At 39.1% G+C, this 60,948-nt stretch overlaps 1 protein-coding gene across 1 annotated transcript; it reads left to right on the top strand.

Annotated features, from left to right (window-relative positions):
* Positions 1-783: 783 nt before the first annotated feature.
* LOC127448072 (histone acetyltransferase type B catalytic subunit-like) lies at positions 784-56,214 on the top strand. Its single transcript, XM_051710353.1, has 11 exons — positions 784-860; positions 3,302-3,373; positions 3,541-3,616; positions 3,774-3,894; positions 21,268-21,447; positions 22,011-22,132; positions 24,161-24,265; positions 27,593-27,699; positions 35,326-35,477; positions 44,437-44,553; positions 55,715-56,214. The coding sequence occupies exons 1-11, from the start codon at positions 854-856 to the stop codon at positions 55,880-55,882; spliced, it is 1,227 nt and encodes a 408-aa protein (XP_051566313.1). The 5' UTR covers positions 784-853; the 3' UTR covers positions 55,883-56,214.
* The last annotated feature ends 4,734 nt before the right edge of the window (positions 56,215-60,948 follow it).

Genomic DNA, 60,948 nt, shown 5'->3' with positions numbered 1-60,948 from the left:
CCCAGACTGACAGAGAGACAGGACCGTGACAATATATATATATACACACACACACACACACACACACACATATATATGTATATATATATATATATATATATATATATATATATATATATATATATAAACAACTAGTACATCATTTTTTTTTAAATAGAGCAAAAAATGCAGTTACAGTGAGGCACTTACAACAGAAGAGAAGGGGGCCAGTCGATAAATGCAAAAATACTCACTGTTAAAGGGTAGCCATAAACATTGTATGTGTGAACATGATTTTAGTTATCTAGAAATCACTTACTAATCTTATCTTTGTAAAATTACATGATATTACAACTTCACGGTCATGACGATGAAACGCTGTAAACCCTATAATATGGTAAATGCCATAAAACAGGTAAATCCCTGATTTGATCATACAAAAATCATGTTAACGTAAAATGTTTACACCTTGTACGTATATATTTTTTTATAACAGTGTGTATTTTAAGGTTTATGGACTGGCCCCATTTACTTCCATTGTAAGTGCCTCACTGTACACTTTAACTAACAAACAAACTAACTGACTGACTGACTGAATAAATAAATAAATAAATAAATAGCCTTTATTTTCTTTATGCAAAATATATTTCCTTTTTTATTTTTATTTTCAAATCATCAATATAATTATCAACTAAAATATTTTACAAAATCTTGTTGGCTAGTAGGAAGTCTGCGATTAAAATAAATAAATAAATTAATAATAATAATAAAATCTACACGAGCTGTCTTCCAATAGCGTTAGAGAGCGGAACCACGTGGGTAAACAGGAAGTAGTTTTGGCATTTGGCGGGTTGAGCGGTGAAGACGCGCAGAAATGGCGGGTGAGTGTGAAACCCCTCTTTTAGAACGGCGATGTGTCATTACTGCCTTACTCATGAAGAATGTGTGCGTATATGATGTTAGAGCTCGAGATGTTCTGGGTGTGGAAGTCTGTGAGCAGATAGTTTTGAGAAACACTGAGTTGTAGCTGCGGCTAAATGCTAACCACCATAGATGGGTGCAGTTGCACACTTGTTTGTTTACACAATTCTGTGTTTATCTGTTATTTTATTAGCACTAACACACGCTCGCGCATAGTATCTCACAAGCAAAGCATCATATCAGGTTAAACCGATGAAAGGCAGCTGTAAGCAATCTCACTGTATGCAGTCAGTCATTAGTCTACCTGTGTTGAGTGAACTGTCAGTGAAACGCATGAGATCAAGATGACACTACAAAACATGATCATGATAGATAGAGTGTGATTCAAAAGTCTGAGCCCACATTTAAAATCTGGGATTTCATTTCATTTAAACCTGAGCTGGAAAAAAAATAATTATGTGTTCGATTTACTTAAAATATATATGTAGCTTTATTACATCACGCTTTTTACACTGGGCGGCCAAAACTTTGAAATAATGTACAGATTTAGCTGTTTCAGAAGGAAATTGGTACTTTAAATCACCAAAGTGGAATTCAACTGATCACAAAGTATAGTCAGGACATTACTGATGTAAAAAAACAGCACCATCACTATTTGAAAAAAGTCATTTTTGATCAAATCTAGACAGGCCCCATTTCCAGCAGCCATCACTCCAACACCTTATCCTTGAGTAATCATGATAAATTGATCATTTGGTACTAGAAAATCACTTGCCATTATATCAAACACAGTTGAAAGCTATTTGGTTTGTTAAATGAAGCTTAACATTGTGTTTGTTTTTGAGTTGCCACAGTATGCAATAGACTGACATGTCTTAAGGTCAATATTAGATCAAAAATGGCAAAAAAGAAACAGCTTTCTCTAGAAACTCATCAGTCAATCATTGTTTTGAGGAATGACGGCTATACAATGCTTGAAATTGCCAAAAAAACTGAAGATTTCATACAAAGGTGTACACTACAGTCTTCAAAGACAAAGGACAACTGGCTCTAACAAGGACAGAAAGAGATGTGGAAGACCAGATGTACACCTAAACAAGAGGATAAGTACATCAGAGTCTCTAGTTTGAGAAATAGATGTTTCACATGTCCTCAGCTGACAGCTTCATTGAATTCTACCCGCTCAACACCAGTTTCATGTACAACAGTAAAGAGAAGACTCAGGGGTGCAGGCCTTATGGGAAGAATTGCAAAGAAAAAGCCACTTTTGAAACAGAAAAACAAAAAGAAAAGGTTAGAGTGGGCAAAGAAACACAGACATTGGACAACAGATAATTGGAAAAGAGTGTTATGGATCTTAACCCCATTGAGCTTTTGTGGGATCAGCTAGACTGTAAGGTGTGTGAGAAGTGCCCGACAAGACAGCCACATCTATGACAAGTGCTACAGGAAGTGTGGGGTGAAATATCACCTGAGTATCTGGACAAACTGACAGCTAGAATGTCAAGGATCTGTAAAGCTGTCACTGCTGCACTTGGAGGATTTTTTGATGAGAACTCAAGTAGATAAAGAAGTTCTGAACATTCTTTTCAAATTGTAATAATCATTTTTCATGTTATTAATGTCCTGACTATACATTGTGATCAGCTGAATGGCACTTTGGTGAATAAAAGTACCAATTTCTTTCTATAAGAGTAAAATCTGTACATTATTCCAAACTTTTGGCTGCCTGTGTAAGTAAATTGATCTTGTGCTAATTATTTGTCAGCATAACTAGAAAATCTTTGTTAGGCATACACAAATGTATCCGTTCATTCAACTTAAGTTACAGGACCTGAAAATATGTGTGGTATATCAGTATTGTACACAATTTTAATCATTCTTGCACGTTCCGAATGCGAGAAATTCCTGCACACATTTGTCACGTTAACATGTTCAGTAGTTGAAAATTTGTAAACGAAACATGGATGCACAAATCGCATTAATATTTGTATCATTCCCCACCATCTGTAACATTTCAGATGTTTTAGTATACCATATTTGACCATATACAAATTTTGATCTCCCCCACAACAAAGTGCGTAAATCAACCCCATTTTCAGAATGAATTTCAGACCCTGACACTAGTGAAAACCACATTACATACATCATAAATTAGCATTTTTACTAGCTGTTATTCAGTTGTTGATATCAGTTAGTGTCAGTTAGGATGAGATCATTGTAGTGTGTCTGTGTAAACCTGAACTCAGATCTGTCATCAAGCTCCTGTAATTCTCTGATTCCTGTTTGTTTCGAGAGGGTAACTGTGGGTAGCTGATGACAGATATTACAGTTTGACCTTTTTATAGGTGTTGGTATGAGTGGCATGTTAGGACTTACAAACTCTCTTTCTTTCCTACAGCAATGAATGACATGGAGAAGAAACTTGCTGAGTTTAAATGTGACACCAATGAAGCTATCTGTTTGAAATTAGGTAAATGAATGCCCAGCATTATACATAAAGTGGTAGACACGGCATGTTTTGTATTCAGAATTTGACTACATTGTGAATTTCTGTGTATTTTAGCCAACTTCGTGCCATTGTGTGTTTTGTTTTAGTGCTGTATCTGTATGTAAGTTTAAGTGTTTTGTTTGATGCAGTGCGCTTCCCAGAGGACATAGATGATGAAAGCACAACCTTTCACCCTGAGTACAGTCATCAGCTGTATGGAGATGAGTATGTATCATCCAGCATTGCATATTGTGCACAGAATAGATTTATTCTTTCCCCTTTTGATGCTAAGACTTTGTTTTTAGATGTGCTGTGTATTATGTACTATTGTTCCTTGGCACCACTACTCTAACACGTTTGTCAAATTTTGTGTTTTTTGCAGTGAAGTGGCTTTTGGCTACAAAGGTCTTCAGATCCAGCTGTACTACAGCGCGGGGAACCTGAGCACACTGTTCAAAGTCAAATACAGTGCAAAGGTCACAGAGAAGTTTGACTGTGTGAAGGTACAGCTTCCCAAACACTCCTTTGTTATATAAGAGTCAACCTCACTAACTGTGGTCCTGTTTCCAAGCGCAAGCGGTCAAGCGGACACATCATTTACTCCGGGTCGCTCAAATGCATCTCCTGTGACCACGTGCGTTCAGATCTAGTGCAACATCTTAATACCAGGTGTAAACTGGGGGGGGGGGGGGGGGGGTCTGTGTTTTCAGGCACAGATTTTTGTAATTCCATTTAAATTCAATCCACAAATTCTGAACTTACTGTTTATATGATGCATGCAAAGAGCGGTGTTTAGTTTCACCATTACCATCGCAGCAAGAAGCTTGTGAGTCAGGGAAAGTGACCACTTGCTAAAGAAGTCAGTGCATAAATATGTTTGTTTGTCTCTAAAAATGTGCCACGAAAGCGTTCGTCTCATGTCGTTACTTTAAAGGCGAGAATCAGAAGCAGTGTCTGAAATTCAGTCTTTCGGAAAAATTAGCCTCATGCTCATTCCTGCTGCAATAACTATGACACCTCTAGATGAGATGAAAGATTGGTGGAAGAAAGTTGTCCTGCACTGAACTAAGCATGTACACAAGGTATTTTGGAATCCTATTGCAAAAGATTTACTTGGCAATTATTCTTCAGTTTAACAGATCATTTAAGATCTGTACCACCTTTTTCAATCAGAAATGTCAGGTTAAGTCTGTCTCCACTGGAGGCGATAAAGCTGCATGTCATCGGTGTGTTCATTTACTGCAGACCAATCAGCTGTGAACTTGAGGCTAAACTGCAGCAACAGTAAAATTAATATAAAACAAATAAGACTTTTAAATAAAGAAATCAGAAATCCAGTGATATAATTTTTTTTTTTTTGACATTTCAATAGGGAACATTTCAGCTTAACATTCCATATTGCTAAAGGCCAGTTTTATACTTCTGCATCGAACCTACACCGTAGGATCAACGTACTGGCCAACGTGGTGGTTTGCATTTATAGTTCTGTGTTGGTGTGACTGTGTCGTTCTGTGAGTACACAGCCAAGTGCTAGTGTATTGAGAGAAAATCCCTTCATGTCTGAAATAATTCTACATTTTTTTAAATAAACCAATGTCAATAATGGTTTCAAAGTATTTATTAAGTTATTGTAGCATTAAAAACGAGCTCATCAAAGTATTTGAATATTTTGAGATTTAGGTACATATTATTTATTATACATGTTGTCTTCCGTGCAGAGGGCAGACATAAAATGTATGATTGCTCTTGAGTCGCTTAATAATTTTTTGATGCGCCGCACTGGAAAAACAGACAAACATCAAATTAATGAATAACTACTTGTTTGACCAACAGGTGAATGTTGTTAAAAAATGTTTAAAACATTTTAAAGCTTAAAGCTGCACTATACAATGCATATAGGCAATACAACCAACTCTGAACAGGTGTAGGTTACATTCCTCTGCTGGATCTGATGGTGCATTTCAGCGGCTTCTCCCCCTCTGCACTGGTGCAATGCAGAGAATGCCCCTGGGTGCTTCGGCAGAAATAAAAGAGTATATTTCTCTAAAAGAGTATATTTCTCTAAAAGAGCGGCACACACAGAACGTCTTTCTAAAGATGCTTTTCCGATTGTGTGTTATTCCTGGTTGCGCTCGTTATCTCTCGCATTCTGACGGTCACGATTACTGTCTTTCGTGTCTGGGCACTGCTCACGCAGAGACAGCGTTTGAGGATGGTCATGTTCTCATTGCGAGGACATGTCCATGGCAACGTTGCGGTCACGGCTCGCCTTCGTAAGAAAGCAAGCCACCCCAGAGGCTCCCCGCCTTGGTCCTCTTACCCACGGGTATGAGGCCAGCGCGGCTAGCACTGGGGGCGATTTGGGGACCCCAATGGGACCGCGTCCGCCGGGGTATCCCCCCGAGGACCTCCCATTCCCCAGCATTCGAGCGACGGAGGTCACGGCGCGGTCTCTCGGGCGGACGATGTCCACATTAGTGGTCCAGGAGCGCCACCTTTGGCTCAACCTGGTCGAGATGGGTGAGACTGACAGGACACGATTACTTGCTGCCCCCATCTCCCAGGCTGGCCTATATCGGTGACACCGTCAAGGACTTTGCCCAGCAGTTCTCGACGGTGGAGCAGTATACTTCTGCATCGAACCTACACCGTAGGATCAACGTACTGGCCAACGTGGTGGTTTGCATTTATAGTTCTGTGTTGGTGTGACTGTGTCGTTCTGTGAGTACACAGCCAAGTGCTAGTGTATTGAGAGAAAATCCCTTCATGTCTGAAATAATTCTACATTTTTTTAAATAAACCAATGTCAATAATGGTTTCAAAGTATTTATTAAGTTATTGTAGCATTAAAAACGAGCTCATCAAAGTATTTGAATATTTTGAGATTTAGGTACATATTATTTATTATACATGTTGTCTTCCGTGCAGAGGGCAGACATAAAATGTATGATTGCTCTTGAGTCGCTTAATAATTTTTTGATGCGCCGCACTGGAAAAACAGACAAACATCAAATTAATGAATAACTACTTGTTTGACCAACAGGTGAATGTTGTTAAAAAATGTTTAAAACATTTTAAAGCTTAAAGCTGCACTATACAATGCATATAGGCAATACAACCAACTCTGAACAGGTGTAGGTTACATTCCTCTGCTGGATCTGATGGTGCATTTCAGCGGCTTCTCCCCCTCTGCACTGGTGCAATGCAGAGAATGCCCCTGGGTGCTTCGGCAGAAATAAAAGAGTATATTTCTCTAAAAGAGTATATTTCTCTAAAAGAGCGGCACACACAGAACGTCTTTCTAAAGATGCTTTTCCGATTGTGTGTTATTCCTGGTTGCGCTCGTTATCTCTCGCATTCTGACGGTCACGATTACTGTCTTTCGTGTCTGGGCACTGCTCACGCAGAGACAGCGTTTGAGGATGGTCATGTTCTCATTGCGAGGACATGTCCATGGCAACGTTGCGGTCACGGCTCGCCTTCGTAAGAAAGCAAGCCACCCCAGAGGCTCCCCGCCTTGGTCCTCTTACCCACGGGTATGAGGCCAGCGCGGCTAGCACTGGGGGCGATTTGGGGACCCCAATGGGACCGCGTCCGCCGGGGTATCCCCCCGAGGACCTCCCATTCCCCAGCATTCGAGCGACGGAGGTCACGGCGCGGTCTCTCGGGCGGACGATGTCCACATTAGTGGTCCAGGAGCGCCACCTTTGGCTCAACCTGGTCGAGATGGGTGAGACTGACAGGACACGATTACTTGCTGCCCCCATCTCCCAGGCTGGCCTATATCGGTGACACCGTCAAGGACTTTGCCCAGCAGTTCTCGACGGTGGAGCAGTAGATGGTATCCTGCCCCAGCGCGGCTCAAGATCCCGCACCCCGTCTACTCATCGCCAAGGCTGTCCCCCTGCGGTGACTGCACCGGCTCCGCCGCAGCCCGCCCCTTCGGCTCGGCCCTGGTGTGGAGCCCACCGCAGGAAGCAGACGCCACCGTCTCGCGGCCGCCCAGAACCCGTGAAATGCTTCAAAGCGCCCTTGAGACGGGCGACCCAGGGACAACGAAACCCGCTGCTCTGGAGCTGGTAAGCAGATCTCTCCATCTTTTTATTACCTTTTGCATTTAATTGCGCAGCATGCCCAAGTGGCTGCACTACTCAAGAATTCAGCAAGAGTGGTTTCCTTGTTCCCTGGGTCACGTATCCGGTGTGCACGGCCGTCGTCACGACCACCATCCACCACTCTATTTGGCAGGTTTGGCGCTCCAGCGGCGGTCTCCTGCCCCTGAGCGCCCAGCTGTGGCACAAATCCGCCCCTGATGTGACAGTCTTCACGGGTCACGATGACAGGCCTCTTCCTCCCCCGTCCCAGGCTGTTCCGGGGGTGGTCACAAGGAGCCAGGTAAGTGCTTCGATGTCCTTGGACTCAGCACAGCCACGAAGTGGTGTGGCACCTCGAGTTCCGCCCCGCCGCGAGGCCCCACCTGCCGGTGCGTCCGATGACGTTGTCCCTTTGGTCCCTCTTGCATGGAACTTGTACGCATGGCTTGTGCTTTCCAATCCGTCGCGATGGCTGGTCCGTACCGTCCGACTCGGCTACGCGATTCACTTCGTCGGGAGTCTGCCCAGGTTTAGCGGTATCCACTTCACCTTGGTGAAAGACGAAAACGCTGCTACTTTGCGCGGAGATCGCTACCCTCCTACAGAAGGGCGTGATAGAATCTGTCCCTCCAGCCGAGATGAAGAAGGGGTTTTACAGCCCCTACTTCATCGTACCGAAAAAAGGCGGTGGGTTGCGGCCAATCTTGGACCTGTGAGTACTGAACTAGGCTTTACACAGACTCCCGTTCAAGATGCTGATGCAAAAACGTATTCTGGCGAGCGTCCGGCATCAAGATTGGTTCCCGGCAGTAGACCTGAAGGATGCGAACTTCCACGTGTCGATCCATCCTCGACACAGACCTTTCCTGCGGTTTGCATTCGAGGGTCAGGTGTATCAGTACAAAGTCCTCCTTTTCGGCCTGTCCCTGTCTCCTCGCGTCTTTACGAATGTCGCAGAGGCATTCGCATTCTCAACTATCTTGACGACTGGCTAATCCTAGCTCATTCTCGAGACATGTTGTGCGCACACAGGGACCTGGTGCTCTCACACCTCAGCCGACTAGGGCTTCGGGTCAACTGGGAAAAGAGCAAGCTCCTCCCGGTTCAGAGCATCTCTTTTCTCGGTTTGGAGTTGGACCCAGTCTCCTTGATGGTGCGCCTTACGAACGAGCGTGCTCAGTCGGTGCTGGCCTGTTTGAAGGCGTTCAAACAGAAAACAGCGGTTCCACTTTTTCAGGAGTCAGCAGCACTTCAAGTCCCTGCAAGCCACTCACATACCGGGCAACCTCAACACTACAGCGGATGCGCTGTCACGACAGGTTACCCTCAGGGGAGAGTGGAGACTACACCCTCAGGTGGTCCAGCTGACTTGGAGTCGATCCGACAGGCACAGGTGTACCTGTTCGCCTCCCAAGAATCCTCCCCACTGCCCGCTCTGGTACGCCCTGACCGAGGGCCCCCCCTCGGCATAAACGCGCTGGCACATATCTGGCCCCCTGGCATGCGCAAATATGCGTTTTCCCCCAGTGAGCCTATTTGCACAGACCCTGTGCAAGGTCAGGGAGGACGAGGAGCAGGTTGTACTGGTAGCACCCTACTGGCCCACCCAGGCATGGTTCTCTGACCTCACGCTCCTCGCGACAGCCCCCCCCTGGCGAATTCCCCTGAGGAAGGATCTTCTTTCTCAGGGACGGGGCACCATCTGGCACCCGCGACCAGACCTCTGGAATCTCCATATCTGGCCCCTGGACGGCACTTGCGGTGGTAGACACGATCACTCATGATAGGGCCCCCTCTACGAGGTGCCTGTGTGCCTTTAAGTGGCGTCTGTTCGCTAAGTGGTGTTCTTATCGTCGGGAAGACCCCCAGAGATGCGCAGTCGGATCAGTGCTTTCCTTTCTGCAGGAGAGGTTGGAAGGGAGGCTGTTCCCTTCCACCTTGAAGGTGTACATTGCCGCCATAGCAGCACACCACGACACAGTCGACGGTAAGTCCTTAGGGAAGCACGACCTGATCATCAGGTTCCTAAGAGGCGCCAGGAGGCTGAATCCCTCCAGACCGCGCCTCGTTCCCTCATCGGACCTCTCTGTAGTTCTTCAGGGTCTACAGAGAGCCCCCTTTGATCCTTTGCAGTCAGCCGAGCTTAAGGCACTCTTCTTGAAGACTGCCCTCCTGACTGCGCTCACATCCATCAAGAGGGTAGGAGACCTGCAAGCGTTCTCTGTCAGCAAAACGTGCCTGGAGTTCGGTCCGGGTTACTCACGTGATCCTGAGACCCCGACCGGGCTATGTGCCCAAGGTTCCCACCAGCCCTGTCGTTGATGTGTCCGGTGCGCGCTTTAGGCATCTATTTGGATCGCACGCAGAGCTTTAGAATCTCTGAGCAGCTCTTTGTCTGCTTTGGTGCACAGCGGAAAGGAAGCGCTGTCTCCAAGCAGAGGATCGCCCACTGGCTCATTGATGCCATAACTATGACATATGTCGCCCAGGACATGCCACCCCCGGTAGGGCTACAAGCCCATTCTACCAGGGGTGTAGCGGCTCCCTGGGCCCTGGCCAGGGGTGCCTCTGTAACAGACATTTGCAGAGCAGCAGGCTGGGCAACACCCAACACCTCTGCAAGGTTCTACAACCTCCGGGTGGAACCGGTTTCATCCCAGGTAGTGGCACGCAACACAAGTGGATAAGCCCGAGATAGCTGGCCGGGTGTATCGCTTGCACATAGCGCCTTCCACCTCCTTTTGAGCTCAAGATGTGCGCCATTAATTCCCAGTAGTGTTCACATGTTTGTTTCCTGGTTGACTTCCTCCGAGCCCTGTGGCAGTCGAGTTTTCTGAGAGATTTGCTGCCGGCTCAGTACACGCGCTAACTAAGAGCCCTGTTCTGGGGTAGGTGCACCGTATTTGGTGGTTCCCTCTAAGGCTAACCCTATGAGATTTATATATCTTCCGCTAATTCGTTTTCCTGTTGGCAAACTGCATCTTCCTTGGGCATAGCCCCTCCGTCCCAGTCTCCATGTTTGTAGTAACTCCTCCCCCTTTGGGCAGGATCTACCTTGAAGACTCTCCACATGGTTGGAAAGACAATGTGAAGTATTTTTCCACTTAAATATCCCCCCCTCCCATTGGGCGAGGTGTGGTCTCCGCTGTGTCTTACCCTTGGGAGGGACACCCCTCGACTAGACCTGGCGGCCCAGTCGGATAATCCCCCTTCCTTTTTAGGGAGTGGAAAAAAAGAAGGGGAAGAGAGGCCATGACTGGGTTAAGCCTGTCTCTATCTTTTGGGTAGTCTACTTGTCCCTAAAAAGGGCAGTTCGACACTCATAACTATGTTGGGGGAGGTTACGTGTCGACCTAGTGTGCTTGCTATGAGGCACACAGTAGTCTGCCCACCACACACCGCCAGTTCACGTAACACAGTTCAGCCATTTGTGGCGTTTCTTATAGGGACCCCTAGTGTCACTACATCGACACAACGTCGAGTGAGTGACAGATAGGGAACATCATGTTTGTAACCTCCGTTCCCTGATGGAGGGAACGAGACGTTGTGTCCCTCCTGCCACAACGCTGAACTACCCGCTGAAATAGCCAGACCGTATATCGGCTCCTGAGCATAAAACCTGAATGAGTGGTTGCATACCAGCTCCTTTTATACCCGTATGTCTGGGGGAGTGGCATGCAAATACCACTCGCCAATTTTCATTGGCCTTTTATCAAAGACCAGAGGTGTCTTGGGCTCCCAAGAGTGACCCCTAGTGTCACTACATCGACACAACGTCTCGTTCCCTCCATCAGGGAACGGAGGTTACACAAGTAACCATGAGGTTATTTCCTTCTTCCTAATATATTAACAGTTTCTTCATGTGCAAGCAAATTACAAAAATTTGATGACGAAACTGCAATCTACCATTTCAAATACAATATTATTTTTTACATTCTTTTTTACGAAGTTAAAGTTTTGTGTGAAATTGAGTAAATATAGTGCTAAATAAGAGTTTATAATTTTTTTTAACAATTTTATGTTTATGTTATTTACTATATTAAATTGTGTGATATATTGGCTTATCGGCCACCCTGCTCTCTGGATATCGGCCATTAAAAAACCATGTCGGTCGATCACTAACCTCAGATATTTTTTTTGTCATCCTGGGTGACGGTCTATGGTCACAAAGTGGGCCAATCGGACATTATGGTCTGTGTTGACGCGAACTTGTTACATTTTTGGAGAGGTACATGTTATGTTATGGCATGAGTTTGACGCAGAGGTACAAATCAACATTAAGCCCACCAGAAATCTGTGATGTTTGTGTACACGTGGTTCGAGTTCACTCTGTGTGTGTGTGTGTGTGTGTGTGTGTGTGTGTGTGTGTGTGTGTGTGTGTGTGTGTGTGTGTGTGTGTGTGTGTGTGTACTGTATATATTAGGGATGTGCAAGAATGGTTGACTAGTTGACTAGTCGTTCAACAACTGACTAGTCAATTAGAGACGTTGACTAGTAATTTTTAAACAATAACAAATAATTAAAAGGTTTTTACTTTTCTAATTGTAATATTTAAGACATCATGTTCATATTGGTATTATTGTAGTTTAATTTTTTTTTTAAATCACAAATACCATTACAATTAGTATAAATAAGCATAGTATAAACATTATTTTCATAAATCTTTCATTAGCCACCTCACTTTATTTGCTGCAGTCGCTAAACTATTAGCTCGATTTTTCTTCTTGATTCTCTCATGAATAAAAGAATATTGTCTCTCAGCGGAGAACAAGCTGGCATTTGAAATACAGTTCATTTAAATGTGGTGAGGCCTATGTTTAAAATTATTTATTTTAAATGTTTCAACAGATTATATATATTTTTTTCAAACAAATATATATATAATATAATATATATATATATATATATATATATATATATATATATATATATAGGCCTTTTTCTTTATTATCGTGTTATTTTGAAACACTGGTGTTCGGCCTGTTGTCTAGGAGTAAGGTAGGATACCTTTTATAATTGCATTTTTGGTAGGATTGTTCTAATAAAGTTGATATTTGGTGTGCCATTTTATTTCTATATTTAGATTTTTTAAATGTAGGTTGGTTTAAATATGTAGGGGGCCAAGCACCGAAGGTGCTGGAGCCCTATTGTATTTGTACTGATTTTCCATTTTTCGTATTATTATTTTCCTGCCCTAAACGTATCTGGGCAGTAAAAACTGTAAGTCCTAGAGAACTCAAACTTGGATGGTTCCAGATGTGCACTGCTACTCAGGCATAAGCACATACCTCCATTCGAACCTAGGTGGCGCTATAAGCACTTTTACGTTTTTGCTCATAGCTTCTCAACCATAAGGGCTAGAATAAAATGTTTTCCTCTGATTCCTTGTCAAGCCCTACAAAACGTATATCTCCGATTTCAATTGTATACAGTGTATATATATTTATTTATATACGAGCACTTTATTAGTAACACCTGTATACTTGGGCTGGGTGATATTTAAAAATTATTTTAGCGATAATTGCCTTTAAAAATATCGCGATATACGGTTATATCGTCAACCCCCCTGCCGAAGGTCGGTGAATTTTTTTGCTTTATTGATTTTGCTTTAAAATTTTATTCATTTATTGAAACACGAAAAACATAAACAAAAGACATTTCTAAATTCAAATTGCACTTAAAACTAATTGCAAAAAGCAAAAAAATAACAAAGTGATCAAAAGATCGTATTTAACCACCTTATTTAAACATTTACCGTCTCCAACGGCTCCATTTTCCATCAAGCACATATCAGTCAGCAGGTGGAAAACTAATAGCCTACAGAATAAGAACTAAAGGCAATTATAAATGTAAAGATAATAATAATCATAATAATAAATCATAATAAATCCCCTTGTGTTCCCAAAATAATGCTGCCAAATGTGTGTTCTTATTGAATTTGTGTCTGTTTCGCCTTTCGGTAATACAGTTAATGCTGCCTAAAAAAAAAAAAAATAATACTACATTTTAGGTTAAATGTGAAAGTGTCTTGTATTATTTTATGATTTAATCACTTTTGTCTTTGTTTCCTTAATACAAAGATGTATATTACTGAAACTGCAGAGTTGCGTTCACAATGCATGCCAACCGCGTGGAAATAAAGCGAACTAAACTCAAAGCACCTCCTGAGATGATCGAGATAATTTGCAGCATTCTCATAGATGACATTATTCTGGCAAACAGTTTTAAGATGATTGAAACAGAGAAAAAAAAGAGTCAAAACTCTTTACATGCGCTTGTTCCACGAGAGGCTCACGCTGCATGCCTGCATGTGTGTGTACCACAAGACAGACTCATGCTGCATGCCTCTGAACACAAGCATTGACGACTTTTCTTTTGTCTGCTCAAAAATATTATAAAGTGTGTTTCTTCAAGTGCATGTCTTTGTGACTAACAGCGTTTTTTGTCATGTGTCACTCCGAGACGTCTTACAGGTCGCCCGCCTGTTGCGGGTAGATGAGCAAAATTACTCATGCATGAAATAGGCCTACATTCGAATGAGGAGCTTGTGAACTGGATTCAGTCTCCTCACATTTGGCGGGTAGTGGGTATGTGTTAAACAACCTGGCTACTGTTTAATGTATTTGCCGACTTCCCAGATCCATGGTTTTGCCATTTCCCGATATTTTCGATCATCGTCTGTCAATTGTTGCAATCGGCATCAGGATCTTTGTAAAACATCGTCGATATTTGATAACAACATCCTTTCGCCCAGCCCTACTGTTCACCTACTTATTCATGTGATTATCTAATCATCCAATCATGTGGCTGCAGTGCTTAAAATAATGCAGATACGGGTCAGGAGCTTCATTTAATGTTCAAAATATACACTCAGTGCCCACTTTATAAGGTACACCTGCCCATTAAAGGTGAAGTCACACTATACTTCGCATTCCATTAATTTTCATTTACTGTACACTCACCGAGCACTTTATTAGGAACACCTCTTCAGTTAATGCTCACATCAACCTTCAGAATGTGGAACTAATGTGATCTCAGTGATTTCGACCATGGCATGATTGTTCGTGCCAGACAGGCTGGTTTGAGTATTTGTGTAACTGCTGATCTCCTGGGATTTTCACGCACAACACTCTCTAGAATTTACTCTGAATGGTGCCAAAAACAAAAAACATCCAGTGAGCGGCAGTTCTGCGGATGGAAACACCTTGTTGATGAGAGAGTTCAACAGAGAATGACCAGACTGGTTCGAACTGACAGAAAGGCAACTCAGAGGTAACTCTGATAACCCCTCTTTACAATTGTAGTGAGCAGAATAGCATCTCAGAATGCACAACACATTGAACCTTGAGGCGGAAGGGTACAACAGCAGAAGACCACGTCGGGCATGTTATTACAGGGTTCCCGCAGATCATTAAGTCTTAATTCAGTTTTCCAAAATGTAAGGTCTTAAAAAGTGTTAAAATCTTAAATGATACAACAAAAGTCTTAATTATCATTTAAAGAGGTCTTAAATTTGGGGGTGGAAAGATGGGAATTGTGATATGACCTAATGCGATTATCAAACTTCAAAAGAATATGATTTAATTCAATAAATGCATGCGCTGCGTCTTTCAGAATGAAATCGTGGCTCTGTTGTATTTTCTTCAAGCACACAGGGGCTTGTGAGTGTTTTCAGTTGTTGTCTTTCAGTTCACAATCATTAGGCCATATCAGAAATTTATGACAAGCGATCACTAATGACCATCTGTTGATGTTGATGATATAGTGTTGATGAAATATGACAATGTTTACTTTTAATTGTTTATATTGTAATATGTTGTAGATAATTGTAGGAGTGCACATTTTATTTCCATTATCTGTTTGAATGAGCAGCTGGAAGCACTGAAGCACAAACATTTCAAAATAAGAGTCCCCGGCGTATTTCAGCTTTTAAACTTAAAAGTTCTGCACTATGAATCAAATGTTTTGATTCAACTGGTTACTGGTACTTAATTAATTAATTAAATTAAATGACTCTTGTAGCCTCTGTCTGGCCCTCCCCATCACAGAATTCTAAAAACTTTTGGCAGATTAATTGCCTTTCAACTCATTATCATATCAGCGAAACCAATATTGGTCGACCTCTTAATTGTATTCATTCAGGGTATTAATTTTATTTGTTCAGGTCTTGAGAAAGGTCTTAAAAAGTCTTAAATTTGATTTTAAAACCTCTGCAGCAATCCTGTATTAGGACCATAGTGATCCTAATAAAGTGCTCAGTGTGTGTGTGTAATATACACACACACACACACACACACACACACATCACATTATGTACATATTTATGTATATGGTTAGACAATACAGTACAGATTCACAGATGTATTGGCCAAACATTGGTAGCGGCCAATAAAAGCTATTATCTGCATACTCCCGCAGCTCAGTTCGTACAGCATGGTGCTAGCAACGGCATGTTAATGGGTTCGATTCCCAGGGAACACACATACTGATAAAATGTATACATTAGATGTGCTGTAAGTTGCTCCATGTAAATTCATGTATTCATTTAAGACTTATTTTACACATCAGTAAGTACTGTGTGTCGATATGAAATTACCATGAGACTAATATGTGTAGTGCCGTCTCTATCTGCTTTTATGTCTCTCTTCTTTGAGCCTAGTGTGTAATTACAGTCACTAAATGTACTTAAGATATTTGTTGTTGATTGTAGCGCTGTGTAAAAGAATAGTTGATTTTATTATTTGTTTCACAGGACTCAACCGTTGCTCATATTGAGTTCCTTTTTCATCCTCCTTTTTTTCTCGAAGATAAAGATGTCTTTGATTAGAAAGATTTTTTATTTTTTTTTGCAGCGTAATTGGATTCAATGCCATTGTTGAACCCCATCTTATATAGAAGATGTATTCTGAAAATTAATCTCAAGTCTCTGAAGAGTCTCGAAACCTTAAGCGCCTTTAGTTAATATGGGAACTCCACAATACAGCGCTTTTATTCGTGTGATTGAGCAATTTGCAGGAGAACAACGAAACTGTCTATTTTTACCATTTTCTGGCCGTTCCCTTCTTGTCTTCAGCAGGACAATAGTGAGTGTTACTGAGCTGCAGGTGCACCGCTCGCCTTCTGATATTAGCTGATGTCTGAATGAGCAGGAATTAGCGGTGTGTTGCATTAGCCTTTTGTCGTGTGTTTTGTGGCCATCGTGAATGAAGAGTCCTGCAACACAAGCGAAGCCCATCACGCGGCCAAAGGGCCCTGCTTAGCGACTTAATGCAAAGTGTTCTCATGTCAGCCCTGCTGGAAATGGATACAATGCAAACACGGGTGTGCATTCTGCTGGGTAAAAAATCCCAAAGTGGGCGTGGGAGGGGGGCGGTGCTATTGTCCAGCCGGGAACCTGTGAATGGAGAGGGCAAACTCGTTTGATTAAGTTCGCTCGCCAGCCTCAGAACACAGGGGCCTATTATACGTGTCTGGGGCTTTTTTGTTAAGTTGAGATCAATTCATTAAATTTTATTGCTCAGTGAGAAGCTGGGACACATTATTGTGGGGGGAACTTCATCTGATATTCATGGTTTAAGATAAGTGGTAAATGTATTCAATTAAGTGGTCTTTCAGAGGAGGCGCAGGAAAAGGGGGGTGGAAACCCCTCAGCTGACATTGCTAATTGCCTAATGGGTCTCCTTTTTGTGCCACAAAAATATGTATTTTTTTCCTTTAATTCTTTTTTATGCTGTGCCAATCACGGATGAAGTATAGCTTAATGACAGAACAATTGGGAATTACTCTGTTAGGGCTCTTTTGTGATTATACAGTATGTAAGGCCGAGCTCCAGGGGAATAGACGCATAACTCATAAATGTGTCACTTCTGTTTATATGATTAAATTCAGCTGCTCGCACTGTATACTAGACACAGCTGAGTTAACAACTCGCACACACTCTCTCTCTCTCTCTCTCTCTCTCTCTCTCTCTCTCTCTCTCTCTCTCTCTCTCTCTCTCTCTCTCTGCGGGAGTTTAGGATATGCTTTAGATTTTAGAGCAACGTGTGGCATAACTATAGAAATGCACAGATTTTGTACTTGTCTTTCCCTTTAAACTATCTAAAGTAGATAGTTCACCCAAAAATGTAGTTCTGTTATCATTCACTCACCTTCATGTCGTTCCAAATCCATATCAGTGTGGAGCTGACTACTAACTTAACTTAATTTTTCAGTAGTGTGACAGTAAAAGCTTTTCCAGTAATGAACCACATTTTCCAACGAGTAGTGCTGTAGAGCAGTGGTTCCCAAACTGGGTGCTGCCAGGACTGGCTAGAGGTGCCGTAAAATTTCTGCTCAGTTAAATTTTTTAATAGCCACTAGTTAAAAGTACTGGCAGTACAGAGTACTGACTCAATTTTGTACCCGTGCGCTGTTTGTTTACAGCCGGAAGCTTTTTAAACGCTCGCATGTGTATATGCACGTGCTCTCTATAGAGCGCTCGTTTCTCGTGGTGAATGCAGCTGCGCGCGTGAACATTTAAATGCACTCCTTGACGCGATATGAATGTAAACACATACGTTAATGTATTACGGGAGTGTTAACAGATCTTAACGCATCTTAACGCGATATAAATGTAAGCTATTAATGTATTACTTGATGTAGACAGGACAAAAATCTTATGTCAAAATATCCGATCTGTGTGATGTGTAAATGCTGCTCAATAGACGTGCTGCAGCTGTTATAAGCCTTTTGTTAATATTAATATTAATCAAACAACAATATTGACAAGAAAAAGAGAAAAGCACTCACCGTCCTTGTCTGGATAACTTCAGAAGATAGTGTCAACAATATGTCTGCTTTTCAGTCAAACTCTGACTGTATTGAATCTTTATTAATGTATATCTAATAATCACACAAATTTAAGTTGTTCTATTTTTCATTGAATTACTTTTTTAATGTTTTTGTGTCACAATCTTTAATTGATTAATTGCTGCTTTTCCTAAAAAAAAAAGTAAAGCACTGTTGACACTGTTCCCTATTTTATTACTTTATTTTATTACTAGCTCTTGAATAATTACTTTAAAAACTTGAGCAATGTGTAGGAGAAACACTTGATGGCTAGATTATTTTAATTACATTTGTTAATATTTATATCAATGTTAAACTTTTTAAATAATGGAGGGTTTTCAATCTCATATTTGTTTGTTTATTTATTAATTTTTTCAGTGGTTGGGGTGCCGTGTGGGGAAAAAACACTATAAAGGGGTGCTGCAATTTAAAAAAGTTTGAAAACCACTGCTGTAGAGTCACAAAACGCTTAATTTGTCACATTATATTGTGAACGCAGCTATGGAGCCAAGGGAGTAATCAAACACACTGAATCATTGAATCGGTTCTTTAAGACAGTGCCTTGTAGTGTTGCTAAAGGCTTTTTTAAAAGTGTAGCTTGACTGTAACTGAGTAGTTTGTAGCTTCTGAAGATACCGTTTCAAAACCGCTTCCCCAACACTGACCAATATGACTTGTTTTGTCCTTTGAAAACAAAAGCAGAAATTTAGAAGAGTATTCACGCTGCTTTTTTCATACAATGAAAGCGTAGTGACCAGGAGCAGTCAAGCTCCAAAAAGGACAAAAAAATTGCATTAAAGTAGTCAATGCATCTCTTGCACTATAATACAAGTCCTCTGAAGCCGTATAATATATTTTCTTTGGAACAGAAATAAATGTATAGTGTTATTCACTTTAGCTCTCAAATCTCATGTATGCATACATAAGTTCAAACTTGGCCTGTCAAGACATGTCGCAGCAGGTTTATTGTCACTGATAGCAAATGTCATTGGTTCTCACATATCTCATAACCGAACGTGACACTTTAGGTTTGACTGTGCATTTAAGTAAATATAATTTGACATTTATGACAGAGGGGAGGATAATGAGTGAATAACAATTGTAATGTTTGTCTTTACCTCACATAAAGTGATCATATATCTTTAGAAGACTTTGAATGTAGTGCATGTAGTCAAATGAACTACTTTTTGGTTGAACTGTTAATTTAAACCACTTTATTTTACATACAACCCCAATTCCAGAAAAGATGGGACAGTATGCAAAATGCCAATGAAAACAAAAAGGATTGATTTGTAAATTCTATTCACCCTTTGCTATATTGAAAGCACTACAACAACATGTTATTTGAGGTTTTACCTTGGTAATGTAATTATTTTTGAAAATATACAGTACAGTAATTTCAAATCAGATGATTGCAACACATTCTATAAAAGTTGGGACAGTCGAGTATTTACCACTGTGTAACATCAACATTTCTTCTAAATAAAAAAAAAACATATTAAGCATTTGGGTGCTGAAGACACGTGTTTAAGTTTAGCAAGCAGAGTTTTTCCCCCATTCATCCATTATACAGGACTTTAACTGCAATTGTACTTGGCCTTCGTTGCTGTATTTTGCACTTAATAATGCGCCACACATTCTAAACTGGAGACAGGTCAGGACTGCCAATCTAGCACCTGCACTCTCTGCTTATGCAGCTAAGCAATTGTAATCTGGACAGATTGTGGTGTGGCGTTGTCCTGCTGGAAAAAATACAGGTAAATTACCAGAAAAGATGGCATCTGGATGGCAGCATGTGTTGCTCCAAAATTTTTACATATCTTTCTGCATTAATAGTGCCCTCACAGATGTGCCTATGTTACCTATGCCATGGGCACTGACACACCCTCACACCATGACAGACACTGGCTTTTGAACCTGATGCTAAGAACAGCATGGATGGTCCTTTTCCTCTTTGGTCCGCAGAACACTGCTGTTTTTTTTTCCCCAAAAACTATTTGAAATGTGGACTTATCGGATCACAAAGCACGATTCCACTGTTCTACTTTCCATCTCAGATGAGATCGAGCCCAGAGAAGTCTGCAGTGCTTCTGGACAGTGTTGATGTATAGCTTCTCCTTTGCAAAGTAAAGTCTTAACTTGTATCTGTGGATGCAGCGGTAAGTGGTGTTGACTGACAAATGTTTACTGAAGTATTCCCAAGCCCAAGTCATGATATCCATTACAGATGCATGATAGTTTTAAGATAGTGATGTTTGAGGGATCGGAGATCACGTGCATTCAGAAGTGGTTTTCGGCCTTGCCCTTTACGCACTGAGATTTGACAGATTCCTTGAATCTTTTAGCTAAATTGTGCACTTTAGAGGGTGAAGTGCCCAAAATCCTTACAGTTTGTCTTTGCAGAACATTGTTCTCAAAGCGCTGGATTATTTGCTGACGCATTTGTTGGCAAATTGGCGAGCCTCGACCCCTCCTTGCTCTTGTTGGACTGGGCCTTTTTTTGGAGGCTCCTTATAACACGATTGCTTCGCCTGTTTAACATCACCTTGTTATTTCAACTCATCAGATTGTTATTAGTCCTAAATTACCCCTGTCTCAACTTTTTTTGCAATGTGTGGCAGGCATCAATTTCAGAAAAGAACGTATATCTTCAAAAAGCAATGCTGTTGATTAGGTAAAATATGAAACACTGTTTTTGTTTGAATACAAGTCAAAGTACATTTACAAATCACTCCTTTTTGTTTTTGCATTTTGCATACTGACCCAACTTTAGGGTTAGGGTCAGTTTTAGTGGAAAGCAGGTTTTTCAAAGGTTTTTCATTTTTGCCTGTTGCTTCCTTTCTGTTGTTTTAATCCTAATACCAAATTGCCTCTCTATTAAATCCATACTGTTGTCTCTTAGAAATGTTGTTAGTTCCCATTTAAACTGCTTTCTCTCTGTATGTTTTTCTTTAGCCAGATGATGTGGAGGGTAAAATCAGAGAGATAATTCCTGCTGGTTTCTGCTGTAACACAGATGACTTTGTCTCTCTTCTTGAGAAAGAGGCCAACTTCAAACCCTTCGGTAGCTTGCAGCATACCTATAAAGTTCACAACGAGGAGGCAGGAGAGGATCTCACCTACCAGATACACAAGGTACTGGAAGAGCTCTGCTTCCTACAGCACCCAGAATTCGTCTCGAATAACCCTCAGTGCTCGTGGTCTTTTCCACATGGTCTGTTGGGTAACAGTCCACTAAACAGTCCACTACTAACCTAAAATGACAAATGACCCACGCTCTTGTGTGCACCATGGGCGGGCATGAGTGAAGGCCACAAGGCTGCATCAAGATAAGTCCACATCAAGTGTGCCATTTGGGACAGGGCCAGAGTTTTCAATTCAAAACAAACACTCATATTTTAGTCAATGTAGCATGTTAGGCACTGTTAAAGACAACATGAAACAGCGTTTGCAATGCATCCATGTGACTACACTGGACATGCTTTGTTTTTGCATCCAGCCCGCGAAAGAAACTCAATTGTCATTATTTTGCAATATACAGTCTTATTTATCTCACTGTTTTCAGACTGTATTTATACTGCAAGATCTTATCTGAGGTAAAATGTCTTTTACAAAATAATTTATTTAGCTGTGGATTCAGTAGTGGCACTGTAGATTCCGCAGATCCTGTTGATTTATTTGGTCTTGACTCATTTCAGGTGGATATTTCGTGTCCAGGATTCAGAGAGTATCACGAGCGCTTGCAGACGTTCCTTATGTGGTTTATTGAGACGGCCAGTTTCATTGATGTGGACGACGATCGCTGGGATTTCTTCCTTGTGTAAGTGTCAAAACGTAAATCCAGATCACTTCTTATTTACATTTCAACATTAAAGGCCTGTTGCTGGTTCAGTACTAGCCAAAAACCTCCATTGTAAGTTATTAACTGTAAACACGATTTTTGTTTGTTTTTTTGAAACCGAGGAAAAAGTCGGAATTTTTGTCATTAGCACTTGTATTGAAATAATTAAACATGCTCTCAGATAGTTCTTGATCTTAGTTTATTCACATTATTATCCTCCTGAGACCCCCGCGTGACTGCTTTGTGCATTTTCCATTTCCCTTTTTGATTTGTAACTAGTAGCACCCAATAAACAATTTTCTAGAGCAAATAGTTTCCCTAAAAATTTGTCCACATACTGTATGTGTACAGCTGGACTAAGTTGTGAAATGGTAAATAATACCAAGCTGTAGAAAGTTAGATTTGTTTTTTTATCATATTGTTTATTATGTTTCCAAGACTGTTGGTTATTCATGTTTTTGAGACGTTATAGACATTACAGCTGATTTTCTGTTAAGCTGAGTAAATAATTCTTATTCGAAGTAATGGCCTGCATCATCAAATCAAACCATGTTAAAATAAAATGTTGCATTCTAAAATTCTGAATCTATGTACTGATTTCCATTGTCCCATGTCTGCCAAACATCGAGTGGTCCAAACATCTGCAGCCTGAAACTGAACTTTTGGTCAGATTTTAGTAGCGAATGTTCTTGCTGTATAGAAAGCTATAGGATGCTCCCTTGCTCCCTATTTAGTAAAAATAACAATTTGTATTAAAATGAAGCGAAATGACCCACAGATGTGTTATAGTTGAAAATTATTCAAAATAACTAACATGTTTTTTAAACTTTTAAGGGAACGCGGTCCCATTTTCCACATATGTGGACATCAGATGAATGGATTATTTAAAGCGCCATATCAAACGAAACTAGAGATGCTACTCTTGACAACCAAACAGGTTTCAATCCAAAAACTTTTTTCAAAATGCCTGTAGTAGCGATTCACGGAAATTGACGGCATGCTGTTGTGTCATGTGATGCGGTGCAGCTGAAGTTTAACCCTTAAATGACAGTGCAGAGTCTTGTGAACAGTATTCAGCTGGTTTTAATTCATTTAAATTATGCGTTGTATATAGTGAAGCCAAAATACAACATCCACACGTGGACGTGGGGTCGCACGAGGTTATAGATATTTAAGGTATTACAGACACTTTAGGATGATTTTCTGTAAAGATGCTTTAAAACGATGTGCATTGTGAAAAGTGCTCTACAAATGTATTTTCAAAGGCATAAGCTTTTAAACCATTGCAACTTGTGGTAAAGTGTGTATCTTGTGTTGTTGATCAATTTTGTAAGCCAAAAATACAAATCAAGTGCTTGTACAAAGCCAGCGAGTGCTGATAAGAACGTTGTGTCAATTAAAAGTGAAGATCACAATGACAGTAACTTTCTTAACAATCAATTACACACACACAAACGTCCAAACAGGCCCAGTGACGTCTCTCCTGCCTTTGTAAGGCCTGTGGGGCCAATTATCAGGCCGCTTATATTATATTTTTTTCCTGCATTGAGGCAAATTGTTGATCTGGCAAGAGTTTCTCTTGTGTTGTTTGTCTCCTTTTCTGTTCTCTTGTGTTTCTTTCTCTCTTCAGTCAGGCCAAAAGGCTGAATTGAACGTTGTTGTCTTTTGAAACGCTGAATGAAGTCTCCAGCGGTAGTGAAGGGGACTCTGCCTGTGTTTTCTTTGCTTTGGCACCTATTAAAACAGACAATAGGTAAATGGACTGGAGTGATGTGAAGAGGCTAGATGCCTGCCTGCCTCTCTGCTCTCTGCTCTAAGTTGCAGTGCACCAATTAAGTGCATAATGCATTCAGCGTCTGCAGCAGGTGCAGTGGCGGCCACTGGCCCTCCGCAGCGTGCTCGCACTGACAGCGGGCCACGGGGGGTGGGGGGTCTGGTGCATGGGAGCGTGCCTACGATTGACCTCCCTGCCTTTATCATCTCTCTCTATATCTTTCTTTTCTGCAGATTTGAGAAGTACAACAAGGATGGAGAGACCCTCTATGCAACCGTTGGCTACATGACAGTGTATAATTACTACGTGTACCCAGACAAAACTAGACCACGTGTCAGGTAATTACTAAGGAAGCACGTGCCCACTATCTGCTTTATCCTTCGAAAGAAAATTACACGTCTCTCCCTCTCTTGTCCCTAAATCTCCTAAATTACCATCTCGTGTCTCTTGTGTGCCAGCCCCTCTCTTGGTATTATAAGAACCATACATTCAGCATCACACATCCAAAAGGCAGTTTTGAAAATGAATCTAATGTATTGATTGGCACAATGTGGGAACATTTTATTAAGTTGGCCACTGAATGAATAGACGTAACCTTTCTGAGACAGATGATATCATTGGATACTCTATTTGAGCATATTTTCGGCAGCTAAAATGAGGTTGATCTAGAAAGTGTGATGGTCTAAAGCAGTGGTTCTCCGTTGGTCGGTCACGACCACAAAATGAGTTGCAGATGGCAGGGAATAAACAATGCTAAATGCAAATAATGAAATCAGCGTTGCCACTCTCATGAAAAGCCTGGAAACATCAGGGAATTTTGTCATTTTCTTTTACAATACAATTTAAAATTTAATGGAAACGTCATAGGATTTTGTAGTGTAGTGAACATACATTTTTGTAGTTATGCTTTACTCTTCAATATTTCATTGGCTAGATATGGCTCATAAGCCAGAAAAAAGAATGAGTAAGTGACCCTAAACTTTTGACTGGTAGTGTATAATCATTAGGTTCCCACTGTCATGGAAAACCTGGAAGTATCAAGAAATTTTAAAATGGTGTTTTCCAGGCTGGAAAAGTCATGGAAATTAATAAAAATCTTAAAAGTCATGGAAATTTCTGTAGAGAATATATGTTTTTCTAGTTTTTCCTCATCTCCAAAAATTTCATGAGCTACAAATTGCTCTTGTTTACAGTAAAACTTGCTCACAAGCCATAGTGATATCGCATTTGTCAGTGAATCTTTCATTAAATCAGTTCTTTTCAATTAATTAGTCAAAACAGTTCACAAAATGGTCTTAATGATTCATTTGCAAATCAGTCTGAATTTATGAAATGATTCTTAAAAATCTGTATCCAGTTATCAGAAATTCCTTAGAAAATTCATGGAAAGTAATGGGAATTGATTGGTTAAAAGGTGTGTGGGAACTCTGAATTGTGTGGTAACACTTTACAATAAGGTTCCATTTGTTAACATAAGGTAACAACATTAGTTAACATGAACTAACAATGAACAATACTGATTAAGCATTTATTCATCTTAGGTAATGTTAATTTCAATATATAGTAGTACATTTTTTACATTCAATTTGTATTTGTTAACATTAGTTAATGCACTATGAACTAACATTGAACAATTGTATTTTTATTAACCAACATTAACAAAGATTAATAAATGCTGTAAAAAAACATATTATGTGTTTATTCATGATACCTAATGCTTTAACTAATGTTATGAATGGAAACTTATTGTGAAGTGTTACCAGTTGTGCATACTAAGGATTGAAAAATAAATTTTTAACTTTGAAAGGGAGTAACCCTTTCTTATATCCAGGGTTCGAGCAGTCATGGAAAACCTGGAAATATCTGGAAATCTTAAAATGGTGTTTTGCAAGAAATTTCTATAATGAAGATATATAGAATGTTTATTGTTTTGATCTGCTCTAAAAACAAATTATGAGCTAGATATTGTTCTTGTGTAAAGTAAAAAAACAAGCCATATTCATGTTTTGACAGTGGAATGTTTTTTGAGTTGTTTTTGTTTTCCCTAATTAATTGTCCGAAACTGTTCACATACATAATCGAAATTATTCAACCCCCCCAAGACAGTAAAGATTTACAAAGGTAAGCTTTTCTGATGACCCAGAATTTTTAAACTTTACATCTATATCAGTTGAGTGACACTTTCAAATTCATAGTGTGAATATATAACCTAATATTTCTAAATAGCAGGATTTTGTAATAATACAGCCATGTCATAATTATCCAACCCCTATTGCATGTAGCTGTTTCTTAAATATGTAAGGCTACACAAGTAATTGTTTTAAAACAAAATTAAGTCATCAATCTGCAATGGCACTTATTTAAGTTTTAAAATGTAAGTTTAGTGTTGTAAGCAAAAATTTATTTCTATGCAAAAAATGCAATAAAAAATAAGCTGTCTCAAAAGCTAATAGAGGAGATTATTTCATTACACAGGAAAGGTCATGGCTAAAAGTACATTTTCAAGGCACTTCAATTTCCAATAGACCAAGTTGGCAGCACCATTCATACATTTCTTAAACATGGTACAACAGCAACCTTCTTGGGGTGTGGAAGAAAGCAAAACTTCACCAAGGGAAATGTTGACTTGAATATTCAAGAAGTAATTAGGAAAGACCTGTGGAGTCCTGGAAGAAGGTTTTATAGACGTATGACACTAAACTGAAAATGAGTTTTAGACCCATGGGTCAGCAGTACGTCTGGAGTAAGATGACAATGTGATGACAAGAACGACACCATCCCCACAGTCAAGCATGGAGGTGGGTCTGTCCTGTTTTGCGGCTGCAGGAAATGGCTATCCTGACTGTGACTGACACCATGGATTCTTTCAGGTATCAAGCCATTGTGGCATGAAACATGTGATGCCTTCAATGTGTAAATTGAAGCTCGGTGATCACTGGATTTCCAGCAAGACAATAACACCAAGGATACATCCAAGTTGTCCAAAATCTGGTTCAGGGATAGGTCGTGGAATGTCCTTAAATGGCCCTTTCAGTCCATCATTAAAATCCCATTGCAAACCTTTGTTGGGATTTCAAGGAAGCAGTGGCAAATCTGAATCAAAATGTTTTTAAAATCTATATCCAGTATTCAAACACCTGGAAAGATCATGGGAAAGTCATGGAAATTCATTGGTCAAAAAAGGTGAAACCCTGTATATTTTGGTTGTTGGCGTCAAAGGCCAAAGGTGCAATCAAACTTGACAGTATTTTGGTGCAAATTCACCTATCACTTGGTAATACTTATACAATATTTGACCAGTTTTGTTCCATGTATTATGCTGGTAAATCACACTTCCGGTGATGTTTATGCTGAATTGATGTTAATAAATATGAATTCTAGTGTCATGTTTTTAATGTAATTCTTGCAACATTTTCTTAACTTTTCTATAATTAATTTTGTCAAGTGTTTGGTCGTGAAGCACTGGTCTATAGTGTCAGTTTCAGTAGATGCTGTAAAGTCAGTAGTGCAGTGTGCGTCTGATGGGTGCTGGAGGTGTAATGCTGCTCAGTGTTTGCTGAACTGTTGCTTAAAAGCTCAAGAGCTCTAAGCTTAAATTGGTATTGTGGTTAAGCCTTGTGCTCTGGGTTACTAAAACTTTTGTGTGCATGTGTGTGTGTATGCAGTCAGATGCTGATCTTACCACCATTCCAGGGAGAAGGTCACGGGGCTCAGCTCTTAGAGACAGTCCACCGATACTACTGCAGTTCACCTAAAGTACAGGACATCACAGGTATGAGTCCTTATTTGGGCTGTTTATTTGTCTTTCATGTGTGTCTTAATTTGAGTTTTTTCCATTTAGTGGTGTTTGCTAAGCAAGCGTCACTATGACTTTGGCTTATAAGCGAGCTATGGGGTTGCTCTGGTGTTGGGAGGTGAAAGGATGTGATGTTAATTGCAGGCAGTTTGCTGTTGAAATGTGCTGGCCACATGCTGCCATTCACACACCCCCTCAACAAAGACACAATTATTCACAGACAGAGAGAGAGAGACACACCTCACTCTTTCCACTTACAGCTTCCCATGTCTATCACTCTGTGTAGACACATATATCTGTCTTTTCCCCTCTGTTTTTTTTTCACCTCTTCGAAAGTTTTGTTTCCTCTGCTATCTAACAACACACTTTACCAAAGTAAACATGCATTAAGCTCATTTCCAACCACTGATTTATTCAATATAAAAGTTTTAAATGAATAATTTGCCCAAAAATTAAAATGTTCTCATTTACTCACCCTGCAGGGCTCCAGACTATGATCTGTGAGCAGTGCCACCAAGTTATTCAGATGGTGGCAAAAACACATAATTTGGTAGCACCGGTGAACAACTAATTAGTTTGTGTCCATAACTGAAAAAAAGTGATACAATGAAATAAAAGTGATATATTGAATTGCACAGCACAAATAAGTGCAATTATCAAAATTGCATTTTTTGTTAATATGAAATGCAATTTCAACAGTCAAACATTGATTTAGATTTGGGAAGCAGATATAAACTTACTGATATTTAGGACAGTAACATCTGTAAAAATATCTGTGAAAACTTACAAACTCCTAATTTATATAGGGCTAAATTGAAATGTTATGACATTGTAACATTGTGTGTTGGGACTCCAACTGATAAAGTACAGTTAAACAAGCCAGTTACTTTTTCCTGCAATCATAGAGCATTAGATCTTATACAGAAGGAAAATTGATTAGGCTATCTAGATCAAGCTATCTTTAGTAATTATAAAAATGTCATAGTTGTATAGCACAAATAGTTCTTCTGAATTATCCATAGCTTTAACAATGGTATTTGTAATAAGGCCAAGGTAACTACAGGTTAAACCATGCATGCAAGCGCCTCACTACCATGGCATTTTGCTAAGAAAATAAACATACTTAGAAATACAAAATATTACAATTTTGAAACCACCCCAGTTGTTACAAAAATGAACTATGTTCCATCACCCTTATTGCTATATTTGAAAGATATACACTCACTGACCACTTTATAAGTAACACCTGTTAGAGGTCTGCACAGGTCTTAAAATGATTCCCGAGACCGTGTGGCCTGACCCTACCCGGCCTGAACGATACCGTCAGATTTTAATCCCGAACCCGACCCAAACCTGAAATCGCATACCATCATAATTTCTTCTCCTAGCAAGTACTGTTGCAGTTGGCTGTTTTTTATGTAAGCATATAGGCAACATTTGTAACAGTACTGAAACTGTTACACAGTTTTAACAAGGCACGGCAGCCCCTTAGTACACTAGAGCAGAAGGGGGAAAAACATTGAACAATCTGGAATAAAATTAAACACTGCAACAGTCCCCTCTTGGTGCAGAACAATCTGGAATAATATGAAACAATGCATCTAGTGAAAACATATGCAGCCTGAACTTGTTCAGATTGTTGAATTTTTGAAACTGCGCTAAAAACAATCTAGACGCAGCGTAAATAATGAAACGGAGCGCAGATGTCTCAAAATGCAGGTGCCTTTTTGAAAATTTGAAGTTCTTTTTAAATTGACGTTTAAATGTGCAGGTTGCTGAAGAAAAAGCAAGACACGGTGCAAATGTCAAAGACATTCGTCCAGCATGTGTTTACATAGGAAAACAATGGGAAAACAGAACAGATGCACGCAAAAATACATTCGGTCTGAATGGCCCCTAACTCGTCCGTTCGCGTGTGTCTGTGAGTGAGAACGCGTGCACGAAACAAGTTCGGTATGCCTGTGTGACGAGGAGGAGGACGTGGCCGTGACGATGCACGGCCGGCGCTGAATCAGCTGATCAGCGGGAAAGTGAGATGAATGGGAGCTGGAGGCACCAGTTCGAGAGAGAGAGAGAGACGCAAGCGGCCGCGTTACATGTTTGTTTTATGTTGAGTTTTTTATTAAACTTTTGTTTACTGTTCAGCCGGTTCCCACCTCCTCCTTGTCCGTCGTTTATCCGTTACAGCCTGTTTATTTTTCATTCATCATAAACCCGAACCCGAAGTCCTACTTGGAAAAACTGACCTGAACCCGTCCCGTCGGCCTGGGTCGGGTTGCAGACCTCTAACACCTATACACCTATTTATTCTTGCGATTATTTAATCAGCCAATAGTATGGTAGCATTGCAGTGCATAAAATCATGCAGATACGGGTCAGGAGCTTCAGTTAATGTTCACATCAACCATCAGAATGGGGAAAAATGTGATCTCCGTGATTTCAACTGTGGCATGATAGTTGGTGCCAGACGGGCTGGTTTGAGTATTTCTGTAACTGCTGATCTCCTGGGATTTTCACATGCAACAGTCTCTAGGGTTTACTCACAATGGTGCCAGAAGCAAAAAACATCCAGTGAGTGGCAGTTCTGCGGACAGAAAAGCCTTGTTGATGAGAGAGGTCAATGCCAGACTTCTTGGAGCTCACAGAAAGGCTACAGTAACTCCGATAACCCCTCTATACAACTGTAGTGAGCAGAATAGCATCTCAGAATGCACAACATGTCCAACATTGTGGCGGATGAGGTACAACAGCAGAAGACCAGGTTGGGTTCCACTTCTGTCAGCCAAGAACAGGAAACTGAGGCTGCAGTGGGCCTACCATTTGTGATTTGAGAAATCCAGATTTGTCAGGCCAGGTGATGTTTTTCCAATCATCTGCCGTCCATTTTTGTTGAGCCTGTGCCCACTGCAGCCTCAGTTTCCTGTTCTAAGCTGACAGTAGTGGTACTTATCAAATCAAAATCAAAATCAAATCACTTTATTGTCACACAGCCATATACACAAGTGCAATGGTGTGTGAAATTCTTGGGTGCAGTTCCAATCAACATAGCAGTCGTGACAGTGATGAGACAATACCAATTTACAATAACATCAAATTAACACAACACAATTTAAACATCTGATGTACACATAATTACAACACAATATACAAATAATAACATACACTGTACAGTATACAATACGCTGTTTTTGTTTTTGTTTTTTTTTTGTTTTTTTTGTTTTTTACTATATAGATACACATTATTCAATAAAAATTTAAATTTAAAATATATATAAAAAAAAAAGTATGTATATATATATATATATATATATATATATATATATATATATATATATATATATATATATATAGAATGTACAGTATTGTACTGTATTGACATTCAGGCTGTCGGTTGATAGTCAGTTGTTAAGAGAGACATAATATAATAATAATAATATAATTTATGACAGTCCGGTGTGAGATATAAGAGTAAGGGTAATAAAGTGCAGTGCTGATGTATATTGATCATGAGAGATCAAGAGTTCAGAAGTCTGATTGCTTGGGGGAAGAAGCTATCATGGAGTCGGCTGGTGCGGGTCCTGATTCTGCGATACCGCCTACCTGATGGTAGCAGTGAGAACAGCCCATGGCTCGGGTGGCTGGAGTCTCTGATGATCCTCCGAGCTTTTTTCACACACCGCCTTGTATATATTTCCTGGAGGGAGGGAAGCTCACCTCCGATGATGTGTTTGGCAGTTCGCACCACCCTTTGCAGTGCTTTGCGATTGTGGGCGGTGCTATTGCCGTACCAGGCGGAGATACAGCCAGTGAGGATGCTCTCCACAGTGCAGGTGTAGAACCGTGTGAGGATGTGGCGGTTCATTCCAAACTTCCTCAGCCGTCTCAGGAAGAAGAGGCGCTGATGAGCCTTCTTCACAACGACTTCAGTGTGGATGGACCATGTGAGTTCCTCAGTGATGTGGACACCCAGGAACTTGAAGCTGCTGACTCTCTCCACTGGTGCTCCATTGATGGTGATGGGACTGTGTTCTTTGTCTTTTCTTCTGAAGTCCACCACAAGCTCCTTTGTCTTACTGACGTTGAGGGAGAGGTTGTGCTCCTGACACCAGTGTGTCAGAGTGTGCACCTCCTCTCTGTAGGCTGTTTCATCATTGTCAGTGATCAGACCTACCACCGTTGTGTCATCAGCAAACTTAATGATGGCATTGGAGCTGTGTGTTGCCACACAGTCATGTGTGTACAGGGAATACAGGAGTGGGCTGAGAACACAGCCCTGTGGGGCTCCAGTGTTGAGGATCAGTGATGAGGAGATGTTGCTGCCTATTCTAACCACCTGGCGTCTGCTTGACAGGAAGTCCAGGATCCAGCTGCACAGCGAGCTGTTTAAGCCCAGAGCCCGGAGTTTCTCATCTAGCTTGGAGGGCACTATGGTGTTGAATGCTGAGCTGTAGTCTACAAACAACATTCTCACATAAGTGTTCTTTTTTCCAGGTGGGAGAGAGCAGTGTGTATTGTAGATGCAATGGCATCATCAGTGGAGCGGTTGTTGCGGTAAGCAAACTGCAGCGGGTCAAGATTGAGTGGCAAGACAGAGCAGATGTAATCTCTTATTAGTCTCTCAAAACATTTGCTGATGATGGGGGTCAGAGCAACAGGACGCCAGTCATTTAAACAAGTTATTTTTGATTGTTTTGGAACAGGCACAATGGTGGATGTTTTAAAGCATGTGGGGACTACAGACAAAGAGAGGGAAAGGTTGAAAATGTCCGTAAAAACACCAGCCAGCTGGTTCGCGCACGCTCTGATGACGTGGCCCGGAATGCCGTCTGGCCCCGCGGCTTTGCGGATATTCACCCGTCGGAAGGATCGGGTTACATCCGCTACAGAGACGGAGAGTGAACTGACCTCTGTAGCTTCAGCCGCGAGAGCTCTCTCCGCGAGGGCGGTGTTATTTCCCTCGAAACGAGCATAAAAAGTATTTAGCTCATCCGGTAGAGAGGCAGCGGTGTTCATGGCGGAGTTTTTATTCCCTTTAAAGTCCGTGATGATGTTAATTCCCTGCCACATGCTTCTAGAGTTGGTGGTGTTAAACTGTCCTTCAATCTTGTCCCTGTACTGGCGTTTTGCTGTTTTGATAGTTTTTCGGAGGGCATAACTGGCTTGTTTATGCTCCTCCGCGTTCCCGGAATTATAAGCGGAGGTCCGCACATTAAGTGCCGCGCGAACATCGCTATTGATCCACGGCTTCTGATTCGGATAGATTCGTACAGTTCTGGTCGGAATCACTTCCTCTACGCACGTTCTGATGAAACACATTACGCTATCAGTGTAAAGCTCGATGTCGTCATCAGAGGCGGACCGGAACATCTCCCAGTCCGTGTGATCAAAACAGTCTTGTAGCATAGAGTCTGATTGGTCCGACCAGCACTGGATCGTTCTGAGGGTGGGTGCTTCCTGTTTCAGTTTCTGCCTGTAAGCGGGCAGAAGCAGAATGGAAGAGTGGTCCGATTTGCCAAATGGTGGGCGGGGGAGGGATTTGTAGCCATCCCGGAAGGGAGAGTAGCAATGATCCAGAACCCGGTCCCCTCGTGTGTTGAAACTAATGTGCTGGTGATATTTTGGTGCGACTGATTTTAAACTGGCTTTATTAAAGTCCCCGGTCACAATGAACGCGGCCTCAGGGTGCGCGGTTTCTTGCTCACTTATACTCCCATACAGTTCCTTGAGTGCCTGGTCTGTGTCGGCTTGTGGGGGAATGTACACAGCAGTGATAATGACCGCTGTGAATTCCCTCGGTAGCCAGAATGGTCGACACAGAAGCATAAGAAATTCCAGATCAGGAGAACAGAAAGACTTGATGGAATGTACGTTCCTCTGATCACACCAGGATTTGTTGATCATAAAACATACACCACCTCCTCTAGTTTTACCTGAGAGGTCTTTCGCTCTGTCCGCTCGTTGCATGGAGAACCCCACGGGTTCAATGGCTGAGTCTGGAATCTCCGCAGACATCCAAGTTTCTGTTAGGCAGATAATGCAGCAGTCCCTCGTCTCTCGTTGGAAAGAGATCCGCGCTTTCAGCTCGCAGAGCTTGTTATCCAGAGACTGAACATTTGCCAGTAGAATAGTGGGTAGCGGGGGTCGATTTGCGCGGAGTCTTACTCTGATGAGAACGCCGGCTCTGTTTCCCCTTTTCCTCCTGCGTTTCCGCGGCCGTGCTGCCCAGACAAAGAGCTCCGCTTGCGTGTTTGTAAACAGCGGGTCGGCATTGAGGAATGTGAAGTCCGGTTTCGGTGTGAGATCGCTGAACCAATGTCCAAAAGTGTTTGTCTGTCGTAGACAATAAGGCAGAAAACATCCAAGACAAAAAACATAAGAATTGTAAACAAAACAAACAAAACATTGCTATGATGTGTCGGAGCTCGCAACGCAGCAGCCATACTCGGCGCCACCTAGAGGGGTCTTCTGCTGCTGTAGCCCATCCGCCTCAATGTTTTACATGTTGTATGTTCAGAAATGCTTTTCTGCATAGAACTGTTGTTGTGTATGGTTATTTGGGTTACTGTCACCTTCCTGTCAGCTTGGACCAGTCTGGCCATTCTCCTCTGACCTCTCTCATTAACAAGCCATTTTCGCCCACAGATCTGCTGCTCGCTGGATGTTTTTTGTTTTTTGCACCAACAATCATGCCACAGTCGAAATCACTGAGATCACATTTTTTCCCCATTCTGATGGTTGATGTGAACATTAACTGAAGCTCATGACCTGCTTTATTTTATACATGACACTGCTGCCACACAATCGGCTGACTAGATAATCACATGAATAAGTCGGTGGACAGATGTACCTAATAAAGTGGTCGGCAAGTGTGTATAAATAATGTAATATTTAGTATGAATGTACCACATTTCTGCCAAAATACCACAGTACAATACAGTAAGTGTTTCATCATTTTATCACTCCACAGAAATAGAGTAAGTGTTTGTCTCCTCCTCTGTGAAACTGTGTGTCATTAACACTGCATGCATGAACCAAGAACATTTGCCATACACAGCCGTTAAATTAAAGTGAAACTGGAGCGCTTTGCTTTTACTATCAAAGTTTATTTTTGTTTGTTTATATTTTCATGGGAGTTTGATGCGAGGCTCTGCTGACGGCGCACACTTGAGAAAAAAAAAGTTTGCAAAACAACTAAGGAATCACTGTACGAAAGACAAGCGAATTCTTGATTTGAAAGGACCTTAGAATTACTATAAAAGTATCATAAAACCAGTCTATATGATTCACTGCTCCACTCCAACAGACTGAAATGTGTAGTTTACTGACATTGTTGCCCTCAGTTCTCATCTCGGCTGATCACATTCAAACTCTGCACATCGCAGTCATGAGACATGAGAACCAATGGTATCTGGTCACATTGACTTCACTTGCCAAGTTTGTATATGACAGAATTTTCATTTTTGGGGTAAACTTTTCCTTTAGTGACGGTTGAATTGTGTTTGTCTGATCTCTGGTATCTGCATCTTTGAAATACTGTGTTTTAACATTCTCGAACACATCTTCCAAGACTATCAGCGTTTGACTGTTTGTAACTGTCTGCAGCGGAAAATCCGTCTGAGAACTTCGTTAAGCTGAGGGATTTCGTGCTGGTGAAGCTGTGTTTGGCTCTGCCCTCATTCTCTAGTGAGAAACTCTCTCAGGGCTTCAGTGACGAGATGGTGTCTGAAGCTAGAGACAAACTCAAGATCAACAAGGTAACATCTCCTGCAGCTTTACTTGCTTCATTAATGATTATTTTTGGCTTTTTATTGTACTTTTTATTTTATTGACATGGTTAAGTGAAATTATCAGGAGAGGATGGGAATGGGATTTTGTAATGTCACAAGTTGGATTCAAACTCACATCTCCCACCATTTGAACACTGCTCAATGTGTCTTGTGCTAAATAGAGATTTTACAAACTTAATGATCTGAAGTTCTTTTATTCAGCCATTCCAAAGACTGTGTCTGTAGGCAAGTTTCGTGCTGCTCCTTGTATCTTAACTTGTGAGTGTGAGAGTGTTTAGATATTGTAATAGGGCGCAACAGTCGTGTTCTGGAAGTAAAAATGTCTTTCAATTTTCCATAGACAAATTGATTTTTTTATGATAACTTTTAAAGACAGACCTACTGTGATCTCGGAGGTTATTAATCAATGGTATATGCTTCTGTTGAAGCCACTAGTCCATGTTATTTCCACTTAATATTTTCAAAATTGTGTTTAATAGTGGAATTTCTAGTAAAAACTACACTACCCATGATCCTGTGTGAAAACAATCTGCCAATCATATTTTTTAACTTGATTTAACTTTTCCATTAAGGGGCATTATTTGCCCCCCTGAATTGATTTGTAGTGGCATATTTGTACCTTAATGATTAAAAAAAAAATTCTTACCATATATAAAAATGTACCTTACCTTTGCTTGATTCTACCTTTTATGTCAAAAAGGCCATAATGTAATCTATTCATTTACAAATTCGCAATCTGAATAATTAGTTTGGATTAGAATTTATTGCCTCTTACCCGTAAAATTAAATCAGCATCAACTGATGTTTAATGTGGTAACACAGATGCATCGAACATTGTTGAAAGTTTAAGAAATATCTTTCAAATACGTTTTAGATGGTAAAACAAAGCCAGTGAATTGTATGATTAACTCCTCTCAGAGTCTGAGCATTTATATACAGACATAATGGCTTTGCCCTGATGGCTTTTCATGAACTTCAATTGCAACTAAAGGTAGGAGTGAGCATCCGTTTGCACTGAGGGCTGCTGGCCATTAGCAGGTAGTGAGTGGGAGTGGGCCTAACAGTGACCCCTGTGGCACTGCCCTCTTTATAGCCACTCTGGCCACTCACTGCTCCAATTATAACCCAGCATCCCCTTTCATGGCCCACAATCCCACAATTATCTCAGGGTGGTGGCTGTGGCATGGCCAGGCAAAATGCTCGGCTCTCCATACTACCATAGTGGGAACTGCGTGAGGTATGGACGACCCCTCGGAGTCATGGTTACAGACTTTTGGCCCTCCAAGCAGCACAAGAATCCCAGGGCAAGATGCTTTTAACCCAGAAAAAATGGGCAGGGATAAACATTCAGCCTGTAATTGCTTCAGCTAGTACTTTAATAATTGTGCTGCAGTGTTTCTTGCACCACTCCTAAATCTGCAGTGCCATAATTTTAGTTGAGGTGTAACTTGTGAATCTTATCTGAAGAGAGAAAGACTAGGTGCTACAAAAATAATACATTGACAATTAATAGTCAACACAACTTTCTACAGTGATGTGATTCTTCCGGATTAATCCAGAATGTGACCCTAAAACTGTGACCCGCATGAATTGTGTAAATCCGTTAAAAATATATATAATATGGGTAATATTTAATTGGGGGTTAATATGTTATCGCCAATGTCCTGTCCGGTGCATTCTCGATAAGCATTTTTCACCTAAAAGAAGTGTCATTCAACCTTCCCTCAGAACAACTTTACTCACAAACTTCACAGCTGCTTCTGCGTCACGCACACACTTTAATGAAAACACGTGAGACGGAGGCTCCTGATTATTGCCGTCAAGACTTCATTCAAGTAACATAGGTTTATTTTAATTCATCAAGATAAATAAAATAGTTGGATATAAAACAGGTTTGAACTGTCGCCACAGTTGTTGACAGGTTAAAAATCACTAGCTGCAATTCCAGCATTACTGAAGTGATATTTGCAGTGAAATCGTGAAATATATCTTCACATTTAAAGTGCTCATTACCAAATATATTGAACCGTTTGTTTGTTCAATTATAAAACCCTGCAGATACAGTGCAGACATTTGAAAATGTTCAATTTAGACAAAATTTCCCCCCGTTTAGATCGGTAAATAAACTTGGGTTACGGATGTAATGAAAATGGACATGAGTTTTTGGGAGACGACTCTCTGTAAAAACTCTGAATTTAAATGCATGATGTTGAGGGGTTGGCACTCCTAAGAACATGCAATATTACATTTTTATTCATTGGCATTTTCACATTAATGTGGAAAAATCAGTGTGACATTTGTAAAAGCAGTACGGAAACAGTACACGTTGAGGGAAATCTCTTTAAATTCTGTAAATGTTGACCTCTGAGACATTGGTATATGACATGATATCCGGACCATCATGGAGTGAATTAAAATTGAAATCGCATTGTAGCCTTGCATGCTATATCTGCGTTTAACAGCCTGTATTAACTGCTGCAGTCAGCACTGCATGAGCTAGTGGCCCATTCTAGCGGCTGTGTGCGGAAAACACTGAGATGACAGCATCAGTATGAGATGATCTAATGTTTATCATATTCAAATCGCAAAGCTTGTCAAAATGATCCCTCCAGAAATACAATCGGAATAAAATTGCAACTCCCTAATTCATCTTCACTGCGCAATAGTTATGTTTGGCTGCTTTTACTGCGATTGGCTGCTTTTCATCCTTTCAGTCAACTGAGCAAGTGCGAAAAAAGTTGTGTTGGATGTTTTAGTCAGCTTGAATGAAATGAAAAGCATCACATTTTTCTTTAAAAGTTTACAAAGCCTGGCCAACTGAAATATGCAGCATCTGATTGTTGTACATTGTGTGACAGGAACATTAATTGTGTTCAGCAGTGCAGATGTCAATTTAGAGTTCTTAAATACATTTAAGAGGACCACACTTCATAGACTGAACATTGTGCTTTTGTATATTTATGTTCACAAGGTGAAACAGGTTAACATGAGCTGCTGTTGTTTTTTTGGAGACAGCCTGTCAAATTAACTGAAAATATTACATTTGGCTTATAAGAATTTAAACTCCTTTGTCATGACTCACACTATGTTCCTGAATTTTGCCATATTTGATGAGCTCAGTTTTCTCATGCCTTTTTGTGTATGTTATATTGTGGCATATTAACATTACCATTTCTAAAAAAAAATAATCTGAACTACAACTGTGCTCCTAAATTGTTTTAATTAGATTAGCGAAGAGCCCTGGATTAGGGATGCACCCATACCACTTTTTCTCTTCCGATACCGGAAATCTCAGTATCGGCCGATACCGATCCCGATCCGATACCAGTGTTGTTTTTTTGCATAATCTGTTTAGAATATCTTTACATTATTGTGTGGAACTAATTGGGTGTGCTCTTTAATATGTAAAGAAACACAAACCTCTAAGGCTATGTTCAGACTGCCACTAAAAATCTGATTTTTTGCATATCCAGATTGTATCCAGGTATACAATTGATAGTCTGGACAGTAAAAAACCACATGAAATCTGATTTTTTCAGATGCGTCTCGGTCTGGACGCTCTGGCTGCTCAAATTGGATTTTAAATAGTCTTTTGCGTCACTCTTAACGCGACACACAATGATGATGTCAAAAATAGGTGACGGAAATGCCGGAAGTATTCATAAGCTGGCTGTGACTGCAGCACGGAACATCACTGTATTTACCAGTCTCCTCCACCGCTGAGTTTTTCTTGTGCGACGGAGGAGTTCTGCACCGCGACAGGACAGGGTGCTTATTTGGAGAGTGAGGTGATGCACCTCCATTTTTCCTGCATCTGTTTTGAACGCATCGTCACATGGGTACGCCTACGTTGTTACCAAAGCAACCCATGCAGATAGGTTGGTTGTCTGAACACGCAAATCTGATTTGATCACTTGCAATTAATAGTGCGGACAGTCTGCCTGAAAAGATGTGATTTGAGAAAAAATCGATTTGCCAGCAGTCTGAGCCTAACTGCACATTATTTCAGTATAAATGTATAGCTTATTATGAAACACTTTATTATTAACTAGTATACTGGATAATGTAGCAGCAAAATTAACAGTAATTCCAGTATAAGTCATCAGTAGAAAAGAATCTGTTTTTGTTTTGTTTTTTGCAAAACATTTTCAACTTGTATCTGGACTTTAAAGGATTCAGATCTCTTTTTTGTTCAGTTTAGTTGTAAGATATCAGCTCACTTTTCATTCACACAGTTATTTTTTGGAACCCATTCAACTTAAATATTATAATTTGTAAACAAATGATAATAATAATAATAATAATATATTAGTAATATATAGTAAAACATCTCAATCGTGCACCTTTAAAAACTTTTAAACCCTCACGCTTTTATTTTGACATTTTAAACTCTCCAGGAAGTCCTGTATGTGTCTGTTTGCAGTTTAATTCGCTTCTTATTCAAATTCTGGTAAAATGCACCTCCAGTGCTGTTCTAAACGCCTATTATAAGTGAACCGAACTATTGAGCATCTGCATCTGAGATGTTGTTCTTGAGTAGCGCTCAAATATTGCGCACCGCTGTGAAGGCTAAATATAGCTGCGAGTGCTAGCAGTTTGCGTGCTTGTGTGTGTGTGTGTCAACAGAGAAGTGCCATTCACTAACGCACTGGCACTGCGCATACTATATATTTACTTATTAAATAGCCTTTTGTGATTCACAGAGCTATCGCACGTCTTCAAGTGGCTTTGAATAAAATGTGAGTCATATGAACTACTTTAATGGTGTTTTTATGGTTCTTTTATGTCATTTTTGGAGCTTGACAGTAACGAACATGACTAACACACAGTATCGGATTTGGATCGGGCTCGTCGGACCGATACCCGATCCGTCTAAAACTTAAGTATCGGAGCCGATACCAATCCAGGTATCGAACGTTGCATCGCTACCCTGGATATGTACTTATGTTGAAATTACCAATAAACAAGATTAATAATTGCCGTAGACATGGTTTTAATTTTTTTTCGTGTTAATGTTGATCACATGCCTGTTTCTGTTAAGTTGTTCTCACTGACTGCATGCAAAAACGAGCATACAGCACAACATGCTGTCCAATTTGCAAACAAATGGCTCAATTGATTTAGTTCTTTTTAATGAATCAGTTGAACTGATTAGTAAAAGATAATATAGTGTCTAAGATTTAAACTTCATAAAAAGGGCTAAGTTGTATTCATTTCAATTAATCAGTTGTTTTAAACTGTTTGTCAATGAATCAGTACAATAATTTGTTTGCTTCACCCAAAAATGGCATTTTACATGCTTTAGAGTTATTCTGGGGAAACTTCACATAACCAACAAGGTGCTTGGAAAAATTTGAGGATGACGACAACACCACCATCAACAGCCTTTTTAACCAGTTTGGCCTCTTTTGTTTTAAAAAGCAACTTTTTCTTCTTCAGCGATACCCCATATTTACAGATTTCAGGAACTGCAATGGGAACAAAAATGGCACCTAGTTTTGCATGCCTGTTTGTGGGCTTTTTGGAAGAAACTGTATTATAGGAACCACAAAAAAACCCTTTCCTCTCATATATCATATCATGGAAAAGATACATTGATGATGTCTTTGTACACTGGAAAGGCCCAGTTACCACTCTTCATGATTTCCTGCACTTTTTAAACACTAACTTTGGTGGACTTAACTTTTCTTTAACCTATAGTGTTGAAGAAATTAGTTTCCTTGACATATATGTTAAGAAAAGAGGAACAAGTCTTTCTTCATCCCTCTATACTAAATCAACAGATAGAAACACTCTTCTACATGGCCAAGCTTTCACACTGCCCCCTTAAAAAGGAGCCTGCCAATAAACCAACTTACGAGGTTGAAACACATTTGTGAAAACAGTGAGGATTATTAAGTAAACAACAAATGATTACAAAATTCAGAGAGAGACACTATAAAGAAGAATGGCTTTTAAATGCAGAAAAGTCACGAAGATTGTCTGTACCCAAACATAAATTCCTCATCAAAACCTGGCCTTATATGCTGTACCACTTACGTCCCTAAAACCACTGACAAAAGCAAGGTAGTCAAGAAATAATGGCATTTGTTGCAGAGTGGTCCAGTTTTAAAAGATACATTTAAAGATCCACCTCTTATCACCTACAAAAGAGCAGGAAACATTAGGGACAAAGTAGTTAGAGCTCATCTCCCAATGGAACCTGTAACTAATACCCTTACAGGATCAGTTCCTCTTGGAAACTTTAAATGTGGTAACTGTATTAATTGCCAGTGTACAAGAATCGTTAATTTCTTAATCATCCAGTATACAAAGATAATATATAAAAAGTTTTATTACATGTAAAACAAAAACATTTAATATACATAATTCAATGCCCTTGTGAAAAAGTTTATGTTGGGGAAGCATCTCACTGCCTAAAAGACCTAATCACTGAACTAGGGATGGGCATTTTGATCATTTTGTCTACTTGAGTACTTGAACTAATTACTCGAGGACTTGTCGAGTACTCGAGGGGCAATTACATGTTCATAACTGTATATATAATAACATGTCTGACAGACGTCTAAGGCTGCTGCATTGTGTCTTGTTGTTCCAGTGTATTGTCTATTCATCATTATAGGCTGTTATAAAATAATGTTATAAAATGAACAAAAGATTCAAAATATAATGCATCATATTTTATCATTATGTGAAGATTCACTGTCCAACTCAGAATGTGCCCAACGCACATCTGTCTGTTCTTCCTTCAGGTTACCTTAGTAATCTTGGTAAGCACGCACCAGTTGTTTTAGTGACTGTGTGAACTGTCTATTTTCAAATAACGGGAGATGCCATAACCATTGCATTTTTAATATGCGTGTTAAATTAGAGTTCAGTTTGAAGACGCTGCATTGTGTTCCATTTAGCTGCGCTCTGTCTAGCTGTTTGATACACTTGCCTGCTGTATATGCATTGCTTCAGCACGTTGAGTCCACTGCCACACGCGCCTGGTGTGTGTGTGTGTGTGTGTGTCCACAAATGTTCACTCTTGTGAGGAAAGCCTTGATGCTCTATATTGTTGTTGCTGTGATTCATAAAGCATTCCATTCAACTCGGAGAGTCTGAATTTCCACTTTTCAGCTGGGGAAAGTGCAACAGAATGACACTTTATATTGGACATCTAACTTGGAAACTCATGCAGAAAACTTCAACTCCCATTTCGTCGAGATGCAGGTGTGTGTTACTTCACGCAGGGCAGGGAGGTTTATGGTTAGTCACAAACATTTACTTTTATTAAATAATATCCATTAACGAGTCAAAGTTCTTACATAAAATGATAATAAAACGTGTTTAGCAAATGTTTTGCAGAGACAAAAAAGTGTTCAAAACACGGTTAATTACACTCTGTCAGGTAATTGTCACTGGATTTCGAATTAAGTGAAAAGTCACATCATGCGTGATCACTATCGATCATCGTTTTCATGATCGATCATTGCTGCCACGTCCGAGTACCTGAGTACTCGAGTATTCGTGCCCATCTGTACACTGAACACAGGAGTTCAATTAAGAAAGAGTGACCTTGCCAGCCCCGTGGCAAGACAATTTAAAGAACAACCATCCCATGTCGTCCTTTTTGTTCTTTGGTATTGAACATATAAAATTCCCAGCAAGAGGAGGCAACATTGATCAGCTCTGTAAAAAGAGAGAGGCTTTTTGGAGTCTTTTCCCAGAAGGGATGAATGAAGAATTGGTTTTAATAGAATTCTTATGAATTTTTAAATTATTTTAAATTCCTAATTTTATCAACTCTTTGTTTATAATGCTTTTATGCATATTACAATTGTTCATGTATTTTTAAAAATGTGTGGTTATGTTTTTAGGTATTTTTATTAGATGAGAAACATTTTTACAATTCACAAGACAAGATACCACCATTGGTTGAAAGTTAATCACATGTCTCCCTCTCACTGTGATATAATTGGAAGGTACTATACCATGTGATTTCATTCTAGCCTATTGATTGGTTGTTTGTTAATTTGTACTCTGCCTTTGTTTGTATTTGAAAAATCCTTTTATCCACATGTATTGTTTTAGCTCTGATGAAGGCCTAGATGTTGAAATGCATTATCAAAATAACGTTTGAATTATTCTCCACTCCACAAGTGCTGCTGGATTTGCTTTTCAATTTTACATGCTTTAAAATGTTTTAGTAATGTTAAAAATGCAAATGGAAGGAAATCAGTTTAACTACTGGCAGCTCTTTGTTCATATGACAGTGTGTTGTTAAAGATGCACATTTACAATAGTTTCAATTTTGTTGTAATAAATTATTTAAAAACATTTATTTTTCATCAATTTTTGTTTTGCAAAGGCAAAATAGCACCAATACAATGTAGTTAGAGAAAAAATATAGTTAGAGCCTTGGCTGTTCACTGTTGCAACACTGTTTTTCCTCCACTTGACAGTTTAGCATATGGAATATTACTGGCAATGCTCAATTTACACACTTCATAGCAGATTTCACAAATACTTGAAAACTTTTGTTTGCATAATTTGTTATACTCAGGAAGTCTTTGAAGTAGAGAAATACTTTCTTGTACTGTGCTTAATATAAAATGCAACAGAGGTGGAATAAAAGATTTTTCTCGTTTGATTAGTCAGGGACCCCTAATGATGTCAACAACCGCAGACAATTGTAACTCGCACCTCAGTTTTAAAAACGATACTGTAAACAAACATGTTTAAAGTAGTGCATTACAATTAAAGCCTGGCAGATGAGCAGCACTGTGAATTAATGAGGTACGACACAAATTTAACATAAATAGAATATGCCACCGACAGTGTCCGTAGACATTAGGTTGAAAATAACCCATAATATTAATTTAAAAAAACAAAACATGCTTTTATAACATAGTGTCCCTTTTGTCCACTGTGTCTTTTTCAGAAACATGCACGACGTGTCTATGAAATTCTGCGCCTCAGAAACACAGACATGAGCGATGAAGAGAAGGCCAGAGAATTTCGCTTGGAGGTCAAGAAAAGACTCTATGGACCCTACAGAGTAAGTGTGTGTGTGTGTGTGTGTGTGTGTGTGTGTGTGTGCGCGTGTACTTCCGGGGACAAATTTTCCCCCAGAAGTTAGCTAAATCTGACAAAACATGTTTTTGTGGACATTTGGGGATGTCCCTATTTGAAAAATATGACTCAAATGTTTGAATTCTAAAAAATGCTTTAAGGTTTTTAGGAAAAATTAATCTTAAACACCTCATTTAACTTATTTAACTCTATTTTTAAATAACTAAACCTGGTTCCCACCATGAATATAGCCATAGAAGCTGGCATGGCGTAAAAAATGAAAGAAACAAACAAACATCTAAAAAATGCAACAAAAAATGTTAGGGTATGGGTTAGGGTTAGACTATTGTACTTATAATTAGCTATATAAAAACAATAGAAGTCCATGGTGTCTCCATTTAGGTCCATCCCTGTCTGTAGATGTTGACGAACTGCTTTGAAGCTTCAAAATGTCTGTAGTCTGACTGTACACTGAGTACATTAGTTATTAGGCAAAACTGCTGCAACTCCCATGCAATGATTTATCAGTCATAAAGCACAGAGAAAGCAACCTGAACTCCATGTGCTGAACATGGATTCCAGGAAACAACAAAACGAGTGAAGTCTTGCCAAAACAAACCCCAATGTTTAGCCGGCTGTGACTGCCAAAATTGGCCTGCTTGCGTAATGTTCTCCAAACCTCAGTTCAAACTACAACACGTGAAATTAAGCATTTCTCCACTACAAAGAGAGTGGTTTTCTCCAGTACATTTCTTGGCCCAGTTACATTAGTATGCCAGGCCTCAACAATAAGGATGGCCCTGGGCCAGTGTGAGGGAGTTTGGGCCCTGTTGGGTTTATGCAGTGCTGCATTGTCAATCAGTATGTCAGTATGTTACATTCTGACTAATCTCATGATAATTCTGCAACTGTGGCGATATGTTTGCAAAATGACATTGCATTATTCATTACACGTTTCACGGCACTTCCGAGGTGAAATGTCCAATTGTCGATAACGATTAATTAACGTTATCGACAACGTCTACAATAAAAAATTGTCGACAAAAATTTTCGTTGTCGAATAGTCGTTTGATCTTAACGTAACATAAGATCATATGAAACTCTAATGATTGCACACAAGAGCAGCACTGCAGCTTGTGCCTGATTGTGGAGAGGAAGAAAACACATCTCACAGTCCAGACGCACTCTAAGCTTTCCAAACAGCTTCAGGGGATGTAGATTGCAAAGTATGAGGGAATTATAATGCAAAAATACAAAATAAGTAAATACAGAAGCACTCTTGTTGTGGAATAAGCAGAGCCAGAGCTGACGCTCAGCTTAAGTAAAACTTGCTTGTTGAGCGTCTTTAAAGGAAACACCCCGGCGTTACATCTTTAATGCAGTCCTATTTAATGCGTTATAGCTTTATTAAAGTTAAAATAATAAGGAAACTGGCATTTCTCTGTGCGGTCAACGCCTCTTCTATGAGTTGCGCGAAGTGTCCCGATCTAAAGGGGAGAGATTGAAACTGCACCCGTCTGAGGTACACTCTGTTGCGGGGACACTCATCCCTCGAGTGCGCGCGCTTAATGCAGCTAGATTATAACTCTATGGCAACTTATTGAATCATAATATATGCGTCACTATCATGAAGAAAATTGGCAAAACACAGCTTTATTAATAAGAGAGTGTTTGTTTTTTTGTGAGTTAAAGATGGATTGAAGTGAACAGAAAGGTGAGAGAGGATGGTCTTCGCCCCATTATACACTGCAACAAAATACAATTTTGATTTGTTTTTGTTTTGGCTTGTTTTCCAATATAAATATCTAAAACTCATTCAAAACAATGTACATTTACTTTAGCAGCTATACTGCAGAAGAAAAAATTGTTATCTGAGAATGTTGAATATAATATTAAAAATACAAATATTTTAAAATATCTAAAAATCCTTTAAAAAAGATGCATTCATCTGAGAAGCAGCATATAAGATGTTTAGACTTGCTTTTAGAGAATAGATCTTGAATATAAGTATATTTTGTCTTTACTGCACTCGCAGAAGTATAACCAAGTGAAAAGATACACATATACAAAATAAACTTATAAGTTACAGTCTCTTAAAGCAAGTCTAAATATCTTATATGTTTTTCTTCTCGAGTAAATGTATCTTTTTTTAAGGATTTTTAGACAATTTTAAATGGAAAACAAGACAAAAACACTCGATAACAATAGGATTTTTTTGTAGTGACATTTTTACTGAATTAAACATAATAAAAAGCATTTTTTCCCTTTAATTCAGTGAATGTCATTTAGAGGTATTTTTAAAAGATGATTTTGTCCTCTTTATTGTTAGTAAGCATGTTTAATACAACCTTTTAAGTCGGGGCACAAGCTGAATAGTCGGTATAGAGCTAATGATTAATCGTTGTAATAATCAGCCGAATAGTCGAATAATCATTCTAATAATCATTAGATTAATCAATTATCAAAATAATCGTTAGTTGCAGCCCTACTGTTGTGTGTGAAAATCGCGCGAGATCAGCAGTTACAGAAATACTCAAACCAGCCCAGCTGGCATCAACAATCATGCCATGGTATTTCTGTAACTGCTTATCTCTTTTCATGCACAACAGTCTCTAGAATCTACTCTGAATGGTGCCAAAAACAAAAAAACATCTAGTGAGTGGCAGTTCTGCGGAAGGAAATGCCTTGTTGATGAGAGAGATCAACAGAGAATGGCCAGACTGGTGTGAACTGACAAAGTCTACAGTAACTCAGATAACCACTCTGTACAATTGTGGTGAGAATGCTATTCTGAGATGTGTATTGCCACTGTTTTGGCAGCATGAGGGGGACTTACACAATATTAGGCAGGTGGATTTAATGTTGTGGCTGATTGGTGTATATGAACTGTTCAACTGGCCCTTGATCAAGAACACCACTTGGCTAGTGGCCCCCGGGTAATTTGAGTTTGAGACCCTTGCCTTAACCTAACCGATAATGTCATAAAAGCAAATGTGAGATGAAAAACACATTTGCTGAATCAACCACACCTTTTCTGGTGCTTCTATGACACTTTAGGCTTACGTGTCGACTCGCATGCTCTTTAGGACTCACCCTGTTTGTTAGCATTGCAAGTGCAATGCTTTATCAATTGAAATGTGCTCAAATAAGCTTGTAAATGTAGTTGGTTTTGTGATGCAAACATTAATATGTATTATCTTACGTGTCATGCACTATTGCAGAAGTGTTAAGATGTAATAAGATAGCATTGTGTGAAAATCAGGGTGAAAAGTAATGTTTTTATGAACTGATGATCTGCCGTTTTACTCATTTTTGTGAAAGTGAGTTATGAAAGTCAATAGTCTTATTAGTATAATTTTTTTTTTTTGATAGTTTAATGGTAACATAAAATGCATCATTTATAGTCAGGCCAGTGAAATGTTGGCAGTCCTGTACTCTTTTTCTTAAATGAACAAAAACAAAGAGTTTCTCTGCCGCTATTCTGATATTCCGCAGTCTTTTTCTGAGATAATTTATTCATTGAGCGGTGTGAATAGTTCTTGCCATTTCCTGTGTGATCCTCTCACGGAGCGTTAAGAGCGAGAGGGACCTGAGGCCTCGCTCTGGTTTTGTTTGAGGTTATATTGGCTCACACCGGGCGGCCGCCGCAGTCTCCACACCCACACCACAAGCTCCATTCACTACAAGTGTCATTATTACAGATTTGCATGTGATTTAAGTGGAGCCATTTAGCAAGGAGAATACAGCAACCAGTCACCTGCACACAGACTCTCTCTCTGTATGAAGACACACAGTGGTGTTGTATCTCATGATTGGAATCAAGTCTCTGAGCATCATTGTAACACCACTAAATTCATTTGACCTCATGAATAGTAATGTGTTATTTTCCTGCAGCTGGTGTATAAGTTATGGTTACAATTTGTAGCTGTTTGACACAGTATTTTAATGTCTTAAGAAGTTAACCTAATATGAAATCTGAACACTTTGTTGTTTTTTTCTGCACTGATTGTGGAAGAAGATCTGCAGAATGGGTTTGAATATAGAAAATTGTGTTAAAATTGAGCCAAGAGTACTGTATTCATATTAGAGGCTGAATGTAGAGGTCAACCAAAATTAGGAATGCACCACTATAATTAGAGGGCAACCGATAGTGGATTTTGCCGATAACTAAAGTGGTGGAAAAGGCTGATAACCAGTTAATCGGCCAATTTTTTTTTTTTTTTTTTTTTAAATAGATTTATAGAATGATCAAAGAGTTCTTAGTCTTTCCTTACTATGACGGCTACAAGAGTCCAAAATGAATCAAATCCCAAAAGCAGATTATTGTGCAACCAAAATTCCAGTTATAAATATTTGGTGCATAAAATCAGGCTTTTAACTATAAACAAACCTGAAATACACCGGAGACTTTTATTTAAAAAATTACAGAGACTTGGATCCATTACAATGCTCCATATGTAAGTATTTAACAAATTAAATACTTTTTATAGCCTATAATTTCAACAGATGAGGTTTATTTATGAGGAATAAAAACAATTAGGAATAAAAAACTATCGGCATAGAATTTTGCCGATAACCGACAGTTCCAAAAAGCAACTATCGGCACGATTAATCGGTAAAACCGATATATCGGTCTGTCTCCATCGATAATTTTTCTCTCCCGATCCGATTAAGATACCTGAACTCTCAGTATCGGCCGATACCGATCCGATTACAGTGTTGTTTTTTCCTTAATCAGTTTATAATATCTATTCCTCACTGTGTGGAACTGATTGGGGGTACTTTTTCTATGAAAAGAAACAAAAACATCTAACTACACCTTTTATTATTAAATAGAGAAAACAAAAAACATGTATAGCCTATAGAGTGCAACAGTGCCCGCCCACTTTTTCAGCCATCTTAGTCCCGGAGGTATTTTTCCCACTAATTTCTTTCAAAGACTTTTCATAAAATCCTTCATGAAAGCGTTTTAAGTGATTAAACAAACCAACCAGCGCTCAGGTGAATCACAACATTTGATTTGAATCAAAAAAGTATTTGAAAATCGGACAGAGACTGTGTACTTACCATCTTTTTACCGTCTCTCCGAACTACAATCCTATGAAGCATTGCGAATGATCTCATTTTAATAAAAAACTATGGGAATATTTACAACTATTGGTTTTAGGATGTTAATTATAAGTATGGAAACAATCTATTTTTTTTTATTGCAAAATATTCTGATATACTGTATATTTGTACATATTTAATTTATGGGTGAAGGGAGACAGATTCGACTGCATCATTCACAGTGCGTCATGGGTGTGGGTGGTCACTGTTGGGCTCATTTTGATGGCCACTGTTCTCTGATTGGTGGGTCTTTCTCTGCTGGATCATAGGTAATGTAGTTGTTCACCAAGAATTCAGCTATCAAACACGATTTTTAGATGATGAAGTTGAAATAATGCAGACTAATGGCTTCAACAGAAGCATATACCATAGATGAACAGCCTCGGAGCTAATGATAGGACTGTCTTTAAAGGTTAATAAGTTATCATTAATATTCAATTCCTCTATGGATAAAATGAAGGGGTATCAGACTGTTGCACTCTATTAATTATAGGGATCTGCGGAACGACTTATTTCACTGACGTTTAAACAAAAATGTTGGATTCGACTAGTCTAAAATGAAACCTTCAGAAAACAGTCCCAAAAATTTTTTATGCGACCCATTTAAAATACTTAATCTATTACAACAGCCAAATCTGACACTAAATTCCACTGAAATGGGGCATTTATCTGTGACATGCTTGCATTGCATTTTGATAATTCTATATTAAATATACAACATGACACGCATTCACTTAATCAATGTTAGCGAGTACAGGCATATTTATTGAAAACAATTGAATGAATAGTGCAGGACCAATAGAGCACCCCGGCCTGTTCTAAACAGTATTCACCAAGTAAAAGTTATTTAAATGAATGTTCCGGGTTCAATACAAGTTAAGCTCAATCGACAGTATTTGTGGCATAATGTTGATTACCACAAAAATGTATTTCGACTCGTTCCTTCTTTACTTTAAAAAAAAAAAAAAAAAGCAAATATCAAAATAAAACAATAGAAGTGAATGGGGGCTAATTTTTGAACATTAAAATATTCACTGTTTCAAAAGTACAGCCACAAGACAAAGGGTATGTATGGAAATTAATTTAGTGTGGTAAAAAGACTTTCAAAACTTTTCTGTGTAAATTTATAGCCAATTTTACAACTTTGTTACCATGACGATGTAATGTCAACAAACCCTAAAATGACTGTAAAAAGGACGATTTAAACAACTTTATAGCTCAAATAATACGTGAGCTTTAACAGAATTACTAATGTGTTTTTATAAAATTATAAGCTTCACATTTCTGTGTTTAAACCCTCCAAAAATTGGCCCCATCACTTCCATTGTAAGTGCCTCACTGTAACCTCCATTTGTGCTTTTTTCAAAGAAAAAGAGGAACAAGTCGAAATAAATTTTTGTGGTAATCAACATCATGCCACAAATGCTGTCGATTGAGCTTAACTTGAACCCGGAATATTCCTTTAAAACAGTCAGGACATAGTTGAAATTAATTAACAGGTAAGCCAAATCTGTGAGAGAAAAAAATGCTCGTATTTCACGACATGCATTAGCCACTAATCTAATATGACAGATGTTCGGTAAAGAAAGTTAACCAATAACAGCTACAATGTAAAAAAAAAAAAAATAGCTATAGTCTCTTCGGACTTGAGTTAAGCACATTAATCCTCTGGGAGTAACCTGAACAGCGTGCAGCTCCTCAACTTTGCCTTGATAATTGCGTCACTCAGATACTATTATACATTAAATTGGAAGATGATACACATGGTGAAGTGCTGTGTTAAGCCAAAGAAACAATTTGAATGGTTAATGTTTCTGGCCAAGTGCATTTAAGTTAATTTATTTATAAAAACTGACGTCCGTCAGTTTTCGAAAAATCTATGAGCCAAAGTTTGATTACGCTGCAATTTGGAGCCGGATGTGACGACATGCGGACTGTTAGAAAGGTCTATAGTAATATATTTCAGTCGTAATTATTTTTACGTTATAACCCTTTGGCTTTAATTTTGCCTGAACACTCCAGGAAGAATTGTGTTGGTTTGTTAGCTAGTTTACAGTAGTTGAATTCACATTTTATTCAAATGGAATGTGGAAAATCTCCGCCGGTACCATTCTCAATGCATGCTATAAGAGAACTGAACTATCAAGCATCTACATCTGAAATGTTGTTTGTGCTGGCTCAAATGTTATGCCACTCTGACAGCTGAAAACAGCAGCTTTTTATGAGCATGCTATGATTGTGTGACAACTCGAGCACTGCTCATTCAGTGAAGCGTGCTGCGCTTGCAGACTGGATATGAATTTTTCAAATACAGCTTTATGTGATTTAATAAAACTATCATATGTCTTCAAAAGACTTTGATTAAATGCACAATTCATATGGACTTCTTTAATGGTGATTTAATGGTTCTTTTATGCCATTTTTTGAGCTTGATGGTAATGACCATTATTAACACGCGGTATCAGATTTGAATCGGTCTCTCTGGACTGATTCCCAATCCGGTTAAAAGCCAATATTTGATTTTGGTGCTACCGATAACTAAGGTGTTGGAATCCGATAACCGATCTTTCCTGTGTGGTGTAAGAACATGCTTGTAGATGCACTCATTGTGTTGTAAAGAGCAGTGTGAACATTCTGCAAAATATCTCCTTGTATTTTCAAAAACAATTCAAGCATGAGGGTCTGTAAATGATGAACGATTTAAATGTTTTGGTGAACTTTTCCTTTAAGTGAATCTGTGAAAGCGGACGTGTAGAAATTTCCAGTTCTGCTGAGCTGTCAACGAAATTCTGTGCAGGCCTAGTCATCCCTGAAAAAGTGCTTTTTATCTTTTCGTCGTATTTCATGACTTTATTAGCCTTTTATTTTCGCAGTGTGTGTCTTGTTTTTTTCATAGAGATTGTGATAATATGACTTGATATGTAGCAGATAATGTTAGTAATATCAGATGTAGCTGTGCTTTGGTTCTGAAGCTCCAGCGTTGTTAATGTTCTGGATCAGAAGCGCTCTCATCATGACACTGTGCAGAACAGCAAACTGTGACGGCACTGAAACCACAAACACACCAGACGAAAGAGCCAGAGGCAAAGACTGAGGGAAAAACATGAGACTGAAGAGGAAGTAGAGCAGGATCTGCAGACCATATGCATCTCTCTATATATGATTTCTGGAGGTCTCTTTACTGTGAATGTTTCACAGATTTCTCCTGGCTTTTCTTAGTGTGGGAGGCTTATTTGCACGTGTATGTGTGTGCAGGTAGGGGTTTAGTGTGTATCCAAATCCAACCTCCGGTCTCTATATGAGCAGTGCATACTTAGCCAGGTGAAGAAAATTGTGTGTGATCCATCCCATTTTTTGTACTCACAGTATAAATTGCTTCCTTCTGGATGAAGATACTGAGTGCCACAGTGTAAATTAAGTAGATTTAAGAACACATTTGTGCCTGTATCAGTGCGAATTTTTAATAGCACTTTTTACTGTGCGTTTGTGCTGTACTATGGGTAATTTTAATATTCAATGACATATAGCAACATGGAGTCCACACCAAATTTCCCCTTGGGGACAATAATATATATATATATTATTTATTTATTTATTTTTATTTTTTTGTGAGACAGTAAGAGCCGCTGTGTTGTTTTGAATGGAGTACTGGCTTACTACTTACTAAGTACTGCACAGTGTACACTGTTTGCTGTCTACTATGTTTTAAAAATACTAAGTGAAGCCGTAGGCATTTTTACAACCAGTAGTTATCTACTTGGAAATTAAAGGGATTATTTTCCATTTTTAATTTAAACTTTTAAGTAACTTTTAATAATCTGTTGTATAGTGTAGAGGTCTTCACGGGCATTAAAGCCCGTCCCCGAGACCATCCGAAATCATCAAATTTTAAGCCCGAACTCAACCCAAATTACTGTCTTTATTTTCTTTATTTTTCTCTCCAAGCAATTACATTTGTTGAGGAAGCTACTTTGAAACTGTAGCTTCCCAAGCTTCAAGCTACTCAAAACTTAAATTAGTTAAAACACAGTCAAGCTACTCTTTTAAAACGTACACTACCGTTCAAAAGTTTAGGGTCACATACTCATTCGTTTTTCTTTTTTTTTCTTTTCACATTTTAGAGTAATAGTAAAGTCATCACAACTATGGAATAATAGAAATGGAAATATGGGAATTATGTTGTGACTAAAAAAATCCAAAATAAATCAAAACTGTGTTATATTTTAGCATCTTCAAAGTAGTCACCCTTCGAAGTCATCAATTTCAAAAACTTTTTTTTTTTTATACAATTTTAGTTTTATAATGAAATAAATTAATATGGTGGCACAATTATATTTTTGTCTACAAAACTAATTTCAAATATTTAAGCATACGCCTTCAGATCAAAAGATTTTTAAGATCATGAGAAACATTTCAGTCAAGTGACCCCAAACCTCTGAACAGTAGTGTAGTTAGAAACAAAACAAGCAAGTAGCAAAAAAAAGTTGCCAACTATGAAGCTATTTAAAAAAAGAAAGTGTTTTAGATAAATATAACAGTCGGATTATATTATTTAGTTCTGTAATAATTTCTGATGGCAGAATTCAAAAAGATCACCAGATGGTTAAATATTTAATTAGTGACTTTACGAAAACTAACCTTTCGAGAACTAGCCATGGTTTTACTAGAGAAACAATAGCTTAAACTTGATATTTGTAGTAAAAACCATAATAACCACAAAATTAACCATGGCTACTACAGTCATGGTTACTAAAATGTTACTATAGTAAAACCATGGTCAGTTTTCATAAGGGTTGAACAGATGATGCAGCAATCCTGCGTGAGATGACCCGACGCAACGGTCAAAATATCGTCAATTAAATTACTGAGCTGCGTGAGCTGAACACCTGTACAATTAACTTTACTTATGGATTAATTACAGTAGTCAAACAAATCATATATATTTGACATTTTTTAGCAATATCCACAACACAAATGTAGTATTACAACTTGTATCTGCACAGACACTGAAGCAAATGAACAGGTGATCTTGAACTGTGCTGGGCACTAGTCAGAATGTGTAACTTGCATTGTGAATACACTGTTTCCTTAAAAACACTCTACACGTATCACAATATCCTAAACTTAAAGAATTCACAACAGTCACTTCTCAAAGAAGCTCATATTTCAGTATGCTCATCCTATGCTATTATTTCAGGAGCTCATGTTTTCAGGAGTGTACTTATATATTAAAAAATCATTTATAACTTCGATATGTTTAAATAATTGTAAGTAGTTCATACATTTTTTACAATATTTGATTGACGTTTGATCTGTTACATTTTTTGTCATTTTGCACATTGTCAACTAAAATTTTTGCAGACTAAAATTATATGCCATTTTAGCCAGTATAAAATGTACTAAAATGTATGAATGACATGATAAAATATTTACTAAATTTAAAGAACATTTTAATCAAAAGACAAAAAAATTTCACCAAAAAAAAAACTGTGTAAATTAACTGAAATGTAGCCTATATATATATATATATATATATATATATATATATATATATATATATATATATATATATATCTCAAAATATTTAAAATATATATAAATAATTAGTTTTCATTAATTACAAACTCGGGTAGCAGACTAGTATAGAACACATTTTGGAAAATGTAGTAGGTCATTATATATACTTAAAGGTTGCATACCTGCACAGTTGTGCATACTATATACTGCAGGAGTAGTGAAAATTGTTTGTTACTATGCTAGTTGGAATATTTGAATTTATGACTTGTGAATCTTGGTTCAGTGCCAAAGCCTCTCAGCAACCTTACAGACTCAATTTCTGTTCTCTTTTATTTCTACTCTCTCTTGGCTTTGGTTTTATACACTGTGAATTTTAGCTGTGATGTAATGGGTTTTGTCCTGGGGTTTTTGTTTGATGGCAGTTTTTGGATGGGATCGGGTGAGCTGGTTTGCATCTGAGTTTCTCCTGCGTTGTACTGACAGCTGTGTATTTTCTCCCAACGCTTTTGCCATGTGTGCAGAAAAACCAGCGTGAGCTGACGAAGATGAGGAAATGTTTGAAACCAGAGGAGTTGGCGTCCCACATCAGCCAGATCGACACGACACTGCAACACGAGGAGCTGGAGAAAAGCTACCAGGATGTGCTGGCTGAATATCACCAAGTCCTGGAGCGGCTGGCTCAGGCGTAAACAAACAAACACGCAAATGGGGAGAGTTCTGCAACGTCCAAAAACTGGCCGAGACATCGACACAAACACACACACACACACTGTTTGGTTCTCTTGTATCCAGTGTTTATAAGGGTTTAAACATGATACAGCTGCATTTGTTACATGTGTTACAGAGATGATGGGCAATTACGTAATCAGAGATGAATGCGTCAGTCTGCCGTGGAGCAGACCTCTGAATATTTTTGAGTTGATAGTGTCATTGTTTCTTCCATCAAATGTTTTCCTGAAAATGTAAAAATGTAGATTTTGAAGCACTTCCTTTGAAAAACAAATAAATGTTTTGTATATTGCTCAGATGTGTTGTCTGGTATCTCTTTGGCGATGTGTCCGGAATTAAAAAAAGATCCTAATTTTGAGGACTTTAAGAAGTGTTGAAGCCTTGCAGTGTTCGATATGCAAAACGTTAGAATCTGTATTTTCAGTGTTATTTTTATATCATAATTAGTCCTGCAAACAGTCCTCAGTCTGGTGACACTGGCTAGAGCTGGGTATCAGTACAAAATTCCCATTTGATTTGATTCTGATTCACAAGCTTTCGATTCAATTCCAATGTCGATAGGATTTTTATTTCAGTAAAACTGTCCATTGTGCTTGCATATGAAAGAAATTCTCTCTCAGCTAATTCTGTTAATTACACAGGGACCTTTGAATTTGGACATTGCGGAATAGAAATTAAAAAATGTACAGCACCCCCCAAATAATGCAGTTCAATGGCTTTATTTAAAAGATATACAATTGCATTACATTTATGCATTTGACAGAGGCTTTTATCCAAAGTGACTTGCATTCAGCACAAGTCAAATGTGTTTATCAGATTGTGTGTTCTCTGGTAATCAAACCCATGACCCTGGTGTTGCTAGCGCCATGCTCTACCAGTTGACCTTCAGGAGCTATAGAATACTAATCAAAATGAAGTCAACTTTAAAATAAAAGATCGATTTTGGGATTTTAAGTATCGATATTGAGATTGTTCAATTGAAGATCACGATTAATTGGAAAATCTGTTTATTTACCCTGTTCTTCTCTTAACAGGCCGTATATCCTAAGGGAATCTTAATCTTTTGAGATGTGAGCTTCAGTAGTGTAGGCAGGAACTTTTGGGTAGGGGAGCCAAGAAAATTATCAATTACATGAGATCTGTAAAGTAAAAGTATTTTAAAGTGTAAAGGTTTTATTTATTTATTTAATTTTCCCTATTTTCTTTACTTTTTTATTGTTTAGCCTTTATTGTTTCCATCCAGGGTGAATATAGCACATTTAGCTACTAAAAGTTGTCTATTTTAAGAATATTTAAAGATTGATCAATAATGATTTATTTTATTTTACATGTGTAACATGGAAAATTAGGAGGCCTTGTGGCTGAGAACATATATTTAACATTATATGGGGATTCTGGGGATTTACCCTAAAGATTTTTGAAAATTTAAAAACAGAATCAACATTTTGACCATAGAATGGACCGATTTTGGTCATTTTTTTGATTCAGTTGTATGTGGGAAAAGAGACTGGAGTTTAGAAGTCTTTGAGAGCCGAAATAATTTGTTTCAGAGTAGCTTATTTATGCCATCACAAGCTGCTTTTGATGCAATAAATAGAAGTTATATATGGATAAAAAAATCCTTAAGACATGATATTTGTAATAAACATAATTTTATGTTAAAAAATAAAGTGGATGGAGTTTAGAGTTTTAAGAGCATTTTAACATCCAAAGTTATTTAATTCAGTATCTTATGTCAACTCTGTCTGATTTTAATGAACAGGTTAGAAGTTATTTAATACCTATAGCCTAATTAATACAATTCCTAGCAATCAATTCACAAATATGACAGTTGTTACAAATATTTTATTAGACAGGGAAATAAAGTGGTTGGAGCTGCTGCATGATACGGGATGCCTGTCAACTGAACGTGTGTCTCATCAGTGCATCTAGTATTTACAGTGTAAATAGCTTTGTTATAAGGAAAGCAATCTAGTTTTTTTGTTGGTGGAAAAGACAGTGATTGTGTGGCCTGAATGCCAATGGGTAACACCAGCCCACCCATGGCTACATTACTGGAGAGCTTATTTTACTGACACTTTTCAGAGCACAAAACTTTCTCCCCAGTCCAAAAAGAGCATTTATTATAACTAAACTGCAAAAATGAACTGATCTTCTGTAGCTTTCTGACATCAAGCAGATGAATACATTTTAACACATTAACACATGACTGGACACATTTACATGTCAACGGCACCTGTTCCATTTTCAGAAACTTTGCCCACCAAGTTACTGTGAGGTAAGAAGGAAGAAGTAGGATAAATGCTATTTATTTTGTAAATACCAGAAAATGCAATTATTCTAGTTCAGAGGTCACAATTAGCAGATCACAGTCAGTTGTTGTGCCAAAATCTGATGCTGCGTTCCATTCAACTTGGAAAGTCAGATTTTCCAACTTCCTAGTAGGAATGGAACGCCACTTTAAGTCAGAATTCCAACTGGGAAACTCGTGCGGAAATTTTCTACTCCGATTTCTCAGATGCAAGTGCGTGACTCACACAAACATGTCGGCACCCATGGAGATATACAAAATAAGTGATAAACATTCACTTGTATTAAATAATATCGATAAATGAGTCAAAGTTCCTACATTACATGATATTAAAGAATGTTTAACAAACATTAGCAGAGTAGCAGGTGTTCAAAACATGGTAAATTATACTCTCTATTGATATTCGTACACCAGTAGCACATATGCTAGTGTTGCAGATTGTTTATGAATTGAGTTGTTAGGAGACATCTCTGGTGACAGTCGAACACCTGCTAAGCTAACGGGAGCATTGCAGTTTTGTTTCCTTACCCTTCATCTTCCAAGCATCTGGCAATGGAATGCCTTTATGGTCGGAGATTGAAGATTTTGGATTTTTCCCCTTTTTATTCCAATTTGGAATGCCCAATTCCCAATGCGCTATAAGTCCTCGTGGTCGCGTAGTGGTTCGCCTCAGTCCGGGTGGCAGAAGACGAATCTCAGTTGCCTCCGCGTCTGAGACCGTAAATCCACGCATCTTATCACGCGGCTTGTTGAGCGCGTTACTGCGGAGACATAGCGTGTGTGGAGGCTTCACGCCATCCACCGCGGCAACCACATTCAACTCACCATGCGCCCCACCGAAAACGAACCACATTATAGCGACAACGAGGAGGTTACCCCATATGACTCTACCCTCCCTAGCAACCAGGCCAATTTGGTTGCTTAGGAGACCTGGCTGGAATCACTCAGCACACCCTGGGATTCGAACTAGTGAACTCCAGGGGTGGTAGCCAGCGTATTTTACCACTGAGCTGAATGGAACACAGCATGACTCCCCACCAGATTCTCACTCCCTGCTACTTGATTGGTTTGAATGGGAACTGGCAATTACACTTGTCAAGAGCAGTAAACAGGAATTTTTTATTTTGCAACACTAAAGCATCATAGGCTGCAATGTGTCAATAATAGGCATAGGCTTGGTTTCCTGATAGCAACTTAAGCTTTTACGATCATCTTAACAAAAGTCGCTCATTATTTTACGATGGAGTAACGCCTGTTTCCCAAACAAGCACGTAGATCGCTCATTATAAAGTTGAACTAAGTGCTTCGTAACGGGAGCTGTCCAGTCCAAAGGTGCTGATCACTTTGGCCAGTATGTCCAGGTGTTTGTCTTCTCAAAATGAAAATAATGTGGAAATACTAACAAACATAGAAGTTGTGTGTAACCTTGTCGAGTGGCCGACATTTATTACCTAACTATTACAGAATTTAATTAAATAAATAATGATGGCTTTAATAAGATGGAGTTTCAGATGTATTGATGCTCAATCATTAAGATTAATGAAAGTGACGCAATAAATGCATGTAACGTGAATGTACATGATGTGAATCATAAGGGGCTCTCACGTAACCTAAAGTTTCGTTCCTTTGTCTGGAAATTGAACAAATGCACACAGAACAGGATTAAAATGATGGGCATCAGTACTGAACTACTACTCATTGATCTATCTAAAAATTAATAGATCATCTGTTTAGAGTTCAATGTGTACTTGTAGCCTTACTGCCATTATGCATCATGCAATTTGTTACTGCCTTGTAAAAAGACACAAGCTGATTTGAAACATCCATTGGAGGAAGAAAGAAGAGGAGGAGGCAGAGAGAGAGATAGAGAATCTCTCATTGCACGCTCTCACTCTAATCTCCTTTGTTAACCAAATTGTAATTATTTTTTAGGCATATTTATTTAAGTTTTAAACTGCATTACTCATGTATGTCTTCTTAAAACATCGTGCTTATCAAAGAAGGCTAATATAATGTTATACTGTATTACGTGTCTTGTAATTTAGATCACGTCGCATGCGCAGACTACAGAGACTGCCTATTGATTTCATAGCGATTTTTTCGAACTTTTTTATCCTCTGAAATAGTTTACAATGGATTTCCGGGGGCCTGGGTAGCTCAGCAAGTAAAGACGCTGACTACCACACCTGGAGTCGCAAGTTCGAATCTAGGGCAGAGTGACTCCAGTCAGACTTCCTAAGCAAACAGTTGGCCCGGTTGCTAGGGTGACTCCAGTCAGGCTTCCTAAGCAACCAATTGACAGTTGCTAGGGTGGGTAGAGTCATGTTGGGTTAACCTCCTCGTGGTCACTATAATGTGGTTCTCGCTCTCGGTGGGGCGCGTGGGTGCCGTGGAGAATAGCGTGAAGCCTCCACACGCACTAGGTCACCGCGGTAATGCGCTCAACAAGCCACGTAATAAGATGCATGGATTGACAGTCTCAGACGTGGAGGTAACTGAGATTCGTCCTCTGCCACCCGGATTGAGGCGAGTCACTACGCCACCACGAGTACTTTGAGCAAATTGGACATTCCAAATTGGGGAGAACAAAAAATAATAATAATAATGCAATGGCATTCCAATGATCAAAATATATTAATACAATTTATTAAATGTCCCATTATCTTTGATAAACTGTGAAAGATGCCAGAAAGATATGTTTAAGTTGCACTTAAT

This window comes from Myxocyprinus asiaticus, chromosome 11 (genome assembly GCF_019703515.2).
Source record: "Myxocyprinus asiaticus isolate MX2 ecotype Aquarium Trade chromosome 11, UBuf_Myxa_2, whole genome shotgun sequence".
Classification (NCBI taxonomy): Eukaryota; Metazoa; Chordata; class Actinopteri; order Cypriniformes; family Catostomidae; genus Myxocyprinus; species Myxocyprinus asiaticus.
Note: the sequence above shows the minus strand (reverse complement) of the source record. Positions and strands in the feature narration are given on the sequence as shown.

What these genes read in the sequence shown, in the direction of transcription:
- LOC127448072 (XM_051710353.1), top strand. An exon ending in CATCAGCTGTATGGAGATGA is followed by an intron (nt 3,617 to 3,773) that starts GTATGTATCATC and finishes TGTTTTTTGCAG; the next exon opens with TGAAGTGGCTTTTGGCTACA. An exon ending in GACTCTATGGACCCTACAGA is followed by an intron (nt 44,554 to 55,714) that starts GTAAGTGTGTGT and finishes CCATGTGTGCAG; the next exon opens with AAAAACCAGCGTGAGCTGAC.